General features: G+C 39.1%; 3 protein-coding genes and 2 pseudogenes across 5 annotated transcripts; 4 read left to right on the top strand and 1 right to left on the bottom strand.

Moving 5' to 3' along the window:
- The first annotated feature begins 11,031 nt into the window (after positions 1–11,031).
- LOC143630200 (uncharacterized) lies at positions 11,032–11,872 on the top strand. Its single transcript, XM_077099273.1, has 2 exons — positions 11,032–11,450; positions 11,587–11,872. The coding sequence occupies exons 1-2, from the start codon at positions 11,170–11,172 to the stop codon at positions 11,840–11,842; spliced, it is 537 nt and encodes a 178-aa protein (XP_076955388.1). The 5' UTR covers positions 11,032–11,169; the 3' UTR covers positions 11,843–11,872.
- Positions 11,873–12,803: 931 nt separating this feature from the next.
- Positions 12,804–14,452, top strand: LOC143630227 (uncharacterized). The gene is made up of 3 exons (XM_077099294.1): positions 12,804–13,251; positions 13,331–13,720; positions 14,424–14,452. Exons 1-3 carry the CDS (start codon positions 12,804–12,806, stop codon positions 14,450–14,452), a joined length of 867 nt encoding a protein of 288 aa, XP_076955409.1.
- A 9,067-nt stretch (positions 14,453–23,519) lies between these two features.
- On the top strand, positions 23,520–25,972 carry LOC143630201 (ras-related protein RABA5b-like). The gene is made up of 2 exons (XM_077099274.1): positions 23,520–23,853; positions 25,438–25,972. The coding sequence occupies exons 1-2, from the start codon at positions 23,520–23,522 to the stop codon at positions 25,737–25,739; spliced, it is 636 nt and encodes a 211-aa protein (XP_076955389.1). The 3' UTR covers positions 25,740–25,972.
- Positions 25,973–30,276: 4,304 nt separating this feature from the next.
- LOC143630254 (uncharacterized) lies at positions 30,277–38,134 on the bottom strand (annotated as a pseudogene). Its single transcript, XR_013153135.1, has 13 exons — positions 37,679–38,134; positions 37,476–37,585; positions 37,315–37,377; positions 37,032–37,224; positions 36,847–36,951; positions 36,642–36,768; positions 35,991–36,552; positions 35,788–35,853; positions 35,611–35,687; positions 33,388–34,009; positions 33,170–33,322; positions 30,717–31,232; positions 30,277–30,621 (listed from the first exon to the last, which is right to left on the bottom strand). The product of XR_013153135.1 is annotated as an uncharacterized LOC143630254 (transcript).
- An 18,490-nt stretch (positions 38,135–56,624) lies between these two features.
- Positions 56,625–58,696, top strand: LOC143630228 (cytochrome b561 and DOMON domain-containing protein At3g25290 pseudogene; annotated as a pseudogene). Its single transcript, XR_013153132.1, has 3 exons — positions 56,625–57,263; positions 57,811–58,065; positions 58,661–58,696. The product of XR_013153132.1 is annotated as a cytochrome b561 and DOMON domain-containing protein At3g25290 pseudogene (transcript).
- The last annotated feature ends 13,393 nt before the right edge of the window (positions 58,697–72,089 follow it).

The following is a 72,089-nucleotide window of genomic DNA, read 5'->3' on the forward strand; positions in this document are numbered from 1 at the left end:
TGGGCTGAAGAAAAGGTTGGAGGGAGAATCCCATTCATGGGTCGAGGAGCTACCTAATGTCCTGTGGGCGCACAGGACATTAAGCAAAACCAGCAATGGTGAATCCCCGTTCAGCCTAACCTATGGAACGGAGGCTATGATTCTAGCAGAAATTGGATGCCTATCCCATAGAGTGCTCATGATGAGTAAGATTGATAACGAGCGCGAAAGAAGGTTGGATCTCAACTTACTTGAAGGGCGCAGAGAAGCGGCTATCATAAGTGAAGCCAAATACAAGAAAAAACTAGAAAAGTATTACAATCAGCGCGTGAAAGAATGCCACTTCAAGAAGAATGATTTTGTCCTTCGAAACAATGAAACTAGCCGCGCGATACCCCCGGGAAAGATGTCCCCCAATTGGGAGGGACCTTATCAAGTCTCGGAAGAATTGGGAAAAGGCGCATACGCTTTAAAAGATTTGAATGGAAAGAAGATCCCGCGCGCATGGAACGCAGCACAGCTTAGAAAATGTTTCATGTAAAAATTGTCAAGTTTGTAATCAAGGCTTTTTAAGCCATTATAAATAATGATACGCGCTATCTTCTCTTAATGTGTGTTCTATTACCTTTTGCATACATGTTTCACACTTCCCTTTATTAATTTTGAGCAATATGACAACATTGTATTGACATCAAAACAAAAATAAAACGAAGTAAAACATACATGCGCGAGCTTCAAGCTCAAACGCGTTAACGAGTTTTAACTCTAAAACGTCAGGGCCTTAGCCCAATAATATGAGCCTTAGCTCAGGGCCTTAGCCCAATAATACGAGCCTTAGCTCAAATCACTCACAAGATCCATCCTACATGCTGCGCAGCTAGACCATAAAAATACCTAAGCACAACTAAGGCAAAGCACATGCCAAAACATAGTTGTTAAGGTCTCAGGTCGAGGTCGCGCATGGAATTGTAATGGATATCAGAGTAGCACATACTGACACGTAAAGGCTAAAAAACTCATAATTCCCTATAATAAATGCGCGATAACGTCGCGCAAAAGAGGAATAATGAAACGCCAAGGCACGTGTCAACATAGTCAGGATATTGCAAAATCACTTAAAATATGACAAGGATTAAGTAAAATAATTTCCTTACAACCTTGTTCTTATTTCAACGTGCAAGCATATCTTATATTCAACAAGCAAACATGCAATATAAAGAGATGAATGGGGAATGCGCAAGATGCGAATAAGGGAAAAACAAAATTTCATTCCAAAACATAGAAGGTTACAAATTTACAAAATGATGAGATACAAACTGCAAATATAAAAAAAAAAAAAACATGAAGGGCTTCTCAAGTCTCTATGTCGACGTCAGCCTCTTCATCGCCCTCATCATTACCTCCCTCAGCATCTGGCGCAGCCCGCTCCTCGTCATCTCCAAACTTGCCATAGTCAAGCTGTTCGTCTTGAATGGAGTCGTCTTCTATCACAATAGTGTCAGGAGCGGGTCCTTTGGCCACGCCAGAGCCGCTAGCAGAGGCAGCATTGCCCGCGCCATCATCGCCGCCACCAGCCCCTTCACACTCGTCAAGTAATTTCTTTAGAGCGCCGAGATCGGGCTGATCAGCAAGCAAGGCTATCTGCAAAGGATAAGGAAAAGTGTGAGTACAAAAAGACTAGGAAAATAAGTCAAGGTAAACTCATTAAGGTTAAAATACCTGCTCAAGGATGGGAATGGGAGTATTCAAATACTTCTCCCCCACCCCGGCCATGTCCGCGCAGACAACGTCGAGCTGATAAGGGTAGTCGGATGGGTTCTTCTTCAGCATGCTATATTCACAGCCATCCTTAAACCCTTCAGCTCGACCCACCAAGCGCGAGGCAGCGTTGCAATCCATCACAAGGGTCTGAAACTCGTCTGAGTATTTCATCGCATAAGCGCAACGAGTCATACCCTGTGAGACTAGCCATTGGCGATCCTGCGCGAGGGAAGAAACAGACGTCTCAAGAGCAGGAATCTGAGAGTTTAACAACTCAACAGTTTCCTTGGTCTGTTTCAGCTCCTCTCTGTCGGACGCTGCTGCCGCCAAGGCCTCTTTCCTTTCCGCTCGCGCAGCATCGAGCGCTTCTTGGCTAGACGCTGCCGTCGCCAGGGCTTCATCCTTCTCTGCCCGTGCGGCCTCAAGATCCTTCTTCAGGCGCGCAACCTCACTCTCTAATGAAGATTTGTCAGTGATAGACTGCACAAGCGCTTGGTCACGCGCCTCTGCATCCAGCTCCAAGTCGCGCACTCGCCGCGCATACTTGGCTGCGTCCGCCTCTGCTGCCTGCAGCTTCTCCCGCGCAGCCTGCAGCTCATACCCGCGCTTCACGAAGGCAGCGTTGGCACTTGCTCGGTTCTCGCTGAGTTCTGCTTGGAGTTTCTCAGCTCTCTCTCGAGCGTCAGAAAGATTCCAAGCAGATACCTTAGCCTCTTGCTTGGCCTCCGCAAGAGCATCACGCACCTTTACATAATCATAGCGAAGCTCTTGGGAGGCAGCAAAGAACGCTGACCCAGCGAAAAGATGGTCGTTGAGCAAGTCCACGCGGGCGCACTCCTCCTGAAACCTCCTTTCAGCTGGAGGCACGGAGTGAGCCCAGAAGTCTTCACACACCCCCATGGACTGAAATGAGCTATCCTCAGTAATATTCCATCTCGGGCGGTATATGTGATCGGCTTCCTGCAAACACAAAGCAACGTTCTAGTCATCTAAACACTAATATGGAAGTCCGCGCAGCGGAGCAAAACGAACTTATACCTGCGGGGAGTAAGCAGAAAAGTCAGCGCCAGCCCCATGAGAAGACTGCGCCACGAAATCTCATGGCGCTACAGGGCTTGCGCGGCCGCCATCGGAGTCTTCAAAATGGACCTCCTCATCTTCCTCTGTAACAGGCCTTTTCTCCTGCGACCTGGAAAAATCAAAACCAGCCTCGCGAGCAGGGCTGCGTGCAGGAGGAGGTGAGGGAGGTCTCGACGCCGCGAGATCAGCGCGTAAAACAGCCTCCTGCTCCTTAGCAATCCCAATGAGGTGAGATTCAGTGCTTGCAGGAGCAAGAGCAGAACCAACGGCGCTGGCGCCGGCGCCAGCAGTGCCGCCGCCGGCGCGTAAAACAGCCAGTTTTCCCTTTAGCCTTACGCTTGAGTTGTGGCACCTCAGCTTCCTCCTCCACCTCTTCTTCCGCGAGCTCCAGCTCATGGTTCTCAAGCGCATCTACAATACGTGCAACAGAAATGTTAACCAAATTTGGTATTCTAAAGGCATAAGCATAAGTACAAAGGCCTACCAGGCGCATCGCTGTCAAAGCAAAATCCCAAATCAACAGGGATGAACATATCAGCGAAGCGATCGGGGAAGCCAACTTCCCCAGCGCCCAGCGCGACAGAGCCACCCTCCATATGCTCATCATAGGCGGCGTGGACGTACTCCTTGCTTACTGCATAAAACAAGACAAATGATATCAGCAAAACGAATTATATTCACGCAGAAATAATGCAATGAGCTAATAACTCACATAATCCATCAACTTGGATAACAGGCTCAGTCGCGCTGTCGGCCCACCTCCTGCTCATGCCAACCCCCACCAGCGCTTCCTCGCAAATATTCTTGGCGGGGGATGGTTCAGCAGTCAACTTATTAACCCATGCGCCAGTTGGGTTCTTAAGAACATTCACATCCGCGGGCGCAGAAGTGATCGCGCGCATGGTCATGCGGATGGGAATCACACCAGCCTTAATATAGAAAAATTTCTCAGACCAGTCATGAAGGATCTTGAAGGAAACAGTGCAGCACTTGACCTTCTGACTGCGAGGAACGAATGAGAACCAAGAATCTTGGATTTTTGGTTTTTTAAAAAAATTGAAAGCGCCGAGGGGTTGGCTCCTCGCGCTGAGCTTTGCACATGAACTCAAAATGAGTCATGCGCACAAGTCCAAAAGGATGGACTTGGGATATGTGAATCCCATGAAATTGAAGCAGCGCACCCATAAACCTTGTCATCGGGAGACGAAGGTTGCAGTGAGTGAAAAAATGGCAATATAAGGAGATATAGCCGGTGGGCGGATCTGCCGCCGTTTGCCCGGCCGCCGGAAGCATACAGCCATACTCAGGGAGAAAACCCTGAGAGGCGATGAGACTGTCAAAATCAGACTGTCTCAATTTATAGGGAATCTCATCCCACCTCTTTACTGTCTTGCCCTTCCCCACCTCCGACGACGAGGCCTCAGCAGCCCGTTTTCCCTTGCCGGTCTTCTTCAAAGTGGACATGACTAATGATTTTACACGGCGTTTGCTTGGGGAGATTGTGGTGTCTGGGTTATCAGACATACAACTGTGAAATCAAACAGAGGTTACTTCAAGAACGGAAATCGGAAAAAAATGGAAGGAAAGGAAAGCTCTGAAATAACAATGAAGATGAAGAATAATAACTCAAAAGGCTTGCTTTTATAGGCCCAGGAGAGAGAGAAACAGGTACTGATCAGAGTTCACGCGCCCCCACTCGCAGGTGCAGGCCAACGCGAGCGCGACACGTGTTCCTGACTGTGTGAGGGGACATGAAAGGGAACGAAACAGGTACTGATCAGAGTTCACGCGCCCCCACTCGCAGGTGCAGGCCAACACGAGCGCGACACGTGTTCCTGACACTGTGTGAGGGGACATGAAAGGCAACTGTAGCACCTCGAGCACACGAAAAGTCCGACACGTCTCCATCTCTGACGCATGTCAGCACCAACCAACCGCGTACATGGACGATTCATTTCAACCACAAGGATAGAATTTCGCGCAACGATGAGAAATAAAAAAGGAAAAGACAAAACCCTATTAAAAGAGAACTATTAAGTCTAATATCTATCTTACCTCGCTCGCGCGAGACAAGACACACATTAGACTGGGGGGGCTTGAAGAGGTATGTACCCGCCTTAACATCGAGTGGGGCGGGTCAACCCACAAGATATAGACAAGAGGCTTGAAATCAAGATATCATGAAGGCACAAAGCGAAAACCTATGCGCACGGCGCATATCACATATGCTCACGCATCACATATATGCTCACGCATCACATATGCTCATGCGTATCACATGCTCGCGCACCATATATGCTCACGCATATCACATCTGCGCGTGGCTGCGCGTGGCGCATATCGCATGCTCACGCATCATATATGCTCACGCATATCACATCTGCGCGTGGCGCATATTACATATGCTTGCGCATATCACATCTGCGCGTGAGAATAAAGAGAAGACTTCGCGCATCCTCAGGATAGGCGCGTATCACACGTGCACATAATCAACCTCGTCCTTATCCAAATCAGGATAAGGACAACCTTGATTGTGCTCGTCAGACAACCTTCCAGAAGGTATCCTTTAAGGAATAAGAATATGCTGATGTTGACAGCTGCCAATGAAATGTGGACAACTCAGCAAAACCCATGTGCTACCACGTGATTGCACATGGGTCAGGTAAAATGCCTGGGTCAGAGAATAATCAATGAAATAGCACCAGGTGTCCTAAGGACACGTGGCGCAAAGCAATAGGAGGAGGCCAAAAAGGCCCTAATGGGATCTGAGCCCAATCATTGGAAACCCTAACACTATAAATACCACACCACCTCCACAAGGGGAGGTAAGCAAGAAAATACATTCCAATTCCTTACTCACTCTCAGATTATTATTATCTTCTCCTACAATCTCTTATTCTCACACCGGAGGGTTACCCCAAAGAGGACCCCTCTGTCCCTTTCTGAGGGGTAAGTTCACGGTGCTGCTCGTTTTGTAGGTGGAAGAACTCATACTCCGGAGAACCATCGGTGAAATAGCATACTCATACCCGAGGAAAGTTGATCGTCTACCAGTGAGCCGATCCACGTTTCTTCACCTTTGTTAGTAAAAAATGAAAGGTGAATACATTGGCGGATCTAGTGTTTGGCTAGGGAGGTTTAAGACACCCCCTCAAATCTATAAAACGTAGTTTTATTTGTACACTTCTATTAGACTTAAAGATTCAAGTGTCCATCTATAATTTTTCAAAACCTCAACAAGACCAAGTTTAATTTTATTTTGAAAAAAAAACAATTAAAGGTGCAACTTATAAGAGAGTGATACGAACATGTGCCTTATATTTTCACATATCAGGTATGTACATTGATAGTTTGCAAATTATAATTGTTGAAAAAGAAAATCTTTACGAATAAAGCTGTAATTGACCGTTTCAAAAAGATAAAATCATGCAGAGGTCAATTTTAATATGTATTTTGTTTATAATGTTTAATAAAAAGTTGTTGCTTACATTTCTATACGTAATCTATTTAATGTAAAAAAATTTTGTCCTGACCCATTTTGGTTTGTCCCATTTTTGTTTGACTTGACCCGCTCTAGGTTGACCTTTTTTAGCACCCATTGGCTAAAATATTTGGATCCATCACTGTGAATACGTATATGATATATAACAGTAAAATTATTGTTAATAGGAAATTCCATAACAAAGAAATATAACGGGAAACAGGTATACATTTTACTTTCGAGTACTTAAAGCTCATCATATAAATTTTAAAATTTTGGTAATTAGTCAAGAAGGCATTATACTATTGATGCATCCAGATATACCGTATATGAACTGCAATATACCTTATATCTAAGATAAATATAAGACCACTCGGTGTGACGCATGCCACCAAAGAGCCAAGTTGTGCGGGTTAGGGAGCTTTACGCCTCTTTAGATCCCTCTTTTTTATTTGTTTAAGAAAACAACATCCTTAGAAAGTTTCCATAGAATATACCAATCTAAGTTTTTCATGCCATTTTGGGTACGACTTTTATGAGAAACTGAAACCTGGTTCGCACTTGTGGATCGTGTCCGGAACGGGGTTTTATGTGCAAGTCTAATCTTGGGCACTTGAAATCTCGATGATGGGCTTGTTTAAAACAAGTTATTTATAACTCTTTATTAGACAAATTGTTTATAGGTCGACCAATCCGACCCAACTCAATTTTGACATACTAGAAACATGATCTCTAATGCATTGACTTAATAAAATGACATATGAACCACTTGATTATTATAAAAAAAAAAAAAAAGCCAACCAGGTGTCCAGGTTTCATTTGAAGTTACATGGACCATGACTCCATGAGAGACAAAGGTGTCTTATTCACTTGAGTTTGACGCTTGGACAAACAGTCAAAAATGACATCGAGTTTTAAGCTAGCCAACTAAGAATATTTGATCCGGTGATAAAACAAATATGCATCAGTGACTTAGTAACATATACTTATGTTAAACAGCATAGTTTAGGGGGCTTTAGCATTTGAAAGTACTTTTAGCAACTTTTTAACTGGCTGCTCCGTTTCTTGTTTGTTTACTTATACAAATATAGGCAATGGAGAGTAAACTCTTGTCTAAGAGCATTCACATCCCTTACTTTATCCCTATCTAGTGCTGTAGTAATCGTTAGTTGGTTAGTGGGATGAGGACTAGCGAATAAACGTGATTAATCGAGCCTAGTCAGGATTTTTTTACAACTATGTATTTAAATTATTCTCTAAACTGTAAAGATATAATATTATAGAGTATGAGATGTGAATTCTCTAAGAGGATGATACTTTTAGATAAATTCTGACTCTAATAACACATGTATTGTATAATTTTGATATGAACCGTCCAATTTAATGGGTTTTTTTTATTGGAAAGTAGTTCCTCATTTTTCTCCTCTTTTTATGTACTCTCTCACATAAGATGATTAATGATACTCTCATGTTGTGCATCTATAATTCGATTGATCGAAGTCATCTTCGGATTGATTAATTCCGGTGGAGCAATCTCAATCGAAAATGTAGAATCACAAGACTCTTGATGGTAAATCAAGAACCCTAGATTTTCACTCTTCCTCACCCATAAAAATGAGCCAATGAGTAATAATTGTTATTTAATATGGTAATATGTTTTTCGATTGTAGTTATGTTAACAATGTTTTTAGTTATTTATAAAATAATAAAAGAATGACGTGACAGTTTCCATAAGGTGTGGAAAGCGCAACCACATGAACCATACCATCACACGCTTCACACCTCCTAACTCTTATATAGTAACAAATCTTCAATTTACATTTAATTTTGTTATTGCTACTTATGAATGAAGAAGTAATCTGCTACAAGGTTACACCATGTCTTACTTTTCCCATGCTATTATACCCTTAACTTTATGAATAATCTCATCAAAGATATCAACTAACCATAATAAATTGAACATCAAATGAATGTGTAAAATTGTGCATGCTTTTCGTTTTCATTGTATTTTCAGTTTTTTTTCCTCGTTTTAATTTGAGTAGCGTTCATGCTCTTTTAGTTTCAGAAGTAGCTCAATAGCAGAGTGGTACGTTCATTGTGAAGTGACTAGTCCCCGGGTTAAAACCCACCCTACTCGAAATCGATTGAATGATCCAACTTCATATTTTCGGAAATCAAAACTACTAACGTTCACCTAACTAGATCGTATTAAACCTGTCTATATATCCAATAGAACACCCCTAGTTTCACTGAAGATCGATTACTTCTATGAAATCAAATTGCTAATAAAACATAATGTGATACTGACCTGTTTTTAATTATTTGAAAAGAACGATGAATGGAACCAAACAAGAAGTCAAAAATCTCATGAACCAAGGTGGCAAGGCACCTACAACATTTTAAATTTACAACCACGTAAACTAGGATTTATTTTTAAAAAAATATAATATATATTATATTGATTAGTTTAAGTGGCTGAGAATTTATTAGTTCCTAATAATAATAATAATAATAAAAAGGATTAACATGGCTGCCACCATTTTCTCACTTGGGATGGTAGCAAGACGAACACATAACAATAAACTGTTCTAGAAGAGTATAATGTATGCCTAGAACATATATATCTCATTCAAAACATTTTCATGATACTTATGGTTTTACTTAAAAGTTAACAATTGTTCAACACAAACGATAAAAAAATATAGAATAGTAAGATACTAAGATGGTAAGAAGTAAGAAACACATCGAATACATCAACAAATAAACAATTTAAGGTATAGAATAGTAACATTGTGAGTAAGAAGCACATGCAATATTGCAATATATAGACAATTTAGGGTATAGAATTGTGAGAGCCAAATAGGGTATCGTTTTGACTGTATTACATCAAATGTTTACGTGAGGTTATAATCTAGTATTTCACAAGATATATGTTTAACAATACATAGAAATTTTTATATAATTCCTTACAATTGAATGTCAATATGCCGCTATAAACTAATTCTTATTAATAGTTATTTAACAACAATATTACAATAACACATCATGTTGTAATTAAAATTTAAATTCTCACATTAATTATTATAGAGTTGGTAGTTAATATCTCTCTTTACATTTTAGTAGAGTGAGAGAGATAATTATGTGGTTACATAAACGTCAAATGTACCAAGGTTAAAATAAGTTTTTTTTATAAAATACTTATTAGAACTTAGAAATTGGGCTTTTAGTTATGATTTTTGGACATTTGATTACTAAATTACTTATTGAAATTGTAATACTATTGGGATAACACAGATGGAAGTATGAATTCACAAGTGTAAAGCGAAAGGGGAGTATATTCTTGAACGAATGCTATTGAGATTTTAAGAAAAAGCGAAAAAAAGTGAAAAAGTGCCACAATGTGTGGGGACAAAGGGTGCATGTGAAAGGGACCAAAGTGGCCATAAGTGGAAGGTGTGATGACTAGATATGGATGAGTTCTTATCCTATTCCACTTCCTAGTATCATTTTCCAAAAAAATTGAACCATACAAGAAGTATAGGTGGCAAATCCAAAGATAAATTCAATTGATAACAAATAATATGCATTTTATTTATATCAAATATTACAATTTGTTTTTGTGTCATATTAATATAAAAAGAAACATCAAATAATAAGAACAATAATCATAAATGTGTTACATCAATATTTATCTACACGTTATCGATTTCAAATATGTAAAGATAGAAAGCACATTACATACTCATTTGGAACATAAAAAAAATATTTAAAAAAAAAAAAAAAACCCTATTCTGCACTATTCCTTCTCCTCCTTTTTTTTTTTTTTTGTAATATTAGACATATTAATGAAAGAAGATGTACACATAACTATTTTATTTATGAACGGCGACAAATAATTATTTTACCTTGGCATAGAAGAAAAATACTATGGCAAAAGTAGAACACCTCAAATGACTTACAATTGCAAGTATTTTTCATAAACTTCTTTTTAACATTTTGAGTTAGGAACATAAACGTCCATATATAACTATGACACATATAATTTTAGTTAAGAACATAAATGTCAATATATAATCACAAATTAAATAGGTTACCAAATCATATAACAAGTTATACAAGCACATAACATATATTTTGTAACTACGTCTCTCTCTCTCTCTCTCAAACAAACACACCCACACATCTATACATATAATTATGTAACGTAGCAACTAAAACACAAATGTGTAATATACTTAATTAAAAATAACAAAATTCTCTATTCTAAGGTATTAATTTGTATAAAAAACAATAGGACACTAAAAAGTTGATACTTAAAAATTAAAATAGAGGAATTGGATTTAAACCCACAAAAACTCAATAGCTATTCTTTTTTTTTTCTTTTTTTTTTTTTTTGCCTTTGTCTAATTTTACGTAGGAATTAAGATTTTCTCACCATGAATATTAACAACATTATTTTTGATCAAATGATTCAAAATGTTTCATACACTTCTCACTAAAAAAACATTTTGTATTTTATCCTCGTCACACACACATAGATATAGATAATTTACTTGGCTATTTAACAAGAGATCTATAAAATGTAAATGTCATTTAGTTTCCCGAAATAAAGATTATTTCCAAAAGTGGTCATTAATTTGTACACCGTGTTATAAAGTAGTATATTAATATTTAATACTTATTATCCGTTTGCTTTAATCTTGAAAAGGTCGCATTCCTATGCAAAAAGTTTATACCTTATCTATACCAAACATATCCACTATAATCTACATATATGCTTCCCCAAACTCATGCCACTTTCAAGATAATCTCATGCTTCATACTCTTTCCAACTAGCTCCCCAAAAAATATCTATCTTTATTATCAATATGGGTGAGATTGAAAAAAGCCAAATATGTCAAGAAATTGGATTAAAAATGAGTGACAAAAGCCATTTAGAACGGCTTCAATGGGGTTTTATGAAAGCTAAAGATGATGCCTCTAACTATGACCTTATGGATTCTGATTTAGATGATTCTTTAGAGTCTTCTTCTTCTTCAACTGATATGATAGAAGATGCATCATCATCATCAACATCATCATTATCATCATCATCATCATGTAGTCCTTTGTTTGAACTGTCTGATCTCATGGCACACTTGCCTATCAAGTGAGTAATCCAATCTTTTTAAACTTTTGTGACATGGGTATCAAGAAAAGATCAAACTTTGTTGTTCCAAAGGGGTGGTACAACATGATATAAAGCAATTTTAAATGACTTTCTTGTATTTTATGATTTTATTTAGGAGGGGCTTATCAAAGTTTTATCAAGGGAAATCTGAGTCATTTGCATCTTTAACAAGTGTGAAGAGTGTTACAGATCTTGCAAAGAAAGAGAAGTATTGTTGTAGATCAAGAGGTTCAATGAAAAGATATGGTCAAAGTCAAAGATTGAGTCCAAAAGCCACCATAGCCAACAAGAAAGGTTCTCCTTCAACAATAATAAATAAGAGTTCAATGTTTTCATCACTTGGAAAGATGAGTTCTTTAATGGCTAGTTAGCTTAATAGGCATTACTTCTTGGTATAAATTATTGAAGGTTTTTTATTATTTTTGCTAAACGAATCCACCTCATCTTATTGCATCCCTTGAAATATCAAATTATACAAAAAAAAAAAAAAAGAATGAATATTGTGTGACAAGTTGAAAGAGGGATGCACCAAATATAAAAAAAGGAGTAGGATTTGTTAGCACAATTTATTCTTTTCTATGTGTACTCAAGGATTATAATCCTTTTTTTTATCATCTGGACCGATTAGAGTCATTAGAGGGTGGGTGGGGTGGTGGTCCTTTTGTTTCATTAAGATTGCACCTTAGTACATTTGTTTTGAAACTGTGACAACGTTATTTTCATGTATCTCATGAATATATGTATATTTTCAGTTTGAGAATTTTGTCTGCCATTCTAATCGAGAGAAGCTTTTAGTTGTAATGTATTGATGGTGTTGATTTGGATGCCTAATACGTATATTTCATAGTATGTGTATTTGTGTATTTGGGTCTATTTAACTTTAATTATTCTGATACAATTTACATATATTGTTTTAAATTGAGAACGGTGGCATTTTAAGAAGAATGTGTACGCCATAAATATTACCATTTTATAAAAGATCGAAAGACACGCAATCCAAACTTTACATATAATCTAATAGCTTTATTTTTTAACAACGGGGAAAAACCACCGGCTATAAGACTTAGAGTAGTGGGGGGTGAGGGATGGGCGCGGCCGCCTACGTGGCTCGCGAACACCGCTACACCCCTCAGGTGAAGGCGGGCGCGGCCGGCCGGCGTGGCTGTGGTCGCGAGGCAATATAGCCGTTGGAGGTGAGTTGACTGGTCAACCTTATCGTTGGCCAGTCATAAATATTTAGTTTTTTTTTACCTATAAATACAAATCCACACTTTTTATAAAAACTCAAACCATGCATTCTCTCTATCAAAACTTCTATTTATATATTTATAAATGGCATCGTCGTCATCGTCTTCCTATTCTACCGAAGAAGACGAACTCATTTGTCAAGCGGTTCAAACGACGGTAAGCTTTTTGAGAGATCAAAATCGCCCCCGAGCCCCATTGTTCCGCCAACCGCGTATTCGTTATCGAAAGACCGCTAACAAAACTTTGACACGTCACTATTTTAGTCCCAATTCCACATATGGTGAAGATAGTTTTAGAACCCGTTTTCGAATGACTAGACGATTATTCATGCGTCTAGCAAATGACTTGCCGGAGCACTTTGAGTATTTTCAACAAAGGGATGACGCTAGAGGTAAGCCCGGGTTCACGGCTACTCAAAAAATTACCGCCGCTCTTTGGCAACTAGCGTATGGTGTTGGATCGGACATGTTGGACGAGTATCTACAAATGGCTAAAAAGACCGGACGCGATGCGCTTAACCACTTTTGTAGAGGTATATATATTTTTTTACGTTTGTTTATATATTTTTCAAATATTTACATAACTTATATAATTTTAATAATTATATTTAGGGGTCATATCGTTATACAAGCGGAGATACGTACGTAGACCAACAATGTATGATATCCAACGCATATACGAGGTGCATGGTGAAAAGCATGGTTTCCCCGGGATGCTCGGTAGCCTTGATTGTATGCATGTTGGTTGGGCTATGTGTCCCACTGCTTGGCGAGGTCAATTCCATCGAGGTGATCACCCCAACCCTACTATTGTACTTGAGGCGGCGGCGTCACAGGATCTTTGGATTTGGCATGCGTTCTTTGGGGTTGCTGGGTCTAATAATGACCTCAATGTTATCGATCAGTCACCGATAATCGATGACCTTTTCGACGGGGTAGAACCCCCTCAAGCTTTTTTTGCAAATGGAGAACATTTCAACTACGGGTACTACCTCGTTGATGGTATTTACAACGAATGGGGGATACTTGTTCAAGCTTACTGATGACCGTCGTTTGAGTCAATCAAAAACCTAATTATTCTAAATAGTTAGAGCAAGTAGAGTATCGTATCACAAGGAGTATGTGGTCAATGTATTCATGTAACAGATTTCTAATTATGAAGTGAATGATTTTTAGTGTTGATAAACACAAGCAATAGTTGAAATTAGAGAATTAAGCAAACAAACAAGTAAACGAGTTTCAAACAATTAACAAAGCAAATCACACCCGGGAATTCAAGTAAGCAACCTACAGTAATCTCATGCAACCTAACAGATTAATTATTAACGGTTAACTACAAACTGATCAACTAGACAAAACCTTAGGCAACAATAATTGCTTTACACACGGCACTGGTTATCAAACGGTCCTTGCCAGTGTGACTCAGTTAAGGGCAATTATATGCTTTGTCATATTCAACCTAATCAAACAACCCTATGATCAATTATTATAGCAACTGGTAACTAATCGTTCAGATCAACGTAAACCTAAACCAATTGAACACACAGAAATACTAAACATCAATAATCATAGATTAACCATAAACAACTATACATAAATGTTATTTGTAACATCCCAAAAACCCCTAGCTACTTTGAATAAAATAAATAATCATATTTACTGCTGTTTTCTATCTCAACTTTTTGGTCCTTATAACTTATATTAGCTCAAGTTGAAAGGTTATTTAGTAACTAGATCAAGATAAGGGAGGTATTGTGTAAATAGAAGTTATAATGGACTAAATAGTCAATTAGATATAAAAAGAAAAAGAAAAAGAAAAGAAAGAAGCAGATGGTGTGATTGTTGTGGTGTGTGACGCAGAGGGGAAAAAGGGAGCAATTCCAAGAGAAATCAAGTTAATCATCTTCTTAGACAATCATAATCTTGCTTCTCTTTGGTTTACTTAAATTATAAGTATATGCTCTTCTTCTTTAAAGCACCATTGATGAAATTTCAAGCTTTAAAGTGGGTTTGATGCTCAGGCTCGAAATTGACCGAATTGTTATGATTCTTAGCTCATAAACTATATAGATTGTGGTTGCATGATGCCAATTAGATGATTTTTTTCACGTTTCAAGTAATCTAAAATTCTATATGGTGAAATTTGGGAGTTTAATAAAATTGAGTAGTATGATGCTAGATAGACTAAGCCGAGTTAAGAACTCTTAATACGAGTAGAAATCTAGCACATTAGCATTAAAAACTCCATTTAACATTTCGTTGTATATTAGTAGTGTTAAAAAAATGGTCGAAACATACATCTTAGCGATTTTATAATTTTGAATTATACGGAGAGTTGATCTCAATAACTAGAATGTGTGATGATCTTAAAGGTAGTCTAAATAAGTCCATATGTGATTTTAATATTCAAAGGTGATATGTGTTGGTTGACTATGATGGTCAAACTTATTTATTTAAATAAAATGGAATATGTATAACTAGTAATGGTTTGGTGCTATGAATAATATGATGGTCCATGATGTGCATTGAGATGTGAATTAGGAACTAATAATCTAAACGGTGGACGTTTAGGTGACCAAGCCATCGAGGGCGAGGGCTGACAAACATGTACTTCATTTTCCTTAAAAGGTACGCTCTTTCTTGATTCAAGTGTAATTTCAATTATTGTAATGTTCTTGTGCAACCGAATGTAATTAGAAAGGAAGTAACATCACATGTTACAGTTGTGGTGATGAAATACCAATTGGTTGTTGAATCATGAAATCCGTTATTAATTATTTATGTCAAGCGATTATGTGTTTCGGGAACTTAAGTTACGGGCTGGGAGACTTAAAGTAAGTAAATTTATTGGATTTCGATGTTGGTTCGTTTATGGTTCGTTGTTGAGTAAATTTTGGATAATCGGTAACAATGAATGAATGAACAATGGGAAAAGTGCAGGTATCGGCGCGGCCGCCTAGGGTGCTGAGATAGGTGCCTAGGGCGCTGACCCTGTTTTTGCAAATTCTTAGTTTTGTTTTTCTGATTCGTCTTTTACTTGATTTAAGAGCCCATCACACATAATTGTTTGCATATTATAATGTGATGTTTTGCTAACATATTTGAGGTGTTTTTTTTTGGTATTAGGAAAGCTCAGCAGAGTGGTCATCTAGGGTCGAGGTCGAGGTCGAGGTCGAGGTCGAGGTCTCGGGGATTTAAACCTTTGTCCCGGAAGAAGACGAACCTTTTGCGTAACCGTCATTTGAGAAGTCTAATTGGAATGTTTAAACTTACTATTTTGATGAAATTCTGTAATCGTTTAGTTGAATACGGGTAACTAACCCACCTAGTTTGAGTTGGTTATTCATGTTCAAACTTTGTTTTGAATGTTTAACTTGAATGTTTTGAGTTTTAATACAAACGTATTTGCATTTTATTAAATCTTTTAATTGGGACCAAGTTTCCGCTGTGTCTTCAACTCAAATATTCTGAAATGGGTTTTGGGTGTTTCATCTTAGTCACATGAGGAAACTGAAATTGTTACAAACTTTACATCCCGGGTATGATTCAGAGAAGTTAGCCGAGCATCGACATCATGGAATCTTCAATTATGATGATATGGAACATGTATGTGATCTCGGTATGAATCGGAATGGTGGAATCGCCCTCTTGTAGCTCTGGTAACTGCCAGCCAGAAGTCCTCAATGAAACCCTAACTTTATCCTTATATAGGGTTTTAAAATAGTGACTCCCGTAGTTTTACTTTGGTCCAGCATATGTACTCTAGCTTTAGCAAATGATACTCTGGCTCAGCAAATGGTACTCTAACTTTAGAGTATGATACTGTATTTCAGCATACCATACTTTAAAGACACCTGATGTACGCTCCCTCTTATGCTCAGCATATGATACTCTGTTTTCAGCAAATGATATACTAAACCAACTTTTACCCAGATTCATCAGTTTTGATCATACACTATCACACATCATCCCGAGTCTTCATCATGTGCTCATACAGGTCCAAATTAGGTACTTTAACGTCTATGACCTGAAATACAATAAATACGTATGAAGTATCGAAGTTCCCACAATAAACAGTTAAAACTAATAAATAAACGAACTTAATTATATACAAATTAACCAACCATCACTTACGCGGCTCCAGTTTCTGACAAACGAAAGTACTTCACGAAGAAATAAGAATCGGCAAGGAAAGATATTGAAATGATGTTTGGAGTCCTAAAGAAAAGATGGGCAATGTTGGCGAATCCAATAAGATTTTGGACAAGGGAGAAGATAACGGAAGTCGTCATCACGTGTATAATCCTACATAACATGATACTAGAAGACGAGGGTAAAGCTATTTGTCAAAACTACCAAGATGATATTCCAAGACAAGAATCGACGATCACCAATGAACAACGACACGCCAACATATATAACATCAAGAGCCGTGAGTTACATGGCAACGTTCGGCATGAGTTGGTCGAGAATTTGTGGGATAGAAGACCCGATGATCTTGTATTAGACTAGTATCAACGTAATGTTTTATATTATTATTAATGTAATGTTTTATATTATTATTTAATGTATTATTTAAAATAATTAAATAAATAAAAAAACTGGATCAAGCCGCTGATCACCTGGACCATTACACCCTCTGGGGCTTGGTTGAGGGGCTTGATCCATGGTCATGTCATCGCCTACGTGTCAGATTTTGCTTGGCTCACCTGGGGCTCAACCAAGCCCTATTACCCTTAGCCTAAAGAAATACAATGAGATTAGGAGACTATAATACTAATAGTTAATATAATTCAATAGTTAATTCATGTAAAAGGAGTATTTAAAAGGAAAACATAATAACTTATTTTATGAAGTGCCAAACCAATATTATGCAACTTGAGTTTTTCTATTTTTTTAAATCTCTCTCGTTCTTCAAAAAATGGATGAAATATCAAAATTAAAGGACTTGTTAATTATTTTCCATCTCTTCTTGTCAAGAATGATAAATCAACTCTCTATAATTTCATTAAGATATGTATTAACCAATTAACAAGAAAATCAAGATTATAATACGTACAGTATGAGTTATAAACTCAAAATCAATAACGCTCTCAAACTAACTGTTCTATGCCGGTTTGATAAACAACAAACTATGTTTATCAAACAACTTGATGCATGAGAAAGAAGAAAACTTGAGACTCAATTGAAGAACTTGAAGAAGAGTGTTAAAATGAAGAACGAGCGGATGATGTATTTGATAATAATTTGATGGAGACTAGAAGACAAGAGGAGACAGATCAATCTCAAAAATTAGTTGAAAATTGTTAAGCGTCATCAAATGCAAACAATAATTCCAACCCATTAAGCCTTAAGCCCATGAACACTACTACAAGCCTGTATCTAGCCGGCTAGTCCGTATCGTTTTTTTTTATGCATCCAAACAAAGCCATAAGCTTCCATAAAGTCATTAACCATCATATAACTCGTGCAAAATACACAAATTATGGAACATGAGAAGACATCATATTTTAAGCACTCTTGTATTTCGTAAGTGATTTTTAGTTGATTAATTCCCCAACCCTCTTTCTTTCTCCGTAATTGTAAGTGCGGTGAAGAACCCGATGTGAATACTATTGAAGAGCACTCATAGCTTAACCCGCAAGTGTTTCAACTCCAATGCAGCACTTTCCAAGGTGCTTCACATGTAAGGTAAAGGCACGTTGATGCCACAAAGGCATGCAATGAAGATGGTTGAAGAGGCACGGATCTAAAACCACAATAGATGATTTCACCGGGTATGGATTATGGAGTAGGGAATGAGTTGACAGAGGTTTGGATCTAACAGCTCCGATGACGATGACTTGCAAAACAGAACCACCATGAGCTCGTCACGGGAAGAACAAGAGTGTGGGTCTTTCCGTAACCACCATCCGGCGTGAGAATAAGTACAATTTTTAGAGAGAGAAAGTACTTATGTGATTGATGTAATATGTGAAATGTGAATGAATACCTCATGATGATGAGTTAAGTATTTATAGCCGGTGGTTAAGAGGAATATCATTGGGGCAGTTGTCCTCTTCTAGAAGGTATCCTTTTTAACTGACTGGACACGTGGCCGCATTTGATATGAAGTGACAGCTAGCCATGTGCATGACTATAACAAACTATCCTGCTGTTCTTCTTTGATTGGCCACCTTGTCACATGCTTTTCACGAAAGAAGGAATGTCCCTTTCAGAGAATATTTGAATCAATGTTCTAGAAGGAAGTTGGTTATAACTGCTTTGCTGACGTCATCCTTTCTTTGTTCCGCATTTGGGAGGCTTCCGCACATGCGAGAAGTCATTTGCATTCGAAGACAATTATTTAAATTCATGCTCCCTTGGTGTTTTGTCTTCCATATATTCTGCGGGTGAGGTGGATGATCCGTGATGTGCGTGTGTGCGCGAATTGTATAAAATATGAAGGATGAGATGATTTTACTTTTGCACAAGATCGTGTTTTAAATTTATAAAAGTGATTTCTAAAAAGACAAAACAGGCAAGTGTACCTATCGTATATGTAGAATAGTATTGGTAAGAACCAAGTATCGATCCGTGGACACAAAGGTTTCTAATAATAAATCGTTGCTTTTACTTTAATCGAAGGTTTTAATCATTTGAGGTTAATTTTTGAACTTTTATAAAATATAAATACTTATTTATAATATATAGGTGATCAAGACAAGAGATTCTAAACGAGTTGTTCAATTATGCGAAGGTTACCATCTAAGATCAAGAATCCACTCCATTTTAGCATTAATAATTAATATTTAGACATGTGGTAAACTTGCCGTAGCAATATATGATAGATAGCTCCTTAAACCTTAAGTGAGCATCTTTGGCACTAAGGAGGTAACGTGAGCATTTTAAAGTCCACCCTTTTCTAATGTCACGCCACCTCAATGATGTCAATTTAAGTTGGCAAGTAGTTTCGTAAAGTAGAAATATTAGGATTGACTCCGATTTCTCAAATACCAATTCTAACAACTTCGGGTGGTTGTAGTTTAGTCACACAACCTCCCCTTGGTTGATTAATGTAGCTTATAATTACACATTCCGTTAACATATGATTTCTTTAACTAAAATGATATCCTAAGCAAAGCTATTTTCGGATTACCAAGACTTAGAAAAATACATCATAACTTATATCTCATCATTTCTAAGTACAATATAAGGATCCATGTTTCATTAATGTATCAAAGTATTTATATCTTTCAAGAACATGAATCGATCATGAACGATTGCCAATAGAATTGACAACCACCAACTTTGAATTAGTGATTTAAGATGGTGAAACATTTCTCATCAAAAGATAATTGTAATATAACCATGTACTTTACTAGACTACACCACTTGTCTTGTATAATTATTAAGTAAAACAAAGCTTCATCATATATTTTAGATGGTAAAAGGAGTTTAGCTCATAATGAGCATGGTGATGAACATTAAGAAGAATGATGATAACAAATATATGATTAAACTTGGAACAATCTAACCAAATGTACATGAAGCTTCCTTCTTAATGATGGTAATGATTGTTGATGATGATGGTTGATGGTGATAACCTCCAAGCCTTCAAACTCTTCACTAAATCTTCTATGTGAGTGTTAGTGTGTGTTTTTATAAGAGAAAACCGGATAGAATTCTTTTCAAGGCACACCAAATGAAATCAACATGAGCCACTATTTATAGGCAATCTGGAGTGTGAGGCACGACCCCGTGCTTACATAAGCACGCCCCCATGTATTTTTATGACATGTGCCAGATTTGTTTTGTCTTTTCTGAAAGGTGACCACGGCCCCGTGCTTGCTGATGCACGGTCCCGTGTTTTTAGTGACATGTGCTAATTCTTTTTTTGTCTTTTCTGTGTTAACGTACACAGCCTCATGGTTGAGAGGCACGGCCCCGTGCTTTTGCTTCCAGATTTTGTCCTTTCTTGTGTTCAGAAGCATGGGGGCGTGTTTCTTGAGGCATGGAGGCGTGTTTCTTTGTTTTTATTGTGTTTTCTTCTGTTTTTCTTCGTCTTTTTGCTTGTTTCTTCGTTTGGGGCTTGGTTTCACCTGCAATTATATTTTATTAAGATAAGTAGTATTTTATGCTATGTTATTTGATAGAAATTACAGTTTTTAGAGATTATTTGATGCCGAAAAGATGTATATTTCTATGTACATCAATCCGCAAATGCCTTATGAGGGAGTCCTGAACGATCCGCGGGTCTTGAGGATGGCCCGCGGATGTCCTTTAAGGAATCCTTGAATGATCCGCATGTATTACTTGGTGGATATCCGAGGCTTTCTGCTACCCTACCTCTATAATAGTTTAATAGATATAAATGTTAGAAAAAATGAAATTACAAAGAAAATGTTGATTATAGTGAATTTGTTGTTTTTTAGATTCATTGTTTTAATCAGGTTTACTAGTTATTATAAAACACATTATTGTAAGTATACAGTATAATTGTATCGTTCCCATCCTTTTTAGTTTTCATCACGCTTTCCTTTACAATTCCAGACGAAAGGGCAATGGAAGAGTGGAAAACACTAAAATTTTGTACTTTTAGGTGGTTTAGGAAAATCCTTTGTGTTTGTAGGTATTTTTTTTTAATTCTTTGTAAATGTATTTAACTCGTAATAGAGGACTGCAAGCTTTAACCATTAAGTGTAAACTCGCAAGGGGGGCTCTATTTTAAAGGATTCTGATAAAATTTATAAACTCGCAATAATGGGCAACGAGGTTACTTTTTATTAATCAGATTACTTTTTTTATTTTTTCAGTAATCACAAGGGAGGCTTCTTGTGTTTTTATTTTATTTCTTTTCACCAAGAATCTTACTATAAACTTGTGAAGGAATATTGTATAGGATGTGATTTAATGGTACATGTGGGGAATCGATGGGTTGGTATGGAGTTAACATCTCTTGGTTGTGAGGGAATCTCTTGGTTGGTATGAAGTTAATACATCAAAACCTAGCTTCCCACTCGTAAGTTTATAATTGTTGTCAGACTATGTCTAACCTCGCTGCACCCAATTGCGAGTTTATAACTTTTGTCAGATTCCCTTTAAAATCGCAGTCCCCCTTGAGAGTTTACACTTAGTGGTTAAAGTTCCCAGTCCCGTATTACGAGTTAATTTCTTTTACAGCGAATTAAAAAATGCACCACAAACACAAATGGTTTTTCTTAACCACCTAAAAGTACAATATTTTCTGGAATCACCCCCACTCCCCCTCAGTACTTATCCAAAATTTTAAAGATGGCATATCATTAATTTTTTTTTGAGTTAATTGCAGTTTGCATCGCTGTTGTCAGCACGTTTTGCTGGTTGCAACTCAAATGGTCGATTTTTGGAATTCGACACCCCAACGTCTGCAAGGTAGGGCAGTTAGAACCCTGTCGTCAAGTCAACCATTCGTTGACTGTTAATTCGAGGCAACCACATGGTTTAATGTTATTGCAAATTTCACCCTCTCTTCTTTTTCTCTCTCTACACAACCACCACCATTGTACGCCACTACCTTGGTTTAAAAAAGCGCGCCTGAGGCGAGCCGAGGCGAGAGGCGACCTAAGGCGAGAGCTTCATCGCTTTTGCCTACTCAAGGCGAGCAATGTTCAAAAAGCGAGAGTGAGGCGCTATTTTTAGGCAAAAAGCGGCCCGAGGCGAACCCGAAGCGAGCGCCTTTCGTGCAGATGTCGTTTTTATGCATCAAAATGTTGTAAAACATGTTTTTTAGGTTGTACATGTAGATAATTTATATATTGAATCATATATAACATCTATTTATTGCTACATTTAGAGTTAGGATGCTAAAAACATAAGATATATATTTAAAAAAATTATATAAAAACCTTACGCCTCATATACGAAAAGCTTTCGCTAATTGCGCTTTGCGCTTCGCACTTCAGTTTTAGACCTCATCGCTTTTGTTTGCCTCTCGCTTTTTAAAACCAAGGCCACCACCACCACCGGACACTTTGCAATGTCAACGACAAATCCCATATAATAGGCGAGAATCCGTAACCAATCCGTCGACGTTAATCACATCAAGAAAACGTCAGGGAAGAAGGTAATCAATTCGTTGGCGTTAATCGCATCAAATTGAGTTAACTAAAGCTTTGATACATTAGAATTATCTTAAATGACTTTTCCATTATAACATAGATGCAAGTAGAGGTGTACAAACCGATTTAAAACTCAAAATCGGTTTGGTTTGGTCAACAAAAGTCAAAATCGGTTTATGATCGGTTTCGGTTCGGGATGAAACCGGTTTCTTACCATGTTACGATTGGTTTCGGTTCGGGTTTTGACCGGTTTTTGTTCGGTTTTGGCCCGTTTCGATTCGGTTAACCGGTTTTGGAGGAGAAAACTACAAACCGGTTCCAAATCTCCGGTTTCAATAGGTTCCAAACTGGTTTCTACATAATCGGTTTCAATCCGGTTCAGTTTCGATTCGATTTTCTGATCGGTTTGATTAACCGGTTTGTTTGCCCTCCAGATGCAAGTTGTCCTATTTTTTTTTCTTATGATATTAAACTATTAATCTTTAAAACAAAACTTATAACTGCTGCTAAGCATGCGTGTTTTATTTATTTTTAATTAATTATTCTCTTTAAGTAAACCTTAAATCACGGATTATTTGTCCAATATTCAACTCACCCCCCCCAACAAGTACATATAACCTTACAGTTAACGCCATTGTCATAAAACTGATAACTCATAATTATAAAAAACCCATCCACAGACAAAACACTCTCTAGCCTGTAATCTCTCTATCTATAACCCAATGGATGAATCAGTCGTCGGAGGCGAAGAGTACCTGTTCAAGATAGTGGTAATCGGTGACTCAGCAGTGGGTAAATCCAACTTACTCTCCAGATTCGCCAGAGACGAGTTTGACCTCCACTCAAAGGCCACAATCGGTGTTGAGTTTCAGACCCAGGTCATGGAAATTGACGGCAAGGAGATTAAAGCTCAGGTGTGGGATACTGCCGGTCAAGAACGCTTCCGTGCAGTCACCTCTGCTTACTACCGTGGTGCTGTCGGTGCGCTTCTTGTTTATGATATTACTCGCCGCTCCACTTTCGATAGCGTTAAGCGCTGGCTTGATGAGCTTAACAGTAAGCTTTTTTTTTTTTTTTAAAGAAAACCTAATTTTTATAATATGTTTGTTATTTTGTTTAATTTGTTTAGTCGATTACTATAGTTTTAACTAAAATAGGGCGTTGTTTAAGATCTGATTCGAAATTGAAATTGCATACTGATTGATGATAATATGATTATTGGAACTTGATACGAGTTATTGAGAAAGTTGAAGAGGCTGTTTTAGTATGTTTATTTAGTATGGTAAGGATATTAAGTATTATTTAGTTGCCTAGAATAACTTGTCTTGTTTTGCAAGTTTTGTTAGTTTATTAGATTATGCGTAGACATTTTTGGGGCGACGAGGGGCAACAACCCCCCCCCCCCCCCCCGAGCGACAATAATATGTCGCTTGTGTGTGTTTTGATTTAATATTATTATATTAAGTGAGAAATGATGCAATACAATAATTGCTTAACGTACAAGAATACAAGAATACTTATTTTTCATGAAATTTATCCATGAAATCACATTAAAAGATCTCGAAATCGTCAATATATATCCAATTAATCATTGGTTCACCGAAATAAATAGTTTTGGATCGTTAATACTTAATCAATCAATTTTTTTACTTTTCTTCACAAAAACTGTTTTTGAGCGTTTTAGGTTTTTGGTTGAGCGTTTTAGTATTTTTGCCTTTGAGCGTCTCGCGTACCTATCGTACATAAAGGCATTATTGTACAGTATCTCGAGTCTCGACCCTATATTAAGTATGTGTGTAATACACACACATATACATATATAGGAGCTACAATACCACTACACCCTTCAAACAAAAAAACCCCCTTTGTTGACTAGGTGCCACATGGCACAAATCGCCCCATTTTGTAGCCCCTCCATTACACATAGCCTTATAAATAGATGGTTAGGGTTTATGTAATTTGAAAGTGTCAAGAACTATAATAAAGAGAAAGAGTCGATCGTGGTTGAGATCAAACTTCGTGTTCGTATTCTTGGGCCTGATTTCCAACAATGATAATATTCATTAGGGGTGAGCGAACATTAATCGTGAACCGAAATTAACTGATAACCGATGGTTATGGACTTATGGTTAAGGTTATTTGATTTACGGAATTACGGATTATGTGGTTTTTTGGTTATGGTTAAGGGCGTTCAATAACCAAATGTTAACCGAACTGAAAAGAATTGAGACATGCTTATGTCGAGATGAATATAGTATATATGTTGATTGAGTATATATGTGTCAATGCGGAAAACCTTGAGAATATGTAATGTATATACATAATTAACCTTCATTAAATTTTCGTTTGATGTCACAAATTTTCTTTTCCATGTTCATTTTAGTTAAATTTTTGTTCAAAGTTGGCTTGGTTAATTAACTGAAATTGAACCAAAACCAGCTTCATAACCGATTAACTGATAATGAAGTTCAGTTATGATTATGGTTAAGGAAATCCCATAACCGAAGCTAGCGGGTTTGGTTATGGGTAAAACCCGAACCAAACTACAATTTTCACACTTCATGATTGAAGAATTAGGAATTCTTTGTTTACAATTGAGCGTAAACTCCGTAGGTTGATGAATTGTTGAAATTGTTGCAGCTCACTGTGACACAACGACAGCGAGAATGCTGGTAGGGAACAAGAGTGATTTGGAGAATATTAGGGATGTTAGTGTTGATGAGGGTAAAACGCTTGCTGAAGAAGAGGGACTCTTCTTCATTGAGACGTCCGCACTTGATTCCACCAATGTTAAAGAGGCTTTTCAGATTGTGATCAAGGAAGTTTATAATAATGTTAGGAGGAAGGTTTTGAACTCGGATTCGTATAAGGCGGAGTTGTCTTCTAACCGTGTGAGTCTCGTTAATGGCTCCAAGAGCACTGGTTCATGTTGTTCGCTGTGAGTGTTGCACTGTTTTTTTGTAGTGATGAGGTAAGGTTATAGTTTTTGTTTGATTTGGTTGGGTTTAAAGTATGAAATGAAATGTTTGTAATCTGCCTTGCATTTTTGAATTTGAGTTACTAAAACTGCATATAAAAACGTTTGTTTGATTAGTGATTTGTCACATCTTTTGTAACATTAATTTTGGTGAATTCATTAACCAAGCAAGAAGCTTGAAAAAAAGGAACAAACAAAACAGAAAGGAAAACAAACTTACAAGTTACAGCGGAACAACTTATGATGAAGTTAAAGCATCGTCATTTCTTGCTTTCCAAATGATCCAACATGTGGTTGCAATAATTGCTTCAACCAACTGTTTTTTCTCCTTTCTTAGTTTCAAAGTGACCGCAAGTTCCACCAGCTGTTTAACCGTTCGACAATGTGTTTTAGAAACTTTATCCAGCCAAAAATGATAGTCCAGACCCAGTTTGACAGCTTACAGGTGATTAAAAGATGGTCTACAGTTTCAGTTTCCAAATCACACCAAACACTAGGGATGATCATTCAAACCGGTTCCTGGAACCGAACCGGTGGACCCGAACCGGAACCGAACCGGTTCCTACCCGTTTTTGGTAGGAACCGGAACCGGTTCTGGAACCGAACCGGTTGGAACCGGTTAGGAACCGGTTCTAGCCGTTATAACCATTCTAGCCGTTGGAACCTGGTTTTATGGCCGTTTTTTGACCGTTGGGGTCAAAAATGGCCGTTTTTTTGGCTCCCCCAATCACCCCACTACTAGTATAAATAGGTATTTGGTGTCATGGGTTCATCACAACACTCAAAACGCAAACCCGAACGCAAAAAAATACAAAAAAACGCTATTACAACGTTTTGAGTTCTCTAATCTCTTGTTTTCTCTTCTTCTATATTCATATTTGTTGTTATGGCTGCCTCACAATCATCGGTTGGTCAAGGTTCCATCGCCGAACCAAGTTTCGTTCGTATTGTACCTCATAATCGTAATCAAGAGATTTGGTGCAATTGGGATTTGGTTGAATTGAGTGACCATTCAATGAAGGCTCGGTGCAAGTTTTGTGGGATTTATTTAAACCCAATTTCGAATTCAAATTTGAAGAAACACATCGAAAAACCGTATTGCAAGGCGTTGAAAAAGAACGTCGATTCGCAACAAACGCAAATGGATAGTGAAGGCGGAATATTTACATACCAAATTGATCGAGTTCAAGATCGTATGGCGAAGTTTGTGATTCAAGAAGCTTTGCCGTTTAGCCACTTCGACAACCCTCGCTTAACCGCCATGATTCGAGATACGCTTCAACCACAATACACTCACGTAAGTCGTCATACTCTTAAACGTTATTGTTTAAAATTGTGGAAGAAGGCCAAAGAGGTACTAATTGCATATTTTGAAAATATAAATACGGGAATAAACTTAACTAGTGATGTTTGGTCGGCTCCACATGGTCTACCCGAATCTTATCTTTGTGTCACCGCTCATTGGGTAGACCCGTCATCGTGGGAAATGATGAAACGCACCATTGCTTTCGAACTCTTTGAGTATCCACATACGGGAGATAATTTGTTTGAAATTTTAGATTATGTTATAAAAACTTATAAACTAGAAAATAAAATATTTTCAATGGCATTTGATAACGCGTCGAATAATACATCGGCGGTTGATAAATTAAAATTAAAATATACGCCGATTTGCAATGGTGTATTTTTTCACTCAAGGTGTGTTGCACATATCATTAATTTAATCGTGCAAGACGGACTTGCTTCGGATGAGGTTACATCGGTTATAAAGGATTTTAGAATAATGTTACATGAAGTTTTTAAGAAAAGTAAAAAAAGACAAATGGAATATAGAAAATTTTGTAAAGATACGGGAAGAAAAGCTTTGGGAGCTAATTGGGATGTACCTCATCGATGGAATTCCACTTGCATAATGTTTCAAAGTGCTTTGAAACAAAGAGTAACTTTACAAATGTTTCATTCTAGTCTTGCCGAGGATGATTTGGCAATCCCCTTTTCAAATGAGAAATGGGAAATTATCAATGACTTATCGACTTTTCTTGAAGTTTTTAAAACATCAACTACGAAACTATCGGGAACGTATTATCCGACAAGTCCCTTGGTTCTTTCGGAGTTATTTTTAATCGTTAACAATCTTAAAGAATTTGAAAATAAAAGTCCAATGTTTTCAAACATCATATTACCAATGAAGTTTAAATTAAAAAAATACTTTCTTGAATTGCCACCGATTTTTACTTGCGCCGCCGCTTTAAACCCAATGTTAAATGTTACGGGGGTTGAATGTGTTATAGACGAAATTTTTTCAGGCTTAGATATGCATGAAGTTGACCCAAACTTTTCAACATAGGCAAAAAATTATTTTAACTTGAATTTTAAATTTATGTATGACTTTTATTTAAATAAATATGGATCAAACATACACATGCCTACGCCGGGGGGGTCTTCATCAAGTTCAAGTGCTACTAGAGTACGAGATCCCATGATTAGCCTTATGAACACCGTTCGCAACGTAACGGCTAAAAAACAAAGGGGTAACACCCCTTTAAGCGAATTAGGAAGGTATAGTGCATATGATTACTCTACCGGTTTATCCGAAGAGGAATATGGCACTTTTGATGTTTTGGCTTGGTGGAAGGTAAAGGAAACCCAGTTTCCGATTCTTGCCACCATGGCCCGTGATTTACTAACCGTCCAAGCTTCTACGGTAGCTTCGGAATCCGCTTTTTCTCTTAGTGGCAGGGTAATATCGGTGAGAAGAACAAGACTAAATTCGGAGTCGGTGGAGATGTGCATTTGCTTAAAGGATCACTTGGACTCAATCGATCGTATTCAACACGTAACCACTCTCGAAGATGAAACACCACTTGATGTTCGAGTGCACGACGAACAAGAAGGCATTTCTACAAGTAATTCCGAGGAAGAAGTCGCCGCTCAATAATTACGACGAACAAGAAGGCTTTTCTAGAAATAATATGTCACAACTTTATATTTATAAGTTTAATGTTTTGTTAGTTTGTTTTTGAAGATTTTAAAACATGTAACCTTTTTTTTTTGAACTTCTTAAAGTAAATAAAATGAATTTTATGTTAATTGTTTTGTTTATTTTTCATGCTATACAAATACGAATCGTAGTTTAGAATCCAAATCGCAAACGAAAAACGAAAAAAAAAATTACACTGTAACCGGTTGGAACCGGTTACAGTGTAGGAACCGGTTTAGGAACCGGTTCCATAGGTTAGGGGTCCGAGGGTGGGAGAACCGGTTCGGTTCCCTAACCGGTTCGACCCTGGAACCGGTTTAAAAGGGGATTTTGATTATAGGAACCGGTTAGAAACCGGTTCCGGTTCCTAATCCCAAACCGTTTTGAACATCTCTACCAAACACAGTTAAAGTATCGACCAGATTCCCCCCTAACGCCAAGGTGATCAGATTACCCCTTATCGAACTTTGATATTTAAAAAAAAAAAAAAGTTTAGGCCTTCTGACTTTTCCTAGGCTATAAAAAGCATCAAAATTTCAAAATTTTCAAACAAGGTAACAAAATTCAGTTTTAGGTAATGTAACAAAGTAACCTCTTTAAGAAAAACTTTAAAAGTCATGAAAATCAGTTGAATTAAGGGGAAAAAAACCCTTTAAAGTGATCGATTTTGTGTAGCGTTGATGATTTAACTTGGGTAGAGAAGGTAGTCAGATTCCCCTTTTATGCAAATCGATATTTTCATCTCATATCTCAGTAGAAGTGAACAAAAGAACAGTGATCAAATACCAAACACAGAAAGACCTGAGCCAGGCAAAGCAAACCGTGCAGCAGGCTCGAACCAATCAGTCAATACTGGCTGGATCTAAGCATGGCACAACTAGCTACGCCTCAGTGTGCATGTTCGTACAGTTATTTGTCCGTTTAATTGTGTAACGAGTACAAATTGACGTTAATAGAACTAAAAAAAAAACCATCAACACTCTACTAACAGATCGAATATAATAAAACATGATTTGCATTCGACAGGTGACATTCAAAGTGTTAAAAGAGTACGAACATAGCTTGCGCTCAACATGTGGCATTGAAAGAGGGAGGGAGGAAGCAAAAGAACAGTCCTGCTATAAACATGCTATATAAATGGACTTGAGTCTCAAAATCATCATCATCATCATCATCGTACTCAGTATATCCCATCAATAGCAAAGCTATAGTATGGTCTGAGAAGGGTAAGATGTAGACAGCCTTACCTCTACCCCATAGGGATAGAGAGGCTGCTTCCGGTAAGACCCCCGGCTCGATAGTAGTTTTGCATCAAGCCTTGAACATAAAGCACATAGCACTCAATCATCGGGATACCGGCTGATTGGTGCATGTACCCTCGTCTTTCGGCTATCAACGCCACCACATGATGCCTGATTAACCTTCCGCCACTTTTAACGTTATTTTCACGAGATTAGTAAAATAACGTCAAAATTAGTGCAATTTCACTTTTGCCCACCCGAGGGTTTACACATATAAATCAAATAAATAAATGGCATTTTACCCGAGTAACTTTCCCTTCTAATACCAACACAAATACAATCCATAAATTCATATCCACCAACAAAATCCCAAAATTCTAACCAAGAGCTTATATATATCTTACTTTAATCATATAACTAAAAGACATATCACCATCTCATGGTTTCCTTAATGCAGAAGCTGCACCCATAACAATAGCCATAACAACACCAACACCCGCCCCAACAGAAGCACCCACCGCTGCAGCCGATAATGAGTTTGCCTTAGCCATTGCTTCTCGGTTTGCATCAACCGCCGACTCTCTCCCTTTTGCTAATTCCACCATAAGTCTCTCATTTGCAAATTCCTTTAATATCAAACAAACCGACGATCATGAATTCATAATATGTTGTGAACTTATATAAACATATTACTTTTTCTAGAAGTTCAATAATACTTTACCTCCAAAGCAACCTCCTCATTGTTGCGAATAACACGGTGGACAAGCTGACAAAGAGCACCAACACCCTCAACAGGAAGAGTGGCACTCTTCTTTTGAAAAGATCGTCTAACCAAATTAACAGGACCCGCAATCAATTTATGGGGACCCACCCACTCATCAGAATCTGTAAGATTGCTTGCTGCAATGGGCATTACATATGGGCATGAATTAACGACTTCAGTTGAACTTGGAACCGCTCGATATGCTTGAAGAACAGCTTCTACTGCTCGCTTTTGTTGATGAGCACTCACTGAAAACTTGTTTGTTATAGCGAGCACCCAAGGAATTCCTAGTGCTTTAGCCTCGTCTAATAAAAACGAGAGTGCAGGTTGGCGTGTTGGGGCATCTGACTGTGTGTACCATGGTATTTTGTGTGATAGGTTGTGCACTAGCACAATTAAATCGGTTTTAGTATTGACATCGCGAACCCCCATCCATAATTCGTTTTTAAAGCGAGTAGCTTCTTTATTCAGATCCTGCATCACATGTACAAACACACAAGAATCTATTATTATGTGTTGAATTAGGTCAAACTCACAACACCTTTTTTTATCCATATTTTTAAATATTTTTGACAGATAACTAACATGTTGGTTATGATCACAAAACAAGATTATGATGATATTCTAGGGTCACGTTTTGTTTGTGGAGTTCTTAGGTACTGGGAATGAAATTAGAATTAATACCATTTAAAAATCGTGTTTGGTTGACCTACAGAAAAATTTGAATTTTTTTTCCAACAAATTCCCTCAAAACAATAGATTCTAAGCATAGTTATTAAAAACCTCGCTTCTTGCGCCTAAGCCCACTTTCCAAGCCAGGCCCAGTATCTGCACTTCTAGTTCCTAGGCCCCCGCTTCTTGAAGGTGACAACACCTCTACTAGCATTGATGACGGATAAGAACAATAGTCATTTAAACGTTTACTATTTATTACTTTTTGACCTTTTGGTTTTTATGTTTTGAACATTTTGGTACTTTACTTTGATCAATTTGTTATTCAAATTTTGGAATTACATTTGAATCTCGACTCTTTTAGAGCTTTTGGTACTAATAGCCTTTGTTTATTATATATGAAGAATAGTATTATTTTTCTAGGTTTTGGATCAAATACAAATGAAATTAACGTGCTAAACGTGAGAATAAAGTAGACTAATTGTATATACAAGTAGAGTAATTATGTAATTACATCATAGAGTGATTACATAATTACTCTATGACGTAATTACTCTACTTGTATATATAATTACTATCCTTGATTCTCACGTTTAGCACGTTAATTTCATTTGTATGTTAACTTTCCCCTATTTTTCTAATACATAATGTATTTATATTTTTTTTATATAAGTGGGCTTTTTTGTCTTAGGCCCTCACTTATTTTGCGCCTCGCGCCTAGGCCCCAAGCAAGGCCTATGCACCTTAAGCGCGCCTAGCGCCTTTGATAATTATGATTCTAAGATTCCTTCACCCAAATGATGAACAAGATTTTGGACATTTTCATGCAATTTGGGTTTAAGGTACTGTGAGTAAGAGCATCAACAATGAAGAAGGTTGGAGACAACTTTAAGGTTGGGGTACAGTTTGGAAGGGGAGAATTAAGGGCATTTAAGTCTTTTAGGTATTTCTAAAGTTAAATAATAATTCCAATGAAAAAATTACAAGCTAAATACAATGTATATTTCATTGGAATTAATTCCAATTCCATCAAAATCCAATTCCTTTTAAAAAAATCCACAAACCAAACAAACCTATATATTTGAATGAAAACGACTTAGAAAGTTGTACTCACTAAAAGTAGGCATTGGGAAAGCATGTTTGTGTTCATTCTTTTAACTTCAACTGAGCGATCATACACGAACAATTAAAGGAGCAAGGTTTTCTTGTTCGTGTTCGTTCATTAATAAAATGAGTGTGTTTGTGTTCGTTTATGATCATTCTTTAATAGTATAAACAAGTGGTTCAAAAACGTAAATGAACGCACATAATAGAAGTATTAGGCCAAACAAAATAATAAAATTAGACTAATTTGTAACGCGGGCCTAAAAAATATAACGAACATATAAATGAACGAACTTAATCAACTAAACTAAGAAGCATACACAGGTTTATTTAAACTTTAAATAAACAAACATTCACAATCATAAATGAACGAGCAAGGCACTTGTTCATGTCTGTATGTTTAACAGATGAGCAAAAGAACTTTGTTCAGGTTCATTCCTTTATTAAATAAAGGAACACAAACGAACTTCTCGCCAAATGGTCCATAACGTTTCACGGAACAATCTGTTTGTTTGCAGGCCTTGCCCAGATAGACCCATTTATAAGTCAACCGGTCAAAACTACCAACTCTAGTTTCATACAGTGAACAGAGATATATATATAAAAGAAAAAGAGCTTTATAGAAATATAATGACCTGTAAATTTACGCCTGCTGAGTCTGTAAAGTATAAACCACCCGCAATGCCTTCTTGAACATCAACATCCATAGCAAAATTCTCAACATTGGTCGAAATGTTTACCCTTCCTTGATCTAATATCGCCTTTAAAAGAGAAGTTTTACCAGCACCCTACACAAATTCCTTGTTAAAAATATAAAAGATAAAAACAATAATATAATTTCAGTTAATCATACCTCAAGGCCAACCAACCGCACCCTACGGGTTCGAACTTGAACCTCTTTTGAGATGGTGGAGAAATCAGTTGTGCAAAACACAACAAAGTCACTTAAACCTTCAGGACACATAAACTTCCCCAAATTGAATGCCTGCAGATTCTGCGGCATACTTTGATCAACCGAGTTCATCTCCATTGAAGGAAATCCAGATATTATTGTATCTGTGGTAAGTTGATGCTTTGGAGGTCGCCTCAACGGTCTCCCAACTAAAACACGAATCTTTTGTATGTCTGACTGTACACCCGGGTCAGAATTATCAGTGGGCGCAGATGGGAAGGTTTCAACAGATGTAGAGCACCAGTTACCATTAACCCGGGCTTGAACTAGGGTGCATAGATGCAAACCGGTTCCAGCGATATCTACTTTAATAGGCTCGGTATTCTTTTCACCAGGAACACCATTCCATCCTAGAGGAAGAATAGATGTAGCTGTGCATATTACAGGAGTTTCCACAATATGTCCAAGCTCAACGATATTAGCAAGTGAAATACCGAGCCATTTTTGTAACTGTGGAAATTGTTGTTGTTGATCCATTCCCAAGAAAGATGAAGAGTCATCTCTCATGCAATCATTGTAAATCCTAAAAAAAATTTATATGTAAGCAAACCTGAACACCAGCTACTTATTAAAAAATGTCATAGTTATCAAAAGCGCTAGGCGCACTCAAGGCGCATAGGCCTCGCCTGGGGCCTAGGCGCAAGGCGCATAAAAAGCGAGGGCCTGAGACAAAAAAAAACGTGCTTAAATGAAAAATAAAATAAATTATAGTATGCATTGAAAAAAATTATAAATATATCTTGTAAGTACATAAAATTAATATTAATATAGTTAGATATTAAAATCATCTACCTAGTTTCAAAATAAAATTAAATCTTTTAAGAAAAATTGTGTAAAAAGAAATAGTACATGAACTTGTGTACTTGCAATAATAGTTTAAAATATTTTGAAAGAAAAATTGATTTTTTTAACTGAAACAGTGTTTTTTTCTGCAGCTTTTCTGCAATACACTATTTAGTGTAAGCTTTTAAGCCAAACTTCTATATTTCGTTCTCATCTTCTTTCTCTTCTCTTCATTCTCTTCAACTTTTGCTCTGCGGATGCAACCACAGATCTGTTCCAGACGAAATTTGGCAGAAACATGCAAAACTTCGCCGGAAACTGGCAGAAATCTGGCCGAAAAAGTCACCGGAAAGTCATTTTTGACTGTGCAAGGCGGTATGGCTGCGCCTTGCCTGAAAATTGCGCCTAGGCGCACCAGGCGAGCGCTTTTGATAACTATGAAAAATGTTCCAGATCGATGCAATCTGTTTATCTAAAATCTTACAACGGGGATAATGTGGATCGTCAAAATTTCTTATTGCTGCGTATTGAAAGATAGGCATGTAAACAAACTGCGCGAAACAGGTTTGTGTTCGTTCATTTAACTAAACCAAACAAATGATCGAACATAAACAATTAAACAATTAAACAAATGAAGTTTTCTTGTTCGCATCCATTCGTTAAAAAAATGGACGTATTTGTGTTCTTTATGTTCGCTCATTATAAGCTTATAAAACAAGCGGTTCACGAACATAAACAGACACGAACACAAACAGATGAACATAAATGAACATAAATAAACAAACATAACTAGGTAAAACCAATTAAAAGTAAATATGAACAACAATGTGTTGGGCCTAAAAACTTATTAAAACCAGAAAAAATTGTAATGAGCCTAAAAAATTAAATTTAATATATTAATAAACTTAAACGTAAACTAACAAACATAAATGAACGTTAATGAATGAGCTTAAACAAATGTAAACTAACAACATAAATGAACGTAAACAAACGAATCTATATGAACGAATGAGACACGTGTTCATGTCCGTCCATTAATTAAGTAGACGAACTTTGCGCCAAACGGTTCACGAACAGTCCACTGAAGGTCCGGTTTGTTTACATGCCTATTGGAAGATCTTTTGCTAGTATTTATAATAATTGTGTAATGGCGTTCATATGCAGTTATGACATGTTGCAATTGGTAAATACATTTGAATCAAGTATACCCGATTTCTTAGAAATAATGTAAACAATTAATTATTCAAAATATTTGAAAGTAGAATCAAGTATACCAAGTAACTTCCAACTATGATAGCGTAGAAGTTACAGGTTCCCCTCACTTCAACATAAAGATGTTACCTTTGGAATCTAGACCTATATGATCTCATGGAATGCGATTGAAGTCGTTCTTTTAATTCAGCAATTACAGACCTGACCTGAATATGTCTTTGCCAAAACAAAGCAAACAAAATGAGAAATTCAAGGAAAACCCTGGCAACACTAATATCATACACATATAAGAAATATATCTCTTACCAATGTCAACTTTGAATACTCAGCACCCGATAAAGACTCCACAGATGAATTCCCCAAAAGATAAAGCTACGAGAAATAGAAAATCCTCATTAGATTAGACATTTATTAAAAAAAACCAAACATTGCACTCCAAGTTATTTCACAGCAGCCTACTTCACATATGAACCACAATTAAAAATAACGTCCACCAAAATGTTATCTACCTGTCCAAATGGGACATATGAAGGTAAGGTGGGAACTCTATGCCACGCCTTACGTTTGTCAGTTGATTTACTTTTTCCAGATGAATTTCCATTTATTATTGTTTCACTTAAGTCCCCTTTCTCTGTAATGGGAAATGGTTTCAAGGAAATGCCATCAGAATCTTCTTCAATCTCAAGAGACTGTGGAGCATCTTCTGCATCTTCAATTGAAGATGATATGTTGGAGTCAGCAGCAGAATTTACATTAGAACCAAATTTATTGCCAGTGTATTTATTAAGTTGTCTTCTAACAGCATTTAACGGAACAAGGTTTGAAAGTCTCCAAAAAGAATTATTTACAGGTCCCAACCCCAAAACCAACTGTTCATTTTCGTTCTCCTTTTTCGCCTTTTGTTTCTCAGATGTTATGTCTTGTTTTGACATTGATAAAGTTGACTTCTTGGAGTCAACTTGATGTGCATTGTAGTGATGAAAGTATGCAGGGGATAATATACGGGGTACGAGATCTTCTGGGATGCAGTAAGTCTTAAAGTATTGCTGCCACCCTTTCTCATTAACATAACTGTAAATAAACATGTATGCATATAAAATTATAAACATATAAGCCAATAATTATATGACTTCTACTAAACATCAAACGATTAAACGTACTCTCTTAAAGCAGCTTTCCAACAGGAGGCTGGGAAAATGTGATGCATTTCACAGGTATTCTTTCTTGTTCTTTTGATGAAGCAGATGCAATCACCCTCAAGATTGCAAGGGTGGATAAAACAGCAACCTGAAATTATAAAATATCTTAGCTTTTTTAAAAGAAAACAAAACCAAATTGGAGCATGTCAGCATGGCGCAAACTTACTGCTCCACCAAGCGAGTGTCCACACAGAACAAGTTTTCTTTTTTTCTTCTGAGCCAGCTTGTACAACTCCAAAGCAGGTATCCCTTTAGCACGAGACATGAATCCCTATAAATTACTGAAAATGTTATCCACAACCACATTATTATCTACAAATACATTACCATGTCAAAATGAAACACATTTACCCGATGAGCAGCAGGTTTAGTTGAAGTCACTCCCTGTTGCGGCTTCGCTCCAAGCGTTCTCGGAACATCCTCAGAAACTTTCTTTTGACCATCAGCCGTAGCCGAACTTTTCGTAAATACTTCATCATTATCCTCAACTACATCATCATGGAATATAGCACCTTGAAGTATATTCGCATCAGCCATCATATCCCTATTAAATCATTCCAACAATAAAGAAAATAAAGAAACACTCTCTATACAAAAAGAGCATAACATGTTACATTAACGGCTAATCACATACTTGTATTGCTTGGTTCCAATAAACGAAGCAAATAACGTGTCTACCGCTTCCGCTAACAGATACCTGTACAAACTCCACATATAAAAATCCACACACTCTGCAGCAACTAAACACTTCTAACTTCTAGTTCTAACATAATATAATAATCTAAACCAAAGCACCTGTGAGGAACATGATCCGAAGACGGCTGAATTCGCTCCAACGACACAACCTGACCGTCAAAGTCAGCTTTAAACTTATTCACAGCTTGCACCAATTCAGCATCAGGTCTCTACCACAATTCACAACAACATAACCATTATCAACTATTAACAATCCCTAAATTATGAATTATAATTATAACCTAATATATATATACACACACCTTATACACACACTCAGAAAGCACCATACAGCAAAGAATATCCTGCAAATCCGATAACGAATCAGCCTTAACGGCAATACAGAGGTTATGCAGTTGCTTCTTCCGGCGTTGAAACTCTTGGTGCATTCGTTTCCTGTGTTCTCTGCCTGTGATCCACGGCCATTTCATAGTAATCGGCCATTGCTGCGGCCACGTCACTTTAAGCAGCTTGGTGCGTTGGTCTCTAATCCATGATTCCACTCTGTGGTGCAGAGACTCCATTGGAATTAACATTCACGGTTTATATCGCATCGGAACCCTAATTTGATTGATTGATTGATTGATTGATAATAATAATAATATTATGGGTTATTATTTGCAATTCCGTGTGTATTTTTGCAAGGGAATGTTATCGGGAGAAAAAGAGTACATGCGGATCGGTGATTGTGAAACGAATGGCCGTTTGCTGTGGCATAAAATGATACTATTAATTAAAGTTGGACACAATTTCCACATAGCTTCATAATAGTACGTCACCTCAACTCCATGTCATCCATTTTCTTTTTTAAACTTGCTAACTCAGCAACTAAACAATATTTAACCCATTTAAGCTCTTATTCTCGCGGGTCTTGGTTACTCATTTAACCCATTGACCCGTTAATTCAAATACTATATTTAAGGCTAATTTCGTCTGTTTCCACTATTCAGAAACCCTAATTGCCGCTCTAAGCTTCTTATAAGGTAAAGTTATATAAATTAATTTCCGGCAACCTTATTATTTTTTCCGGTTATTCTTTCTTCTAAGTTTTTTATGTTTTATTTTCATTGTTAACTGATTTTTAAAAAATCAGTTTAGGTTGTAAATCATAAACCGTCATGAAGGTGATATGTGGACGTTCTACTTTTTTCCGGTAAGTTTTGCCGGTTATTTTTTCCTTTCATGTATATAACAATTATTTTTTTATATTTGTTGCAATACTTCATTTAACTTTCTTAATCAAAATATGATATTTCATGGTTAAAAAACGATATTTGTTATTTACCTGTAAGAGATTCAACATTAATATTATACTTTTTTATTTCAGGTTAATGGCAAGATTAATAGATGCTCCTTTCGCTTTTCCGGTATACTATGGGTATAAAGTATAATATCGTTTTTCCGGTAACACCTTTTAAATTTTTCGTCTTTTAATTATTGTTTAAAACTCCATAATATAATTATTAATTCTCGATTTTATTATTTCAGGTTATTGTTCGACTCATCTATACTAATATCGCTTTTCCTGTATACCATGGTCATTCTCACAATATCGTTTATCCAGTAACACCTTTTTAATTTTCCGTATTTTAATTATTGTTTAATTAAAAGTCCATAATATAATTATTAATTCTCGATTATATTATTTCAGGTTATTGTTCGACTCATCTATACTAATATAGCTTTTCCGGTATACCATGGTCATTCTAATAATATTGTTTTTCCGGTAACACGTTTTAAATTTTCCGTTTTTTAATTATTTTTTAAAAGTCCATAATATAATTATTAATTCTCCTTTTTTTTTATTTCAAGTTATTATTCGACTCATTTATACTAATATCATTATTGATGAAGACTTTAGGGGGTGTTTGGTACAGAGAATGGAAAATGAGAGAAAATAGAAATGGAAATAGAATTGTAGAGAAAGAGAATTGATATGGAGAATGAGAATCATTTCTCTTGTTTGGTACACGAGAAAATAAACAGATAACTCTACCATACCCAACCCCACCTCCACCCAACCTGACACCACTCACCACCGCAGCCCCACCACCACCAGCACCACCACCACAGCCCCACCACCACCACCAGCCCCACCACCACAGCCCCACCACCACAGCCCTTTCTTCAACCACAGCCCACCACCACCGGCTGCCGCCACCAAATCCCCTTCTTCAACCACAGTACACAAGAAATTAAAAAGATTCAAATTTTTGGAACATAAGATATAGAAAAAGGAGGCTCAGATCTGTCATCATTGCCTCTTTGGAGATTTTGTGGTGGTGGTTGTGGTGGCGATGATGATGATGATAATCAGAAGCCACCTGCGACCACCGCCGATTTCCACCACCACTGTCACCTACCTGCGACCACAATCACCCGACCATCTGAAAACCCTAACCTACCACGGACCACCACTTAAAACCCTAATCTCCGTTCACCCGTACCACATGCAACCTACAACCGGTTACCATCTCTGTGTTCACCACTGCGAACGGCGAAGACGGGGTGGTGGTTGCAGACTTGGAGACGAGGTGGCGGTTGCAGACTTGGAGACGAGGTGGCGGCCGGAGACGAGGTGGTGGCCGGAGACGAGGTGGTGACATGCTATGAGGAGGCTGCTGAGAAATGGATTTCTCTTTGTTTTAAAGAGAAATGGAATTCTCTAATTTTAGAGAAATAGAAAGAGAAATAGAAATGAAAAGTGGAAAACAAACAAAAGAAATATTTCTAATTCCATTTCTCCCCAATCAAATCCCTCTACCAAACACCCCCTTATCTGTATTTTTATTATTTATTCATGTATATACATTATTTTAATTTTCAATATTCATGTATTTAAATATTTCAATTATATATATTATTTTTTTTCCATTTTGTTAATAAATTAAACCATTAACTATTCCATTTATAATAGTTCGACTTTCCTAATTTGTGGACATAACCGAATTCGGTGTTATACATTGACTTTCCTCAATTAATACAATTAATTTAATTTATATTAATATACAATGATTAAATCACTACTACCATCTATACTAAAATTCTTAATATTAATTAACCGTAATTTACATAATAATAAGTAAATCAAGTTATACAATTTATCTATGGTATCTCTATACATTTTTGGTATATGATTTGATTTTTAATTTTATTTTATAATAAACAAAAACATGAATATTGAAAATTATTAAAATCAAGTTATACAATTTATTTAAAATTAAATGTTCGTAATCTATAAATAACAATACATAATACAGAGTAACAACTTTACTAATTTACATTTAAATTGTAAATCAAATTATACAATTTATCTATGGTATCTCTATACATTTTTGGTATATGATTTGATTTTTAATTTTATTATATAGTAAACAAAAAGTCCATATTAATTGATTTGTTTCCTTTTAATTTCATTTAATATACGGTCAAAAAGTCTCATGTTACCTATTTAACATGTTTCCTTTAATTTTGAAAAGTCAATATTGATTCAAATCGATTCAAATCACATTCATTCTACAACCCCTTAACTAATTAATGTTACATATATTTTATTTTGTTAAAAAAAGTTAATAGGTTAACAACTTGAATATATATTTATTCCCAAATGAGAATAATAAAAACTATTTATTTAAACCATTTTAAAATATGAATTTTTTACCACTTATATTAAATTTACAAAAATAAGTTATACAGTTGGACTTTGACTAAACTTTCAGAAATCGAATTTTAATAGGTTAACAACTTGAATATTTTTATTAATATGAGTTGACTCTAATTTTGGTAATGTGTACGTTATTATAATTTTAATAATAATAATCAATAATAATTTAATTTCAAATAATGCACTTACCGTTTAATTAATATTCATGATGTAATACCTCATAATTCATCTAAATAATCCGTTCTTCTAAATATAACATTTACAATTCATTTAAATTCAGAACAAATATGTATATTTTATATTTTCTATAATTCCCGTTCATGTTTTACACGGGTCACTCTTTAATTCAAAAGTGGATTTTTTTTAAGATGAAAATTTACTATATATATATATATATATATGTTTTCCAATCTAACATTTGTTAGAAATAATTCAAATTTGCAGCAACCAAGCAAGTCTAAGAGACTTACAATACACAGTTGATCATTTATTTCATATTTCATAGATAGTCATCAACCATTTCAAATTACATTATCTCTAAATGGGTAAAAAAAATATAGCTACAAAGGAAACAGATTAAATGGGTACATATTAAAAGAAATATAAAGCTAAAGAGCACAATCTATTAAAACAATATAAGATTATTATTATATGTATTCAATGTTTATTTAACACAATTTATCTACAAAATAGTTATAAAGAATTGAATGAGAAAGCTTTTTTATATTTCATTAATTATATATATTAGGAATCAACTATATGTCAACTACACTTGAATAAAACTTAATATGTTATTGAATATTGATTAAGACTTCATTTCAAAGATCAATTAATTATTGTATTATGAAAAACTAAATTTAGATTTTTGATTGTCATAGCAATTTGTTTTGTAACATAATTTTATAATATACTTATATAAAGAAATGTCTTAAATATTGTTTATCTTTTAACACATTTTAACATTGATGTGTAATAAATGTTTTAAATTGATGTGTAAATAAACACGGGTACTATTTTAGAGTAATAAACATTACGGTTATTGGTGTGTAATAAATATCTTACAGATGGTTCATCTTTTGAATCAACATTGAGATAATAGCTTTGTTGAATCGATTTGTATATAATTGCATTGGTCATACATCATGGTACGACTATCATCCCAACTAAGCACACTTAACTCTAAAGTTTCCATTTGTTTTATAGCCAATTAAGCGCAAAATACATTGATAAAAATAAAATGAATAAATAAGAAATAAGATAGTCAAAAAGTAAATAAAATGATACGAGAATCCGAATGTTATAAGCGTCGCTCCCGAGTTGTTCGAGATGCTGGGGAAAAACCTCACCATAGATGATGCGATTCAAAAGGGGATAGCGACGCAGCTTGTTGCTCGCTTACCCATTATCCAGATGTAGTTCGGTTTGTAAAACGAATTAAAAATAAGTTACGGTTGGCTGTGCTTATGGTTAGACTTTAAGGACTATGACCGGTCAACACATGTGGCGGATCGTCTCATCTTAAATGAAATCGGTATTACTGCCAAAATTAAGTCAAAAAAAAAAGCAAAAGGATTGAAAATTGAAATATTGAATTGAACATCAAAGCGGTCGTTTGTATAATAAAATGAATAGATATGAAATAAGATAGTAAAAAAGTAAATAATTCTTAAAAAAAAAAGAGCAAAAGGATTGCAAATTGAAATATTAAAATTGAACATCAAAGCGGTCGTTTGTATAGGAAGAAAGATGAAAAGTCACTTGCACATTATGAACTTTCAAACTGTAATAAAACTTTCACGTCACTATAGACAAAACTCCTAAATGTTATTGTAAGAATGGGAAAACGAAAAATAGAAAAAAAATATTACTAACGCAAAAAATAAAATAAAATAAAATAAAAATAATCAAAATTTGTAGAAAAATCAAAAATATTTTAAACAGGTCAACTAATATCTTTTAGATGCCTTAACAAGACGTACAAGTTCAATTACTCATTTGGACTTATCAATATTTCATAGCTCGATGTTTACTTTACAAAGTACTCCTTTTTGTAGTATCGAAAACTACAAGATATTATCTATGGAATACAATATTTGGTGTACAAATAATTACTTTCTCTAGATCCTGTAGATCGTACACACGTTCAACATCAAATTTCCTACCACAAATAAAGTCTCACATTCTTTCCAAAGGCTTTTCGTATTTAAAATCACACCCTCTTTCAAAACTTTTTTTAGTTTAGTAGCATCAAAACTCAGGAAGTCGGATAAGACTTTTCTTTCTAACGGGGGATTGCACGAATGGATTCAAGCCAAGTGATTGTTAGAAAAAAAAAGTGTAATCTAAAAGTAATGTTAGAAAATGTGCAAGTTATTTAAAATAATAAAACTAAAAACTAGTTACAATCATCTAACAATTTACAAGCTTATAAAATCAATCCACCCTTCACTATAAAGCCTTACGGTGTTTCATATTTCTTCTTTGTATGTAAGCTTCTTTGATATAAATTTGTTCATCAATAATCAGGAGCTCATCTCTTCTGCATCCTACAACTCATGCCCGAGTAATACAAGCCGTTGTTTGGAGGCGTTCATCTTTGTGAAGATCAGCTAGTGCAAGTCATTTCACCTGAAGCTCAACAATGGCACCATTCGTATTAGATATGTACTACATTTACATTGCTTATTATTACTTCACGACATAATAGAAGATCAACCTAACTAGACAATTCTTAATTCTTACTTACGACCACAATAATTAAAGCTAATTTTGAGCCACATTTTAACTCTTTGACCAGTGACTCATTACCCACCAATTAATCACATATGGATCATCATGACTGTTGGGATTTGTATGTCCATGACTCCATATACAAAAAAAAAAAAATTTGAAGTGAGAGTTTTGAAGATACAACAATTTGTTGTAAAACTCTTAATATAACACCAATGTACAATTGCAAGTACCTCAAAACGAAAATGATGGGGTGTTATAAAACAAATTTAACTAATGGAAACGAGAGACTTGGTGTAGTAGATGTAATCAAGTGTTTCCTTTAATGGATGCACAAGAAAATAATCAGACACAACAAGATGCTAGTCAAAATCACCAAAGAATTCAAGCTTGATAAAAAATCAAGGACCCATTCCTTGTTCTCCAATCTACACAAATTGAAATTAGGGTTTATGGGATATTAGATCACATTCTCTCCAAAGGTTGATCATGAAAATTCCATAACCTCACTTTTATATACAATTTCAAATTTATCACTGTGACACTAAATCACAGATTTCAAAAGTCCATAACCTCACTTTTATATACATCACAAATGAAACAACTAAATCATATAAACATCAAGAATAAAAAGCTTTAATGTAAGACCATCTTATCTAACTACGTGTTTTAATAAATATAATATAAGCTATTTATTGGATAACCAAAAAAATTTGAAAATGTTTAAATTTTAGCCCAATAAATGAGTCCAATACTCAATCTTAACCAAACTTCCTTGTATTCCTTAATTTGATTTTTTATTTTGATGTAACTTTTCTCCGAAAACCAAGCCAAACCTTCAAGATTAATTTTTAGCTCCGTTTACAAATTTGCGACAAGCCAAGCTGACTTATTATAGCTCAGGCTTATCAAGGGTTGTTCTGCTCCGAACAATTTAGGCTTAAATTGAAAACTTAAAGTGTTATAACTAATTTGTTAATGACAACACTTAACACATTTTTATTTCAGAAGCACATGCATGACAACATGAGGTCCAAAGGAGCATCATTTTCAAGCGTAACGCCTACCTAGATTAATAGATTCACATTCGATCATCTTTATAGAAGGTAAAACTGTCTAGTCATAACTCACAAACAGTTTTTTGTTTTATACTTATTGCAATTATAATTTTAATGCCACGGCTAACAAACTACTTTGGTTTTTCTTAAATGACATCTAAGACTCTCTCTTGCTTATTCTTAGATTAAATTTTTTCAAGTTTACAATCATGGGACTTAAACGATTGCAAGTAGTTATTATTTACATTTTTTTAAACCAATTTGTTCGTCTAGCAACTTATTATTTTTTTAGCAATGTTGCAACAATAATAACAAACTTACACGTTTATTACGAAACAATTTTAAATAAACATCAAATGGGTGAAGACATTTTATGTGATAATGTGAAAGGTTGTGAAATATGAAATTGAAAGCTAAACAATGTCATCCCTTAACCATTCATTCTACTTTCAATATCGATTTCAATAAAGACAGATTTGAAACACAATCAAGCACACAAACAATAAGAATATATTCGTATAGTGTCACACGATAACAATGGGACACTGAGACAACAAATAGTGGCAAGACGATGTTAGTTTAATTTGTGATGTGTGTAGGGCTGTTCGCGAACCGAACCGAACGCGGACATGCTCATACTTGGTTTGGTTTGAAAGCGAGCCGAACCGAGCGGATTGAATTTAAAGAAACGAGCGATATCTTTATGCTTGAACTTGGTTTGGTTTTGAAACCAAGCGGCTTGGTTCGGTTTGATTTTGCTTGATTTCGTAAAAAGTTTTTAAATTTCTAAAACTTCATAATATCATTAATTCAAACCTTAACTCTAAATTGTCTAAACTTCCACATTTAAAATGCATACAACTCAAAGTTAACAACAAAACATATATAAAACGAACGGCTATAGTTTAATTTTGAACTTTGAATTCAACACAAAACAAGGAAATTTTAAAAACTTTAAGAAAGTAGTATACTTTTATATATATACATAAAGTTTGTATATAAAACTAATAAATAAAAAATAATTCGCGCAAAACGAACCAAACCAAACCGAGCAAGGCTTAGCTCATGCTTGAATTGTTTTAAAACCGAACTGAGCTGAACGACTCACCTTCAAACCGAGCCGAAATCGAACGGGCATTTTTCGAGCGAACGACGAACGAGCGGCGAGCGACGAGCAATTTGGACAACCCTATGTGTGTTTTATCATGCATGGGTTGCGTGATATATGTGTTTGTTTGACATGATGATAAAGTAAATAATTATTTTTTTCTTAATCCAAATTTTGCATTGGATGATAAATACGTGAGAATTCTTAAAATAGGTCATTTGAGAAGAGAGAGTTTTAATTTTAAAATAGACTATTTGATGAGAGCGTGTCTCAAAATACACCAAAAGTTTTAAAACATTTCAAAATAGGCCATCGAAATCCATCTCCGCCGTGATATTTGATTTCCCGCCGATGATTTCCGCTCCCAATGGAATAGTGGCACGTGTAAATATGTTGACCCCCACCCGTGAGATTTCAAAGGAAGTCCGTCTGAGCCGTGAGATTTCAAAGAATATTCGTCTGATTCGTGAGATTTCAAACCAAAACAGTCTCCTCTGTGACTTTTTTGACAAAAATTAAATCCACCTCATTCCACCATTGATTCACCACAACCACCGCCGCCGCCGCTTGCCGTAAAACGGAGAATACGATGGAACCATAGATTCACCACCATCACCGCCGCCACTTGTTGGAAGACGACGGAGTTGATGTAACACCCCGACCAAAGGCGGATTATACATCGGGGCGCCACATATTGTTTCATTACTCGTGACACTATTTGGGTGTCAATATTTAATAAATATATTCATTTGCGCACGCGCAACGTAAACACAAGGTAACGTAAATCAACATAAATCATTATATTATAAGGTAAAATATTCGAACAACAATAACTTGTCTTGATACATTTTAATCTAAGTCCAAAAGTAAAAACGTCCTACGTGTCCACAAGCTCCAAATTTAGCTACAGCAAACCTGAACATGTGTTAAAATAAAACGTCAAACACTTGCGTGTTGGTGAGAAATCAAGTTTAATACAATACATAGATAATAATAAATCTGCGCGCAACACGTGTATGTCTGGTGTTTAACAAGGGTGCAATCAGATTGTGATCAAGCCTAAATAGATCATAGTTCATAGTTCAATCCGTGCTCCCAAATGAGCACAAAAACAAGAAAACATCTGTGCAAGTGTAAACAAAGAAAACCGTAAACGATAGGTCTCCCGTGTTCATCTAATGGATCCATGAAAACTTCGGAATAGGCCGAACAAAGCGGTTAATGATACACACATACAAATAAACAGCCAAGTAAACGTCCTCAACACATGGGATACTGCGCGACTAAAGTTCATAAACAAGTTTAAGACTCAAGTTTGTACGAACACATGAACATCCCAAAACATTAAAAATAAAAAGGGATTAGGTACGAGATTACTCACTTGATAAACGAGGCGGTGAAAGATAAAGCAAGAACCAACTTTAAACAAGCACAAGTTAACCTATAATTAAAGATTATTGTTTTAATGATTTGTTTTAAGTCTTGATTATAAGTTAGCATAATTAATAAGTAAATTATTATATATTATATATTACCGGAAAAGCAGGGCAGAACAGGGAGGAAGACGGAGGCAGAGAGAGAGAGGCGACAGAGGATTAACGGCAGAGAGCAAGGAAAAACAGGAGAGTTTAAGTGCTTTGTGTGTGATGTGTTAGGAAAAATAAGATTATTATTTATAGGGAAACCCTAGGGAACACAATCCCTAGAAAAGGGGAAAAGATCTCAAAAAGCAAAAGATTCCAAAAGCAAAAGATATGAAAAGATATGGCAGCTGCAGTGGACAAAGGAAAAGCTGACAGGTAACAGTAAACAGGCATGGGCGGGTCAGATAAAGGTACTGGTCAAGCATGGAAAAGCAGATCTCAAAAGATAATGTCAGTCACTTTTTCTGTCAACCAATGGGGTTGGTACGCATGCTGCGCCAAAAGTGGCTTTTCAGACATAAAATAGGTCAGGTCAACAGCACAGAGGATAAGACAACACAAAAGCAAACAGGCTGGATAAAACAGAAGAAAAGATAAGTCTAGCGCGAGAAAGCTGCGCGCGAGAAGGCTAAGGCGCGCCGCGGGAAGAATCACATTTCTTAGCGCGCCGCGGGAGGAACTACAATTCCTAGCGCGCCGCGGGAAGAACTATAATTCTTCGTGCGTCGTGGGATGAACTTCGATTCTTAGCGCGCTGCGAGAAGAACTACAAATCCTTAGCGCGTCGCGGGAAGAACTACCGTTCTTAGCGCGCTGCGAGAAGAATTACAATTCTTAGCGCGCTGCGAGAAGAGTTCGTCTCGCGTATCGCTGGAACAGCTGGTCATCACGCAGGCTTCCTTGCAAGGAGTCTGGCGCGTGGAGCTGCGCAGACAACCTTAGGCGGGAAGAAACAAAGGACAAGGAGAGTTAGGAGAAAAAGAGGGAAACAAGGCTGAGGGGTTAAACAGGAGGGCGGGACGGCGACAAGAGAAAAGGAAGGCGGAAAGAAAGAGAGAGAAAGAGGCGGGAAGGAAAATATTATTAGTAATATATATATATATATATATATTAAATGTCAAGTTTTAAAAGAAAATAATTAAATTTTAAATTATAAAAAGAATCGGATCAGAGAACGGGTAACTTGGTAATAAAGTCCATCGCTATACCTTCCCATTTCCACGTAGGAATTTCTGGTTGTTCGAGCAAACCAGATGGGCGTTGGTGTTCAGCTTTTACTTTAGAACAAGTCAGGCATCTAGCTACGAACACAGCAATATCCTTCTTCATACCGGGCCACCAATAAGTAATGCGCAAATCCTTGTACATCTTATCAGCGCCAGGATGAACGGAATATCGAGATTTGTGCGCTTCACTCAGGATATCAGCGCGAAGATTCTCATCAAAGGGAATCCAGATGCAATTGAGATAGCAGAGAATTCCACTCAGATTAGAGACAAGGTGAGCTTCCGCGCCACACGCTAACTCGGCGCGAAGGTTACCATTACTGATGGATGCGCGCTGCGCGTCACGAATGCGCGATTCAAGGTTGCTTTGGATTGGCGCAAAGTGAAGCTGCGTGCGCGGCAAAATACAGTTAAGCTGGCAGGGTTTTCGGCTGAGCGCATCGGCTACCACATTAGCCTTACCAGGATGATACCGGATCTCACAATCGTAATCGCTGATGAGTTCGTTCCATCGGCGTTGCCTCATGTTGAGTTCCTTTTGATCAAAGATATGCTGAAGGCTTTTATGGTCAGTGTAGAGGATACACTTAGTACCATAAAGGTAGTGTCTCCAGATCTTCAGGGCAAATACGACTGCACCAAGTTCGAGATCGTGAGTCGTATAATTCTTTTCGTGAACCTTAAGTTGCCTTGATGCGTAAGCGATAACCTTGCCTCGTTGCATAAGAACACAACCGAGACCTTGGTTGGAGGCATCGCAGTACACGACAAAATCTTCATTACCCTCAGGTAACGCAAGGACAGGAGCTTCACACAACAAACGCTTGAGCGTTAGAAAGGCTTCTTCTTGCTTCGAGCCCCAAATATACGGTTTACCTTTGTGCGTTAGAGCTGTTAAAGGCAAAGCGATCTTCGAGAAGTTCGAAATGAAGCGCCGGTAATAACCAGCTAAGCCCAGAAAGGAACGGATTTCGGTAGGAGTGGTCGGCGTAATCCAGTTCTTGATTGCTTCAATCTTGGATGGGTCGACATGAATACCCATCTTGTTCACAACATGGCCAAGAAACTGTACTTCACAGACCAAAATTCACACTTGGAGAGCTTAGCAAAAAGCTGCTCGGTTCGAAGCTTTTGCAATACCAACCGAAGATGTTGCCCATGCTCGGCCTTGGTCTTAGAATAAATCAGAACGTCATCAATAAACACAATCACGAATTTATCCAAGAAAGGCCTACACACCCGATTCATTAGATCCATGAAAACGGCGGGTGCGTTGGTTAAACCGAAGGACATGACTAAGAATTCAAAGTGGCCATAACGAGTTCGAAAAGCAGTCTTCGGAACATCTTCATCGCGGATGCGCAACTGGTGATAGCCAGAGCGGAGATCGATCTTGGAGAAACAAGAGGCACCTTGGAGTTGATCAAAGAGGTCGTCAATGCGCGGTAAGGGATACCGGTTCTTAATGGTGAGTTTGTTCAACTCGCGGTAATCAATACACATGCGAAACGATCCATCTTTCTTTTTAACGAACAACACCGGAGCACCCCAGGGCGAAGAGCTAGGGCGGATGAATCCTTTAGCGGTCAACTCTTGAAGTTGACTTGCCAATTCTTGCATTTCAGCGGGCGCAAGACGGTAAGGAGATTTAGCTACGGGGGAAGCACCAGGGACAAGATCAATACGGAACTCGACTTCACGAGCGGGAGGGATACCAGGAAGATCATCAGAAAAAACTTCAGGGAAATCACGCACAACAGGGATGTCGCGAAGCTTCTTCTTTCCTTTATCGGGTTTAACCACATGGGCTAAAAATGCAATACACTTCTTCCGCATGAGTCTTCGGGCTTCGGCGCAAGACTTAAGTTTAAGACCGCGGGAGGGTTTCTCGCCGTAGATATGAAGATCACCATTTTCTCGAGGTATGCGAATCATCTTCTTGGCGCAAATAACTTCGGCGCGATTATGCGTAAGCCAGTCCATACCAATGATAACATCAAAGCTTCCAAGAGGCATGGGGATGAGGTCGATCAGAAAATCGTTTTCGTTAAGGTTAAGCGTGCAATCCTTAATCACGGAGTTAATTAAAACAGTTTCGCCATTAGCCAATTCAACTGAAAAATTTTCTTTTAAGTTATCGCGCGGTCGCGCAAGCTTCTGCTCAAACGCGCGAGAAATAAAACTTCGATCGGCGCCAGTATCAAAAAGTACAGAAGCATAAAATCCGTTAAGCAAAAATGTACCATTAACTACGTCATTATTCGCTTGCGCTTGGTGCGCGGTTATGTTAAAAGCTCGTCCGCGTGCCACTTGGTTCGAAATCTGGTTCACCGGATTCGCTTGCGTAATCTGAACTTGTAGTCTCGGGCACGCGTTCCGGAAATGACTGGGATCACCGCAGTTAAAGCACGACCTGGGTCGTGGGTTTTGGTAGGTTGGTTGTGGGTTCTGCGGGTAGACTGGTGGTGTTGGCGCAATTGGATTGGCGGGAGGGACTCTACAGAACTCGGCAGAGTGACCAACGCGGCCACATCGGCTACATTGTCGACACGGGGTTTGGGTTGGGTGGTGAAGTCTACAGGTTGGGCAAAAGGGTTGGGTTCCTGTGTAAGGTTTCTTAGGTGGCGGGGCAGGGAGTGCGGGATTGGTTAAGGCATAGTTATGGACTACAGGAGGTGTTGGGTAGGTTGGCAGTGGGTTAGGCGTGTAAACTGGAGGTTGGTAGATGGGTTGCTGGACAATGGGCGGGCTGGTAAGCGCATAGGCTTTGTGCCTGCGCTTGAGGTTGTTACGGTTAGAGGGTTCAGGTTTGGTTTCTGTTGGTTCTGGGACAGTCTTGATGGGTTTGGTCTTTTCTGTTCCCCGCAGGAACAGGGTTCCTGCTCTGACATGGTTGTCGCTGAGCACAGCGGCCAACTCAATGGTGTCAGAGAGGGTTACTGGGTTTCTGGCCCATACAGAATCTTGAATTTCCATGGGGAGACCCCCAAGGAATTTCTCGATGGCTCGGCGGGAAGGGGTAACAAGGTGAGGGACAAGCAGGCTTAGTTCATGGAAACGCGTCGCGTACTCGCGCGCTTCGCCACTGTACTGCTTAAGATTCCAAAACTCTTCCTCCAGGCGCTTAACTTCGTTGGGAGGGCAGAATTCTCGCGTCAGAATTTCTTTGAATTCCTCCCAGGGCATGCTAGAAGCAGTTTCTGCGCCACGCGCATGAGCTACTCCATTCCACCATGTAAGCGCTCTAGATTCCAGGACACTGGAAGCATATAGGGTTCGTCTGTCTGAGGGGCATTGGGTGTGGAGGAAAGTGTTTTCTATTTTCTCAAGCCACTGGAGCATCACGGTGGCTCCTTCAAGACCTGTGAACTTCGGAGGGTTACCCGCATTAAAGGACTTAATGTTGTAACCAGAGGTGTTAGCATTGTTTTGGCTCAAAGCTTGGGCTATCGCGGCGGCCATTTCCTGGGAACGTTGCTGTCTACGCCTGCGCGAGGCTTCTCTCCTCTGATGACGGCGAGATAGCGGAGGCATTCTATAAAAGTTTTAATTTTAGTTAATATCTTGGTTTTAGCGCAAAGTATAACCTCGAAAAGCTTGGTTTCGCGGGGTTAGATACCATCAACAGTTTAAAGTAAAACATGAATTTGAATGCAAACTTAATACAGATAACAAATTCGAATCGAGAATCGACAATTCATATATCACCATGACTTTCCGAATTTCTCAATTTAAAATGACGAGTAAACGAGTATTGGAGATTGACGATTCATGTATCACCATGACTTTTCAATCCTCAATATAAAATATACAAGAAAATGAGTATTGGAGGTTGACAATTCATGTATCACCATGACTTTTCAAGTCTCCAACCTCAGAACATAATCGTAAATGGAAATTGAAAATCAACTATTCATGTATCACCATGACTTTTCGGATTTTCAAATCCAACAAACGAATATGTAAGAAAAATCAATAAAAATCGAAATTTAACAAAAATCGAAATATCGCGGAATAAAACATAAAATCATATACTGCGTATGCGCAAGCATATTTATAAATAACGAGTAATTAACAATAAGCACGCAAACATTAGATTTCTCTCATGCGCGAGAAGGGACTCTTAGGTATTCTAGGCCGTTACGTCTAACCACCTATCCTAAAGTCAACGAGCTCTGATACCAATCTGTAACACCCCGACCAAAGGCGGATTATACATCGGGGCACCACATATTGTTTCATTACTCGTGACACTATTTGGGTGTCAATATTTAATAAATATATTCATTTGCGCACGCTCAACGTAAACACAAGGTAACGTAAATCAACATAAATCATTATATTATAAGGTAAAATATTCGAACAACAATAACTTGTCTTGATACATTTTAATCTAGGTCCAAAAGTAAAAACGTCCTACGTGTCCACAAGCTCCAAATTTAGCTACAGCAAACCTGAACATGTGTTAAAATAAAACGTCAAACACTTGCGTGTTGGTGAGAAATCAAGTTTAATACAATACATAGATAATAATAAATCTGCGCGCAACACGTGTATGTCTGGTGTTTAACAAGGGTGCAATCAGATTGTGATCAAGCCTAAATAGATCATAGTTCATAGTTCAATCCGTGCTCCCAAATGAGCACAAAAACAAGAAAACATCTGTGCAAGTGTAAACAAAGAAAACCGTAAACGATAGGTCTCCCGTGTTCATCTAATGGATCCATGAAAACTTCGGAATAGGCCGAACAAAGCGGTTAATGATACACACATACAAATAAACAGCCAAGTAAACGTCCTCAACACATGGGATACTGCGCGACTAAAGTTCATAAACAAGTTTAAGACTCAAGTTTGTACGAACACATGAACATCCCAAAACATTAAAAATAAAAAGGGATTAGGTACGAGATTACTCACTTGATAAACGAGGCGGTGAAAGATAAAGCAAGAACCAACTTTAAACAAGCACAAGTTAACCTATAATTAAAGATTATTTTTTTAATGATTTGTTTTAAGTCTTGATTATAAGTTAGCATAATTAATAAGTAAATTATTATATATTATATATTACCGGAAAAGCAGGGCAGAACAGGGAGGAAGACGGAGGCAGAGAGAGAGAGGCGACAGAGGATTAACAGCAGAGAGCAAGGAAGAACAGGAGAGTTTAAGTGCTTTGTGTGTGATGTGTTAGGAAAAATAAGATTATTATTTATAGGGAAACCCTAGGGAACACAATCCCTAGAAAAGGGGAAAAGATCTCAAAAAGCAAAAGATTCCAAAAGCAAAAGATATGAAAAGATATGGCAGCTGCAGGGGACAAAGGAAAAGCTGACAGGTAACAGTAAACAGGCATGGGCGGGTCAGATAAAGGTACTGGTCAAGCATGGAAAAGCAGATCTCAAAAGATAATGTCAGTCACTTTTTCTGTCAACCAATGGGGTTGGTGCGCATGCTGCGCCAAAAGTGGCTTTTCAGACATAAAATAGGTCAGGTCAACAGCACAGAGGATAAGACAACACAAAAGCAAACAGGCTGGATAAAACAGAAGAAAAGATAAGTCTAGCGCGAGAAAGCTGCGCGCGAGAAGGCTAAGGCGCGCCGCGGGAAGAATCACATTTCTTAGCGCGCCGCGGGAGGAACTACAATTCCTAGCGCGCCGCGGGAAGAACTATAATTCTTCGTGCGTCGTGGGATGAACTACGATTCTTAGCGCGCTGCGAGAAGAACTACAAATCCTTAGCGCGTCGCGGGAAGAACTGCCGTTCTTAGCGCGCTGCGAGAAGAATTACAATTCTTAGCGCGCTGCGAGAAGAGTTCGTCTCGCGTATCGCTGGAACAGCTGGTCATCACGCAGGCTTCCTTGCAAGGAGTCTGGCGCGTGGAGCTGCGCAGACAACCTTAGGCGGGAAGAAACAAAGGACAAGGAGAGTTAGGAGAAAAAGAGGGAAACAAGGCTGAGGGGTTAAACAGGAGGGCGGGACGGCGACAAGAGAAAAGGAAGGCGGAAAGAAAGAGAGAGAAAGAGGCGGGAAGGAAAATATTATTAGTAATATATATATATATATATTAAATGTCAAGTTTTAAAAGAAAATAATTAAATTTTAAATTATAAAAAGAATCGGATCAGAGAACGGGTACCTGGGTCGGGTCGGATTCGGGCAGATGTCACAGTAAAGGGGGGTTGTTTGTAACACCCTTGGCAAACACAACATCGTCCCACTCTTAGGCTATCCCACATCGGCCGTGGACAAGAGAGATCCTTGGTTCATAAGTAATGTCCTGCCTCTTAACATCACCAACGCGTTTTGGGCAACCAAAAACAAATCCGTGAGCTCTTTGTGGGCAGAGCGGACAATATTGGTGGTGCGAGGGGCCGGGGTGTTACAGTTGGTATCAGATCCACTCTTGTGCCGTTCGGGATGATGGGGCATGCCTCATCGAGGACGATGAGTCCAAAGGGGGGTTGTTTGTAACACCCTTGGCAAACACAACATCGTCCCACTCTTAGGCTATCCCACATCGGCCGTGGACAAGAGAGATCCTTGGTTCATAAGTAATGTCCTGCCTCTTAACATCACCAACGCGTTTTGGGCAACCAAAAACAAATCCGTGAGCTCTTTGTGGGCAGAGCGGACAATATTGGTGGTGCGAGGGGCCGGGGTGTTACAGTTGATTTCACCACGAAATGGAGGCTAGCACGAAGACAACTGTGGCCAGATATGTTGATGTTGGATGGTGAAGGCGACGGTGCCCGGATATGGTGATGTTGGATGGTGAATACGACGGTGGGCGGAGATGGTGAATGCGACAGTTGTTGGAGATAGTGTAATTATTTCAAAGAAGATGGTGGTGGTGGTGGTGAATCAAAGAAATGAGGTGGCGGTGAATCAATGATGGATCGAGGTGAATTCAAACTTTTTTCAAATCTCACGAATGAGATGGTTTTCAAGGAAACGGTTTTGGTATCAACATTCACAGGTCAGACGAATGTTGCTTGAAATCTTACGGGTTAGACGGATTTGACTTGAAAATCTCACGGGTCGGACGAATTTTGCATGAAATTTTACGGGTTAGACAGATTTAGCTTGAAATCTCACAGTTTGACACGAATCCAAATATCACGGCGAAGATGAATTTGGCTTGAATCTCATAGGTCAATAAATCGTTATGGGAATTTTCAAAATTTTTGTTCTAAATTAGGAATTTCTCTCTTCCCTTGGACCAATTTTAAAAATTTTCCCTAAAAATAACGCATCAAATCAGAGCTATAATTATCATAAATAGCACATCAAAAAAGTGCAATTACATAAATGTTCAAACGAGATTAAAAATTATTATTATGTAATATTAATACTATTTTAAGTTTTACATTAAAATCTTTAATTTCATTATATCTCCCTATTAAACATGAAATAAGGTCTTCGTCTCTATACATCTCTTTCAAGAATTTTTTTTTTTAAAAAAATATCCATAGTAAACTTGTAAACTACAGTTTATAACAAGTGAATGAAAAAAAGATTCCTAAAACAACCACACACCAAAAAGAAAAAGAAAAAGCAAATTCCTTTCCTTTTTTTCCTTTTTTTTGAACGGTCAACTAAGTAACGTCGGGTACTCCGTACGCGGGCACCATTGGCTAAAGGTAGCCCGAGCCGGCCATTAGTCCGGACGGACGGAGCCCCTAGCGGTCCACCTATTGAGGGATTCACCGGATAAAACCCGACCCCCACACCCGCCAAACGGCACGATAGCAAGGAGCCGGTAAAACCGGGTGAGATCAGGACTCGAACCCTGGCAAGCCAGGGTCATCCCTCATATCTTCAATATAAGTTGGTGATAGTAAGGTTTAAACCCTCTACCTCTCACTTATAAAATGAATGCTCTAACAATGAGCCTCAACCAACTTATATCTTTCCTTTTTATTCCTGATTGTGATATTTTTATCATACATTTTATAATGTTGTCATATAAATGTCACATTATCATAATTCACATTCCTCACATGCTTCACACAACCACACCAATGGCGTCCATCTTCTTCCTCACCATCCTCACACTCTTAACACCACACCTCTCTCACGCCCAACTCACCTGCACCACCCAAAAGTTCACCAACAACAAGCTCTACACCCATTGCAACGACTTACCCACCCTCAACTCCTACCTCCACTGGTCACTCAACACACCACAAAACACACTCTCCATCGCCTTCATAGCACCTCCAGCCACACCCTCCGGGTGGGTCTCATGGCCCATCAATCCCACCGGTCAAGGCATGGCTGGAGCACAAGCGTTACTAGCTTACAAAGCATCCAATGGAACCATGGTGGTCAAGACGCATAATATCAGCTCTTATACTTCCATTGTGGAAGGTAAGTTGGCTTTTGATGTTAAGGATACAAGAGCTGAGTATTCTGATGGGTTGATTAAGTTATTTGCGACGGTTGTGTTGCCGGAAAAGGGTGTTACGACGGTTAATCAGGTTTGGCAGGTGGGCCCCTCGGTGACCGAAGAGGGGTTTCCCGCGAAACATGCGTTTTTGCCAGTGAATTTGGCAGCGAAAGGGCAGTTGGATTTGTTGAGTGGACGGAGTAGCGGTGGGAGCGGTGGTGGTTCTCGCACCAGAAAGAAAAATGTAAGTACTACTGTACTACATTTTTTTATCAGTTTTATATATAGCTCTGCTACGAATGAAATTTAACTTTGATGTGTTTACTTGATGAATATTAAATTTTTGAATTATAATATTGTTTGGTTAATTAAAATTTAATTAATATGCATTATAATTTAGAACATTAAAATGGTTCATAGGTGAAACCAAGTTGACCAATTGTATTTTGTTTTGTACTTTGGTTGTTTGGTTCATGTGTCAACTAGGTTGTTGTTCCTGGTAATTAGGATTTGGGGGGTTTTAACTTTTAAGCTTTCCCTATTTTTAGTGATTACTTTAACCAATTTACATTGTTTAATACCATTTGGAGTAACTTTTATTTTTACTAAAATTTCTGCTTTTCTTTCTAGCTGTTTTTGGTTAATGGAAATTCTTTTGGTTTATCATTTATGCAATTATGTTGGTTGTCAATAAATATATTAAAATTCTAGACTTTAGTCACTTTATTGATTCAACAAAAAAAGATAATTGAAAATTGAATTGTAATTTGTATTGTTATTATATTTCTCAGATTCATGGGATACTGAATGCTGTTAGCTGGGGAATTCTTTTTCCAGTTGGAATAATCATTGCTAGATACGTTAGAGCATTCCCATCTGCAGATCCAGCATGGTTTTATCTTCATGCTTTCTGCCAAGTTTTGGGTTATGCGGTTGGGGTTGCTGGTTGGGCAACCGGGCTCAAACTTGGGTCTGAATCAAAGGGTGTCACGTACAACACTCATCGTGACATCGGGATTGCTCTATTTACTCTTGCAACTGTCCAGGTATGGTACTTTGACTTTCAGAGTCAAACTTCACTTGGCATATTTCTAGTTGATGCATGGTATTATACAGATACTGTTATAGTTGTAATATTTTGTATCAATTTTTGGCAGGTAATATGGGTTTGATCTTTAAAGTCAATCTTTATGACTTTCTGTTTCTTTATATTCATTAAAATGGAAGGACTGCAATTTAATAATTGAAAGGCAATTTCCATCTAACATCAAAAGAGATGATGCATCACATGGAGCTACTTTTACTTTTAATGGAGTTGGTTTATCATTTATTTTTTTAGCAAAAGTAAATAGCAATAGTGACGAAGCTTGAATGTGAACGCCGGGGGGACTCAAAATGTATAAAAATTTTCATAAACGAGGGAGCCGGGCTTAAATTTTTGGTCGAAAACGGGTAAATTTACACTACGTATAAAATATTTCGGACGAAAAACGGCTAAATTTACACTTAAGCGCGAAAAAACAGGGAGGGGGTGCGGGGCCACCCCTGGCCCTCAATATCCTTCGCCTCTGATAGCCAATATTCACCTATGGTTCAAACAAAATTAACTTTAATGTAATCTTAGTTTTGGTCATTTTTTAGGTTTTTGCATTGTTCTTGAGACCTAACAAAGACTGAAGAAACGTGGATCGACTCACTGGTAGACGATCTACTTTCCTCGGGTGTGATTATGCTATTCCACCGATGGTTCTCTGGGATCTGGGTTCTTCCACCTACAAAATGAACAGCACCGTAAACTTACCCCTCAGAAAGGGACAGAGGGGTTCTCTTTGGGGTAACCCTCCGGTGTGAGAATAAGTGTTTGTAGGAGAAGATAATAATATGAGAGTAAGGAAAATGAAGTGTATTGCTTAATAGCTGAATACTCTGTAATTGTGTGTAATTGGATGTAATTCTGTTATTTGATGATCTTTCCTTGTGGAGTTGATGTGGTATTTATAGTGCTAGGGTTTCCAATGATTGGGCTCAGACCTAATCAGGGCCTTGCTGGCCTCCTCCAATTGCTTTGCGCCACGTGTCCTTGGGGACACCTGGTGCTTTTTCATTGGTTATAATCACGTGGTAGCACATGGTTTATGCTGAGTCGTCCACCTTTCATTGGCAGCTGTCAACATCAGCATATTCTTATTCCTTAAAAGGATACCTTCTGGAAGGTTGTCTGACGTGCACAATCAAGGTTGCCCTAATCCTGATTTGGATAAGGACGAGGTTGATTATGTGCATGTGTGATATGCGCCAATCCTGAGGATGTGCGAGGTCTTCTCTTTATTCTCACGCGCAGATGTTTCATGCGCAGATGTGATATGCACGAGCATGTGATATGCGCCACGCGCTGATGCGCCACGCGCATATGTGATATGCGTGAGCATATGTGATGCGTGAGCATATGTGATGCGTGAGCATATGTGATGCCTGAGCATCTGTGGTGCCTGGGCATATGATGCCTGAGCATGTGATGCATGAGCATATGTGATATGCGCCATGCGCATAGGTTTTGGCTCTGTGCCTTCATAATGTCTTGATTTCAAGCCTCTTGTCCATATCTTGTGGGTTGACCCGCCTCGCTCGGTGTTGAGGCGGGTACATACCTCTTCAAGCCCCCCCAGTCTAATGTGTGTCTTGTCTCGCGCGAGCGAGGTAAGATAGATATTAGACTTAGTCGTTTGCTCTTTTAGTAGGGGTTTGTCTTTTTCTTCTTTTTATTCATCGTTGCGCGAAATTCTATCCTTTTTGTTGCAAACGAATCGTCCCTGTACGTGGTTGGTTGTTGGTGACGTGCATCAGTGATGGAGACGTGTCAGACCTTTCGTGTGCTCGAGGTGCTACAGTTGCCTTTCGTGTCCCCTCACATAGTGTCAGGGACACGTGTCGCGCTCACGTTGGTCCGTTCCTGCGAGTGGTGGCGCGTGAATTCTGGCAGCAGCTGTAGAGTTTCTTTTCGTGTCCCCTCACACAGTGTCAGGGACACGTGTCGCGCTCGCGTTGGCTTACACCTGCGAGTGGGGGCGCGTGTAGTCCGATCAGCACCAATATTTCTCTCTCCTGGGCCTATAAAAGCCAGCCCTTGTTGTTTTTATTCTTCATCTTCTTTGCTGTTTTATTCAAAGCTTTCCTTTCTTTCCTTGTATTCCGATTACCTTTGTTCTGCTTCCCGATATCTGTTCTTCAGAAGCAACCTTTGTTCGTTGTCACAGTTGTATGTCTGATAGCTCAGACAACTCAATCTCCCTCATCCATTGCCGTGTGAAATCGTTAGTGATGTCTACATTGAAGAAGACCGGCAAGGGGAAGAGGGCTGCTGAGGCCTCATCGGAGGAGGTAGGGAGGACCAAAGCAGTGAAGAAGTGGGACGAGATCCCCTGCAAACTGAGGCAGGCCGATCTTGACAGCCTTATCGATACTCAGGGTTTTCTCCCTGAGTATGGCTGCATGTTGCCGGCGGCCGGGCAAACGGCGGCGGACCCGCCTACCGGCTATATTTCCCTTTACTGTCATTTTTTCACCCACTGCAACCTTCGTCTCCCGATGACAAGGTTTGTGGGTGCTGTGCTTAGGTTTTTATGGGATTCATATATCCCAAGTCCATCCGTTTGGACTCGTGCGCATGACTCACTTTGAGTTCATGTGCAAATCTCAGCGCGAGGAGCCCACCCCTCGGCGCTTTCAGTTTTTTTATAAGCCCAAGATCCAAGATTCTTGGTTCTCATTTATTCCTCGCAGTCAGAAGGTCAAGTGCTGCACTGTTTCATTCAAGAGCCTTCATGACTGGTCTGAGAGGTTTTTCTATATCAGGGCTGGTGTGTTCCCCATCCGCATGACCATGCGCGCGATCTCTTCTGCGCCTGCGGATGTGGGTGTCTTCAAGAACCCAACTGGCGCCTGGGTGAAAAAGTTGACTGCTGAACCATCCCCCGCCAAGAAAATTTGCGAGGAGGCGCTGGTGGGGGTTGGTATGAGCAGGAGGTGGGCCGACAGCGCGACTGAGCCCGTTATCCAAGTTGACGGCTTGTGTAAGTTAATCTCATTGCCTTACTTCTGCGCGAATATAATTCGTTTTGCTGATATCATTTGACTTGTTTTGTGCAGTCAGCAAGGAGTATGTCCACGCCGCCTATGACGAGCATATGGAGGGTGGCTCCGTCGCGCTGGGCGCTGGGGAGGTTGGTTTTCCCGATCGCTTCGATGACATGTTCATCCCTGTTGATCTGGGATTTGTCTTTGACAGCGATGTGCCTGGTAAGCCTTTGTACTTATGCTTATGCCTTTATAAAACCAAATTTTGCTAACATTTCCGTTGCACTTATTGTAGATGCGCTCGAGAACTACGAGCTGGAGCTCGCGGAAGAGGAGGAGGAGGAGGCGCCCCAACTAAAGCGTAAAGCTAAGGGGAAAACTGGCGCAGGGGCCAGTAAGAAACAGAAGAAAGATGTTGCCCCTGTTGCTCAGGATCCTCCTACTGAGGCGGGGGGGATTTGAGAAAACCCAGGAGTTTCCCTCCAAGTTTCCCTTGTCTTCCCTGCCTCAAAAAGTGGGCAGACCTCCTGTCCACACGAGGTATGGTGGCGCTACCTCCTCCCTTCGCGCGGCGGAAAAGGGAGGCGGTGTTGCGCCGTCAACAGGTATACTTTGCTTAACCTTTGCCTATCTTTTATGGTTCTATGAGCGCGATTCTGATAGAATTACTAACGAATCTTTGCTCACTCAAATGTGTGTAGAGCCGGCGACCTTGGTGGATCAACCTCAAGCGCAACAAGATGCCGAGGCTGCGCCGGAGGTCGCTTCGAAGTCCCTTGTTTTACCCTCGAAAAAGGGTAGAATGGACTTCATGGCGATGTTTGCCTCGCGAACGGAGTTGCGCCAAAGTACGTATTGCGCTTTTATTTTCTGACTCTTTTAGATCAAGTCATGAACCATTTCTTTTTGTTGATTTTTTCACAGGAGTCATTGCTGGCGTGCAAGCTGCTAGCGGCACTCCTGGCGCCGGTGCCAGCGGCGTTGTTTCCGCTCCTGCTCCTGCAAGCGCTGAATCTCCCCTTATCGGGATTACAAAGGAGCAGGAGGCCATTTTACGCGCCGACCTGGCGGCGTCGAGACCTCCCTCACCTCCTCCTGCGCACAGCCCTCCTCGCGAGACTGATTTTGGTTCTAGGTCGCAGGAGAAAAGGCCTGTTTCAGAGGAGGATGAGGAGTTTGAAGCTGAAGGCCCCGACAGTGGGCGCGCCAGCCCTGTAGCGCCACGAGGTTTTGTGGCGGAGTCTTCTCGTGGGCCAGGCGCTGACTTTTCTGCTTCATCCCCGCAGGTATAGGTTCGTTTTTGCTCCGCTGCGCGGACTTCCATCTTAGTGTTTTGATGACTTAGATAATTACTTTGTTTTTGCAGGAAGCCGATCACATTTACCGCCCGAGATGGAATATTGCTGAGGACAACACATTTCAGTCCATGGGTGTGTGTGCGGAATTCTGGGCTCATGCTGTGCCTCCAGCTGAAAGGAGGTTCCAGGAGGACTGCGCTCGCGATGACTTGCTCAACGATCATCTGTTTGCTGGGTCGGCCTTCTTTGCTGCCTCCCAAGAGCTTCGCTATGATTACTTAAAGGTACGTGATGCTCTTGCGGAAGCCAAGCAAGAGGCTAAAGTGTCTGCTTGGCATCTTTCTGATGCTCGAGAGAGAGCTGAGAAGCTCCAAGCGGAGCTCAGTGAGAACAGAGCAAGTGCCAACAGCGCCTTCGTGAAGCGCGGGCATGAGCTCCAGGCTGCGCTGGAGAAGCTACAGGCGGCCGAGGCGGACGCTGCCAAGTACGCGCGTAGAGCGCGCGACTTGGAGCTAGACGCGGAGGCGCGTGACCAAGCTCTTGTCCAGTCTATAACTGAGAAATCATCACTGGAGAGTGAGGTTGCCCGCCTAAAGAAGGAGCTGGCGGCCGCGCAGGCCGAAAAAGATGAAGCCCTGGCGACGGCAGCGTCTAGCCAGGAAGCACTCGATCTTGCGCGAGCGGAAAAAGAAGAAATCCTGGCGGCAGCAGCGTCTGACAAAGAGGAGCTGAAACAGACTAAGGAAACTGTTGAGTTGTTAAACTCTCAGATTCCTGCTCTAGAGACGTCTGTTGCTTCCCTCGCGCAGGATCGCCAATGGCTAATCTCACAGGGCATGACTCGTTGCGCTTACGCAATGAAATACTCAGACGAGTTTCAGGCCCTTGTGATGGATTGCAACGCTGCCGCGCGCTTGGTGGGTCGAGCTGAAGGGTTTACGGATGGCTATGAATATGGCATGTTGAAGAAGAACCCATCCGAGTACCCTTATCAGAGAGACGTTGCCTGCGCGGACATGGCCGCGATGGGGGAGAAGTATTTGAATACTCCCATCCCCATCATTGCGCAGGTATTTTAACCTTAATGAGATTACCTTGACTTATTTTCCAAGTCTTTTTGTACTCATATTTTTCCTTATGATTTGCAGATATCCGCGCTTGCTGACCAGCCCGACCTCGGCGCGCTAAAGAAATTGCTTGAAGAGTGCGAAGGGGCTGGTGGCGGCGATGATGGCGCGGGGAATGCTGCTCCTGCTAGCGGCTCTGGCGTGGCCAAAGGATCTGCTTCTGACACTATAGTGACAGAAGACTCCATTCAGGATGAACAACTTGACTATGGTCAGTTTGGAGATGACGAGGAGCAGGCTGCGCCAGATGCTGAGGGCGGTGATGAGGATGATGAAGAGGCTGACGTCGACGTGGAGACTTGAGAAGCCCTTCATGTTTTTTATTTTTATTTGTAGTTTGTATCTCATCATCTTGTAAACTTGTAAATTTCAATGCTTTGGAATGAAATTTTGTTTTTCCTTTCTTCGCATCTTGCGCATTCCCCATCCATCTCTTTTTATTGCATGTTTGCTTGTTGAATATAAGATATGCTAGCACGTTGAAATAAGAACAAGGTTGTAAGGAAATTATTATACTTAATCCTTGTCATATTGTAAGTGATTTTGCCATATCTTGATTATGTTGACACGTGCCTTGGCGTTTTCATTATTCCTCTTTTGCGCGACGTTATCGCGCATTTATTATATGGAATTATGAGTTTTTTAGCCTTTACGCATCAATATGTGTTGCTCAGATATCCATTACAATTTCATGCGCGACCTCGACCTGAGACCTTAACAACTATGTTTTGGCATTTGTTTTACCTTAGTTGTGTTTAGGTATTTCTATGGTCAGGCTGCGCAGTATGTAGGATGGATGTTGTGAGTGATTTGAGCTAAGGCTCACATTATTGGGCTAAGGCCCTGACGTTTTAGAGTTAAGACTCGTTAACGCGTTTGAGCTTGATGCTCGCGCATGTATGTTTTACTTAGTTTTATTTCGTTTTGATGTCAATACAATGTTGTGATATTGCTCAAAATTAATAAAGGGAAGTGTGAAACATGTATGCAAAAGGTAATAGAATTGGGCTAAGGCCCTGACGTTTTAGAGTTAAGACTCGTTAACGCGTTTGAGCTTGAAGCTCGCGCATGTATGTTTTACTTTGTTTTATTTCGTTTTGATGTCAATACAATGTTGTCATATTGCTCAAAATTAATAAAGGGAAGTGTGAAACATGTATGCAAAAGGTGATAGAATCCACATTAAGAGAACATAGCGCGTATCATTATTCATAATGGCTTAAAAAGCCTTGATTACAAACTTGACATTTTTTACATGAAACATTTTCTAAGCTGTGCTGCGTTCCATGCGCGCGGGATCTTCTTTCCATTCAAATCTTTTAAGGCGTATGCGCCTTTTCCCAATTCTTCCAAGACTTGATAAGGTCCCTCCCAATTGGGGGACATTTTTCCCGGGGGTATCGCGCGGCTAGCCTCATTGTTTCGAAGGACAAAATCATTTTTCTTGAAGTGGCATTCTTTCACGCGCTGGTTGTAATATTTTTCCAGTTTTTTCTTGTACTTGGCCTCACTGATGATAGCCGCCTCTCTGCGCCCTTCAAGTAAGTTGAGATCCAACCTTCTTTCGCGCTCGTTATCAATCTTGCTCATCATGAGCACTCTATGGGATGGGCATCCAATTTCTGATGGAATCATTGCCTCCGTTCCATAGGTTAGGCTGAACGGGGATTCGCCATTGCTGGTTTTGCTTAATGTCCTGTGTGCCCACAGGACATTAGGTAGCTCTTCGACCCAAGAATGGGATTCTCCCTCCAACCTTTTCTTCAGCCCATTTAACAAGCTTTGATTCGCGCGCTCCACTTGGCCATTCCCCTGAGGGTGGTATACCGAAGTGAAGATTTGGTTGATGCGCAATTCCTTGAGCCAGTTTGATATCTTCCTGTCAGTGAATTGTTTGCCATTATCGCTCACAATTTCCATGGGCAAGCCAAAACGGCATATGATGTGGCTCCAGATAAACTGCTTCATCGCTTCGGCTGTGATTTTTGCTAGTGGCTTGGCTTCAACCCATTTTGTGAAATAGTCTACTGCCACTACCAAAAATTTTACTCGCCCTTGCGCTTGCGGAAGGGGACCCACAATGTCAATTGCTCATTTGTGGAAAGGCCATGCAGAGGTCACTGGAATCAAGTTGTTCTTTGGCCGCATGGTGTTTGGCGCATAGCTCTGACATGCTTTGCATTTTTGGATCTCTTTCAGAGCGTCCAAGTACACGCCTGGCCAATAGTAACCGGCGCTCATTGCCTTGGCAACCACCATGCGCGGGCCAGCGTGTATTCCACAGATTCCTTCGTGTATCTCTCTGATCACATACCTTGCTTCTTCAGCATCTAGGCATTTCATGAGCGGCCCAAGATAAGAGCGTCGATATAATGTGCCATCAAGGAGTTCATAGTTCTGCGACTTGTGTCTTATCTTCCTCGCCTGTGCACGATCATCTGGTACCTTTCCCTCCTTCAAGAATTCCATTATTGGAGTTATCCATGATGAAGGGGTTGTATGAGTTACAAGGACAGACTTCGCTACCACCGACGGGTTGCTCATTACTTCTACCCTGACATCTTTGCCAAAGTGATCGAAACTGGTTGATGCCATCTTACTCAGCGCGTCTGCAGATTTGTTTTCACTGCGCGGAATATGAATGATTCTGAAGCAGTCAAATTGCTCGATGAGCTTTTTCGCCTGCTCTAGATATAGAGGCATGGTGTTCTCATTGGCATCATAAAGGCCATTGACCTGTGCTGCTACCAAGTATGAATCAACATGGGCCTCTAGCTTTTTAACTCCGAATTTGTGCGCGATGCGCAGCCCAGCCAGCAGGGCTTCATACTCAGCCTCATTGTTGGTGCTCTTGAAGTCCAACCTGATGGCATAAGTATATTCATGATTCTCTGGATCCACCAGTTTGAGACCTGCGCTGGACCCTTCGTTGTTTTTTAGCTCCGTCTGTGAACAATCTCCAAACATTTTCTTCATCATTGGCTCGCGGAGGGTCTACCTCGCGCTGAGCCTCTTCAACTCTTCCTTCGGGGATTTCTGCGATGAAATCAGCTAAAACTTGCCCCTTTATTGCTGGACGGGGCTTTTAGGCGATCGTGTGTTCACCTAACTCCAGGGCCCATTTTGTCAGCCTTCCCGAGAGCGCGGGGCGCCGCAAGACTTGCTGGATGTTGTAACCAGTTAGAACTTCAATAGGATGACCATTGAAATATCTATGAAGCTTGCGCGACGCGTGTGTTAGTGATAAAACTAACTTTTCCATGATGGAGTAGCGCGTCTCAGGATCTGTCAGCACCCGACTCACATAGTATATTGGCGTTTGGATTCCCTTGCGATCCACCAACAATACTGCGCCGATGGCGCGCTCTCCTGCTGATAGGTACAATGTCAAAGTTTCACCAGGAAGTGGAGCTGTGAGCGCGGGCAGATTTATCAAACATTCTTTAATCTCACTGAAAGCTTGTTCGGCCTCAATAGTCCATTTGAATTGGCTTTTCTTTAAGCAGTTTCTCAATGTATTGATAAATGGGGTAGATTTGCTTGCATGGTTCGCTAGGAACCTGTTGATTGATACCAATCTACCATTCAGCTTCTGAACTTCTTTCATGGTGGATGGCGAGGGCATGTCAAGGATGGCCTCCACATTCTCAGGGTTCACCTTAAAACCATCCTTGGTGACCATTACACCTAGAAATTTTCCCTCTTGCACGCCGAAAGTGCATTTGCTCGGATTGAGCTTCATGTTAACTTCCGTTAGGCGCCCAAGGGTTTCTTCGATGTCTTTGAGCATTTGTTTTTCCTCCCTACTTTTGATCACCAAATCATCCACATAGACTTCTAGGTTTCTTCCAATTTGCTCGCTGAAAACGGCATCCATAAGTCTTTGGTAGGTGGCTCCCGCATTCTTCAAACCAAAGGGCATCTTTGTGTAACAGAAAACACCCTTGTCGGTTCTGAAGGCGGTCTTTTCCTCTTCTTGATGTGCCATTTGAATCTGGTGATAGCCCTTGTAGGCATCCAAGAAACATTTGAGCTTGAATGGCGCCACGGAGTCCACCTTTGCGTCGATGTTTGGGAGGGGGTAACAATCCTTTGGGCATGCTTTGTTGAGGTCCTTGAAGTCAATGCACATCCTCCATGACCCGTTACTTTTCTTTACCATCACAGGATTGGCTACCCATGTCTGGTATCGTATCGGGCGGATGATGTTTGCGCGCAGTAGATCCTCAACCTGCTCATTCATGGCCCTCGCTTTCTCATCCCCCATGACTCTCTTCTTTTGAGCAATTGGCTCTACAGACTTGAACGTGTTGAGAGAATGTTGTGCCAGGTCTCGCGGAACCCCAGTCATATCAGAGTGTTTCCACGCGAAGACCGACATATATGCCGTGAGCAATCTTTTCATTCTCAACCTCGTGTCGTCTGATATCGTTGCGCCAATTGTGATCTTCTGCTCCGGGAATTTTGGGTTGAGAATCCATTCCTCTGGCGCGTTGTCTGCCATTGGAAGTTTCATTCTCCCTTCCCGCGGAGTATTTGTCACTGCACACAAATGATCTCGGTATACAAAAGTTACACCTGTTGGTGTTGGGAACCCCAACACGCCGTGCGCTGGCGACGGTATGGCGTTAAATTGGGCAATCGTTCCTCTACCCAAGATCATATTGTGGCAAGAAGTGGTGGGCAAGACCAAGAAGTTGACAACTTCGGCTCGCTTGTGTTTCTCATCCCCCATAGTTAGCTCAAATTGTATTTGACCTAGGGGGTGAATGATTTCATTTGACACACCAGAGATTGGTGCATTCACAATTTCAAGCCTTGCTTGGTCTGCCGGATCCAGTTTTCTGAAACATTGCTCATACATGATGTCTGATTCGCTGCCAGTGTCCACCAGGACTTTTGACACTTCGTAATGAGCAATGTGTGTAGTGATGACAAGAGGACTGCTGATAGAAGGGCCTCCCCTGATTCTTGGGAAGATTACTTGTTGCTCGCGCCAATCTCCTTGGATTTGCGCGCTTCTCTTTCTTGATGTTTGCCCTTGCCTTCCTCCCTCGGCTACACAGATTCTTTTGTACTTTTTGGTGGCAGAGGCTCCTTCTGGTTGTTCACTTTCTGGTCTTGGGTTTTTCACCAGGTGAGCCAGCTTGCCTGATTTCACATCTTTTTCAATTGCATCCTTCAAGTGATGGCATGCATCAGTGTTGTGTCCCGTGGACTTGTGAAACTCGCAGTACTTGCCACTGTTTGATGGTCCCTTGTAGTGTAGTGGCTTGGGGCTTTTGAACTGGACATTCTCAGTGCTTAACACTTGTGAAGGTGTTTTAGTGAGGGGAGTCCAGATTCTTGGCAGAGGTCTGCTAGGATCTCTGCCGCCTTCCCTCTTGTCACCCTCCCCGCGATTACGAACGTCTTTTGGGGGCTGGTGTGAGCTTGGTTGCGCCTGCTTTTCTGCGGAAGAAAAACTGGTTGATTGCAACCTGGACCATACAGTGTTCTGTTTGCCCCTTCTTTCGCTGCTGCGCGGTGCCTCTGCTTGATGCCCTCTTTCTCTCGCTCTATCTTGGGCAATTTGTTTTTCATTTCTCGCGAAGACTCGCGATGCTTCCATTAGCTTGGCCCAAGTGGTTGGCATGCCATCTCTGCTTACGAGAGCTCGGCGGAGTTGATCACTGCGCGCGCCTTGTATAAAGGCCACGCGCAGTAGTTGCTCAGTGATACCTCCGATTGCCAGAGACTCCTGATTGAAACGAGTGATGTAGTCTTCAATCGTTTCATCATTCCTGCGCACGCAGTGCATGATGTCATCTGGGTCGCGCGTGTGTCTTCGCTGTTGTACGAAGTAAGCTTGGAACTTTTCCAATAGTTCCTCGAACCCATCGATTTGCCCAGTAGGCAAGCTTTCAAACCAAACACGCGACGCGCCCGTGAGGCAGCGAGCAAACATGTGACACCATGTTGGCATCGTCCAGCTTTCTAGGTTTCCAGTGTTGTAAAAACCTTGTAAGAAATCGTCTGGATCTGTTGTGCCGTCATATTTGCCTAAACCACTTGGCATCTTGGTCTTGTGCTGGATGGGGGCCTTCGCAATGCGCTCAGTGAATTTTGAATGTTTCACCAAGATGGCTGGCCTCTATGGGGTGGTTACATCCACTTGCCCTCTCACTGGTGGGCTGTATGGTGTGTGCAGATCCAGATCGGCTCTGGCTCCAGGCGCCATGTTCATGTGTGCGCGGAGCTGTGAGCCTCCTGCCTGAGTATCTCGCGTCTTCCTGACGCTGTGCACTTCTTCATCACTAAACTCAGCGTGTTCAGTGTGAACAGAGTGACCCTCTTCCGGCGCGCGCGCCCTTTTTGTTCCCTGAATGGCTTGCTTGTCAAACGCTAGCCTTTGTGTTAAGTCGGCTAACCTTTTCTGTTTGACCATCTCATTGTACTTGTCCATTAGACGTCGTTGCTCGTTTATGAGCCATTCCTTAGGGTCATTGGTTTCATCTTCTGGACCCATTGGTCCTTTTTGTTTCGCGCCGGCAAGATTTTGTAACGTGAGATCGTCTGGAGGAGTTTCAGTCTGGCCGTGAGGAGTTGTGATGAAGGGACGGTTACTGGTGGTGCGCGTAGAATCACGCGGCCCCCTCAGAAACTGCTGTCCCTCATTAACATCCTCACGTTCAATATCCTCCAGAACTTGATCGACGTTACGAGCACCAGAAACCATGGTGATAATTTGTTTTTTTTAGAGATCTGATGAGATCTTGTTGCCGTTGTAACAGTGGATGGCGCCAATGAAGAAACGTGGATCGACTCACTGGTAGACGATCTACTTTCCTCGGGTGTGATTATGCTATTCCACCGATGGTTCTCTGGGATCTGGGTTCTTCCACCTACAAAATGAACAGCACCGTAAACTTACCCCTCAGAAAGGGACAGAGGGGTCCTCTTTTATTGGAACATCTATCACCATGGGATCGGGTACGCAATCCTTGTTCTTGGAGTCATCAATGTGCTCAAGGGTCTTGATATATTATCACCAGAAAGCAAATGGAGAACATCCTACATAGTTGTGATATCCACATTGGGTGGAATTGCTTTATTACTAGAGGTCATTACATGGATTATCATCTTAAAAAGAAAATCTAGTAAATCCACCAAACCCTATGACAACAAGCAACAACCATTGGCACCATAGATTGACCTTCATATTTATGTATGTTTTAGTGGCTTATTTATCATGTTCTTGTTAATTATCTTCTTGTACAATTTGCCACTACATATGTTACTAATATTAAGTTTGGTTGTAACTTTATTATTGTGCTACACAATATACAAAACGGGATTTGATTATTCATAATGTTGATGTGTCATCTATTTATATCATTCGCACTTTGTTCTGGCAAATATGTCATCATTTATACTTTTAGTGCACACGGATATGGATCTAAGACGACTTGTATTTGTTGTTGCTTTCGATGCACACTCTTTAAGTTACATCATTCACACCAATTTTTTTGGCATAGGCATGGTCATGAATGATTCATAGCGAATGATTTCCAACCTATAGAAGAACAATAAAGTGCATGCTTGGACACTTGGTCCCAACTCTCTTGATTAGCTTCTCCATTATGATGTTTTTTAAACGTCCATCTAACATGTATAACACTTTGATTGATGTGGGATAGTTTGATGAGTGGTTAATTTAAAAGAGTTAGTTTTGTAATTTGGAATCTTATGCAAATTATTCTTTAATCGTATCACTGCATTCATTATGAAAGTGTTTTTCACTTTAACGCCTTTATTAGAACCAATGTCATTGAGCCATGACACACTTTTAGTCCCACACTTGCCTTCTGTTCTTACTTTAGTTCTTTCAATCATCTTTTATAAATTGAGATTCGTGTTAGGAATTAGGATACGATGCTAATTAACAATGGATGTGTAGTAAAAATCTAAAGTCATCGATGATGATTCGGTTCTCATACGCGTCATCATGTCTTTTAGGACTTCTCTTTCATACGTCTATATATACGAAGCATGACCTCAATGAATATTACGCATTTAAGCAAAGAGATGTTGAATTGGTATATCATTTTCTTTTGAAAAAAAAAATATTAATTAATAATAATATAAAGAAGAAAAGGAAAAAAAAACGCGTCAATGTCTTTCTCGAAATTTCATTCGGTAAACACAACCATCTTTTCTTGGTGGGTAATGATTATTTGTTTAAAAGAAAATTTGTTGGCCAGTCTTGTAGGAAACAACGTTTAACAAGAAAAGCACACCATGTTCATTCTACCAAAAATGGACCCCAAAGTGCAAAAGTTCATTTCTTTATTTTATTATTTATTTATTTTTAATTTAGACATGTAACTTTATCATATATTTTTTCTTCAATCAACAAAAGGCTATGAATTTAATTTTAATATTTCAAGCTTATTACTTCAAATAAATGAGGTAGTCAGGTAGCCAAGGCCTAACAATAAGGATAGCTAGATTGTCTACGGGTATCTAGAGAGAATGAGGGGTTACCGGTTCTTGGGTGAGGGCTTACTACACTAGCACGAAGTGAAAGAA

The sequence above is a fragment of the Bidens hawaiensis genome, unplaced genomic scaffold (genome assembly GCF_021521415.1).
Source record: "Bidens hawaiensis isolate Kalapana, Puna unplaced genomic scaffold, B.hawaiensis_p1.1 tig00005588_1, whole genome shotgun sequence".
Taxonomy (NCBI): Eukaryota; Viridiplantae; Streptophyta; class Magnoliopsida; order Asterales; family Asteraceae; genus Bidens; species Bidens hawaiensis.

Coding starts and splice junctions, on each gene's coding strand:
- LOC143630200 (XM_077099273.1), top strand. CDS start 11,170: ATGGGTGAGATTGAAAAAAGCCAAATATGTCAAGAAATTGGATTAAAA. Junction 11,451..11,586: donor ATGGCACACTTGCCTATCAA/GTGAGTAATCCA, acceptor GATTTTATTTAG/GAGGGGCTTATCAAAGTTTT.
- LOC143630227 (XM_077099294.1), top strand. CDS start 12,804: ATGGCATCGTCGTCATCGTCTTCCTATTCTACCGAAGAAGACGAACTC. Junction 13,252..13,330: donor GCTTAACCACTTTTGTAGAG/GTATATATATTT, acceptor AATTATATTTAG/GGGTCATATCGTTATACAAG. Junction 13,721..14,423: donor CGGGTACTACCTCGTTGATG/GTATTTACAACG, acceptor AACTTATATTAG/CTCAAGTTGAAAGGTTATTT.
- LOC143630201 (XM_077099274.1), top strand. CDS start 23,520: ATGGATGAATCAGTCGTCGGAGGCGAAGAGTACCTGTTCAAGATAGTG. Junction 23,854..25,437: donor CTGGCTTGATGAGCTTAACA/GTAAGCTTTTTT, acceptor AAATTGTTGCAG/CTCACTGTGACACAACGACA.